Source organism: Ochotona princeps, chromosome 26, assembly GCF_030435755.1.
Source record: "Ochotona princeps isolate mOchPri1 chromosome 26, mOchPri1.hap1, whole genome shotgun sequence".
NCBI lineage: Eukaryota > Metazoa > Chordata > Mammalia > Lagomorpha > Ochotonidae > Ochotona > Ochotona princeps.
Window position 1 is genome coordinate 17,960,264 of NC_080857.1, and position 70,933 is coordinate 18,031,196.

General features: G+C 51.9%; 1 protein-coding gene across 1 annotated transcript; it reads right to left on the reverse strand.

Moving 5' to 3' along the window:
• Nucleotides 1–12,556: 12,556 nt before the first annotated feature.
• JDP2 (Jun dimerization protein 2) lies at nt 12,557–40,430 on the reverse strand. Its single transcript, XM_004584386.4, has 3 exons — nt 40,196–40,430; nt 19,423–19,527; nt 12,557–13,657 (listed from the first exon to the last, which is right to left on the reverse strand). The coding sequence occupies exons 1-3, from the start codon at nt 40,394–40,396 to the stop codon at nt 13,472–13,474; spliced, it is 492 nt and encodes a 163-aa protein (XP_004584443.1). The 5' UTR covers nt 40,397–40,430; the 3' UTR covers nt 12,557–13,471.
• Nucleotides 40,431–70,933: the final 30,503 nt, after the last annotated feature.

Genomic DNA, 70,933 nt, shown 5'->3' on the forward strand with positions numbered 1-70,933 from the left:
TCTGGGCAGATGTGCTAACGGCTTTGTCCATAATGACACCGAACAAAACCAAACCCTGCACTGTGACTGACTGTGACGAAATCTGCCCAGGGTCTCTTCCAGAAACACAATGCAAACCCTTTCTGATCGGTGTCTGCAGGCTAAAATTCTTTAATTGTTCAAGAATTTCAGTTTCCATTTCCACAAAGGTTCCAGGAGGCTTACACTAGGATGAACTCATTGAGTTTCTTCCTTCGTTCCTTCCTTCCTTCCTTTCTTTTTAGAGATTTATTTTTGTCAGAAGGGCAGATTAGATCTACAGAGAGAGGAAAATATAGAGAGAAAGATCTTTCGTCTTCTGGTTCACTCTCCAGGTGGCCTCAATAGCCAAACTGAGCTGATCCGAAGCCAGGAGCCAGGAGATTCTTCTAGGTCTCCCTTGTGGGTGCAGGATCCCAAGGCTTTGGGCCATCCTCGACTGCTTTGCCAGTCCGTGAGCAGGGAGCTGGATGGGAAGTGGAGCAACGGAGTCACAAACGGACACCTATTTGGGATACCAGTGTGTGCAAGGAAAGAATTTAGCCACTAGGCCATTGTGCCAGGCCCGAACTCATTAAGTTTCAAAGGATTCTGTTTCGAAACAGAAGCAAGTCTAAGAAATGTGGCAACCCCTAAAATTGAAGATGCTGTCCAGGGTTTGGGGACACCTGAAGCTCACTTATGAGTGTCGGGATGAGCCCCCCTTCTCTTTCTTGATAATAACCCTGGGAGGTGGGAGGTGATGACTCAAATGCTTAATGCCCTGCCACCCACATGGGAGACTAGGATGGGGTTCCTGGCTCCAGGCTTTGGTAAGGTGCAACCCTAGCTGTGCAAGCCTTTGAGGAGTGAACCAGTAAATGAAAGATGTGTGTGTGTTTGTGTGTGTGGCTGCATTGCCAAAAAATACAGCTGTCCCCTGCAACGCTGGCATTCCATTAGGGCACCATTTGAGTTCCAGCTGCTCCGTTTCTGATACAGCTCCTTGCTGAAGCCCATGGAAAGCAGAGGAAGGTTGCCTAAGTGCCTGGGCCTCTGCACCCACATGGATGACCCGGAAGACGCTCCTGGCTCCCAACTCCGGCCTCATCTAGCCTTGGCCATTGCAGCCATTTGGGAAGTAAACCAGAAGATCTCTCGTGCCGTCTCTCTTCTCCCTTTGCAGCTCTGCTTTTCAAATCAACCAATAAATCTTTTAAAACAGAAAATGGAAATAAATAAATTTTAAAAGAAGGGGCTGTTGAGCCACAGTTATAGGCAACTCCTTAAGTTGCCTTGTACCTAGGCAAATGTTACACTGCTGGGGGCAAAAAACAGCCAATAGCTGGCAGGTATTCTGGGCTTGGTTAATGTCAAATTTGTGTTAACTGTACAAGTGTGCCAGTACAATTGCTTATTCCTTTCCTTTTGAAGATATACTGTGGGGCTGTGGACCACCACCAACTCAACCATGGACATGGTAGCTGTGAGCTGTCCCAGGAGTAGGGTTTGGAGATGTGTCGGGGAAACCTCTGAGGAAATACATTATAGGTGAGGAATGACTTCAGGGGGACTGCCACATGAGGGGTCATTGCAAGCGCTGGTAAACGAGGGGGCTGAGAGCAGGTGGTTTGGAGAAGAGGAAGCCGGAGAATATGTCTGGGAAGGACTAGGACACCTGCCCTTGTGAGAGACCTGGGCTGAGCTAGCTGGCATCCATCACAGCCCACTGGCACACATGAAAGCTAGGGCTGGGAGCTTGCCTGTCAGGACTAGGCTACTGTACCCACCAGAGAACTGGGGCATGGGGTGGGCCATGTCAATCTGGGCCATAACACTGCACATGAGAGAACCAACCCTTGGGGGCATATTTTGAGGGGAATTTATGGGTTCATCCCTGTGGGACTGCAATACCCACTGGTTTGCATGAGAGCTGAGGGTAGTGAAGGCCGAGCTTGGCATGACCACGGAACTTACCAACACTCACAGGAACTGGGGCTCAGGGTAGGCCGGGTTAGCCCAAGCTGCACCCGCAGGCACACCCAAGAATTGGGTGTGGCAAGGGCCAGGACTCAGCATTCACCGGCACTCACAAAGGCCAAGACTGGGGCATGGACTAAGCAAGGCAGGGAGCTAGCACCTGCTCACACAAGTGATATCTGAGTCGGGGAGCGGCCCTGGTGGGGGAACTTGGGGAACTCCCCTACTAAGCTGTAACTCCTACTGTTGAACATGAGAGTTGGGGCTGGGTGTGGGCCAAACCAAGCAGAGCTGCCTCACTTGTCAGCAGGTGTGTGGGCTGGTTAGGAGGGTGGACAGGGAGAGGCCAGACCACGTCGGGGCACACACTGGCATGAGTGGGAGCCATGACAAGATACAGGCCCTGCCAAACTAGGCTTCTACAACTGCCTGTTTGCATGAGGGCCGTGGGGGGAGGAGTAGACTGGGCAAGGTTAGGCTACAGTTGGGATTGGAGCAGGCCAGGCTAGGCCAGACTGCAGCATCTGATGGCAAAGTCCAAGACAGGGTGTGTACAAGAGCCGAATAGGACAGGAGATGGACCTGACTAGTCGGCTGCACATACCCGCAAATGCAGGAACTGGGGCTGGAGGCAGGCATGGTGGATGTTATTAGAGGTTGCTCCACGTGGACTGAAGTTCCCACTGGTGTGCCTGAGGACCAAGTGTGGGGGGGGCAGGGTTAGGCTGGGCTGCAGCATCTTTCTTTTTTTTCTTTAATGATTTATTTATTTTTATTACAAAGTCAGGTATACAGAGAGAAGGAGAGACAGAGAGGAAGGTCTTCCGTCCGATGACTCATTCCCCAAGTGAGCGCAATGGCCAGTGCTGCGCCAATCCGAAGCCAGGAACCTGGAACCTCTTCCGGGTCTCCCACGCGGGTGCAGGGTCCCAGAGCTTTGGGCCATCCTTGACTGCTTTCCCAGGCCACAAGCAGGGAGCTGGGTGGGAAGTGGAGCTGCCGGGATCAGAACCGGTGCCCATTTGGGATCTCGGGGCGTTCAAGGCGAGGACTTTAGCCCATGCAGCATCTTTTGAATTGCATATGAGATGGAGCTGGGAACAGAACTGACCAGGCAACTGCAACCACCAGTGTGTGTGTATAGACTGATGTTTTGGGTGACAGACTAAGCCAGACCCTGCACTGGCTGGCACACACAGGTGTCAGGTCTGGGATCACCGCAGGAAAAGTGTCTTTGGGGACCCCCCCTAACTGGACCGCTGAACTGAAGGCTCTGACCATGGGGGAAAAAAATCACAGAGTCTGTGGTCTGACCAAGGAGTGCACGTGTCAGAATGGGCCTCCTTGCTTGCTGAAGCCTGTGCCGTGGGGTGGCATACCTGGATGCACATGGGGGACATGGCAGTTTATTGAGGACTGCAGAGGAAGTCTGGTACCATGGAAGGCAGAACAAATTGGACAACTCTCCTGGCCAAACTTTGACACAAGTATCTGGGAATAGAGACTCTAAGGTATATTGTGTCGGTCAACGGACCTTGGAAGGACTTGCTCAATCTTGGAGTAATAAAATCAATAGCATCCTAGAACTATCAAAACCACTTAAGTGGTACTCTTAGAACATGCTCTGGACTGGGGACTCTGGGATGACAGCGGTGGCCGTTCCCCATTCCCAGGAACTGATGTGGTTAGACTGCTGGGAGCAGCCCTCTCCCCTTCTGTTTCCGCTCCCCCAGATACAGGAATTTTTTTTTAAATAAAAGCAGTTGTCTCACCCACTTCCCTCATACTCCACCCCTCCCCACCCTAATCAGTGATCCATATGGATGTATTATATAAACATCATAAAAATTATTTTAAAAAATAAACAGACTAAATTTTAAAATAAATAAATCTAAAAAAAAAAAGTTGGAGGGGGGTGCTTGCAGAAATTCCCAATGGCCACCAGAGGGCAGCAAAGACATTGGTTAGAGAAAGAGTCGTCGTCTTTTTTTTTCCTCCTTGAATTGTCTTCAGAGTGGGAAAGTGGGCAGGAAAAGCAAGAACCGACCTTTTACCACCACCTTGGGGAAAAGCCTCTAGACCTATAATCTCGGACACTTAAAAAGGATGGACCTTGGGGCCCGGGGCAGTAGCCTAGTGGCTAAAATACTCATCTTGAACGTTCCAAGAGCCCATATGGGCGCTGGTTCTAATCCCGGTGACCCCACTTCCCATCCAGCTCCCTGCTTGTGGCCTGGGAAAGCAATCTAAGACAGCTCAAAACCTTGGGACCCTACACCTGCCTGGGAGACACAGAAGAGGCTCGGGGCTCCTGGCTTCGGATTGGCTCAGCTCCGGCTACTGCAGCTGCTTGGGAAGTGAATCATCAGACAGAAGACCTTCCTCTCTGTCTCTCCTCCTCTCTGTATATCTGATTTCCCAATCAAAAAAAAAAAAAAAAGAGTGGACATTGAATCTGTTCTTCAGATCCTGTAACCAGTGTGTGAATTGTGAAAAACTTGGAAAGGACAGAGCTGCGTGACTCAAACTATTTACACCTGCCACCCACGGAACTGCTGCCACCGGCTGGCATTTCCATGACTGCTCTTTTTGAGAGAAGCAGAAATAGATGTAGACACACATGTAACGTAGTCTTTGATTTCACAAAATCGATATGTCGGTAGACACAGGTCTCCCACGTGGGTGGCAGGCAGGAACCTGCTGCCTTCCAGGGCACCCATCATCAGGAGGCTGGGGTCCGAGAAAGACTGGCCCAACCCTGGGAGCCCAGTCCCCCTCTCCACGAACTCTGGGGAGGATCTAAGCCCATCCTTGGACAAGTCGCCTAATCTGGGGCTCTTCTAGGATGGAGCCAAGAGTCTGAAGGCAGTACTGGGCTCTTGGTCCGGCTGGAGCAGCGGAGGGAAGAAGGCACCATGGCGCTGGGAGTATGGCCACCCAAGGGAGGACCAGCAGGACCCACAGCGGCTGTGTCAGGCACGGCTGAGCCACACAGGGACATATGACATTAGCTGTCTTATAATAATCTCACAGGAGTCACAGGAGCTCAGAAAAAAATCGATATTATGACAAAAATTATGTATAGATTTTTTAAATTTTATTTTTGATAATGTTTACGTAGTTGAGAAGGATGCATGCCCATGTGGACCACTGATGACAGTGGGAAGGGTCGAGGGTTAGAGGAAAGTGGATAAAAGCATCATTTCAATTTCTTTGTCTTTGCCTGGCCACAAGACCTGAGCCTGAGGTGGTCTCATGTTACAGGTACCTGGGCAACAGTAGCTGCGAAGAAAGCCCTGGCTTTGTCTAGCTGGGTCTGCCAGGATGCCCTGGAGAGCCCTTGTCCCCATTGTCTGCTTGGGGACAGGCAGAAAAAATCCCACAGACAGCCATGAGAGTGCCCACGGGGCCAGGACCTGGAGGAGCTGGGGTCACCCAGGGAGGCCACCCCAGGGACCCCATGGGGCACCCAGCTTGGGAGAACTGCCAGCAGATGACTCCAGCCCCCCCATCTACCTCTTCATGTGATTAAGAAAAGAGAGAACAAACATCTAAATTTATTTTAAATGAATTATCATTTTTGTAAATCAGAAGAATGAATCATCTGGGTTTTTAAAAAGTAAATAGTTTAATATTAATCTAAAATGATTATTTAGCACAGTTGTGGGCTTGCAGAAAATAGAATGTCCCTCCGCACTCTCCTCCCACGCTCACCTCCATCTGACGGAGTCGCCATTCACCACCCTGCATTGCTGGGGCACCTTGATTACCATTGATGAACAAAATGATGCATTATTATCAACAAAAATTCTGGCCTAAATTCTGGTTCACCTTTTGGATGTGCAGTTCCGAGTCTCGACAACTACATAGTGTCATACTCCATCATCACCATGTCATACAGACTCCATCTTTCCTTCTTGTTTAAGATTATAAAGGGAGAGCCTGTCCATCTGCTAGTTCATTCCCCAGTGACTTCAGCAGCCAAGGGCTGGGCCAGACCAAAGGCACTTCATCAGGGAGCCTGGAACTTAACTGGGGTCTCCCACTTAGGTACAGGGCTCCAAGCGCTGGGCCATCTTCCATTGCTTTCCCAGGCACATTAGCAAGGCAGCTGGATCGGAAGTGTATAAAAAAGGATTTGAATGGGTGCTTCCTATGGGATATTGGTGTTGCTGGTGGTGGTTTAATGCACTGTGCCACAAAGCCAACCCCAACACATAGAATCCTTTCACCACCCCACGACTAACTTGTGCCCCATCTACTCGCCCAGCCCACCCTGACTCCCTTGGACCTCCAGCCACCGCTAATACTTTAAGTCTGGGCAGAACATTTGCTCTTTCCAGGATGCCATGTATTTAGGATCCTATGGCGCATAACCCTTCAAACTGACTGCATTCATTTAGCAGGTACTGATAGCTCATTTCTTGCTGGTGCTAAACGAGATTCCACTGTATATGCCGGTTTGTTTGCCCATTCATTGAGTGAAGCAATATGCATGGCCTGCTTCCTGGTAAATTCTCAGAAATTGGTGGGAAGTTGTCATGCAGTCATTACTTTGCAATAAATAAGGGGATTGTGGGAGGTTCATTTCCCAAGACTGACTCCCCAGGAAAACAGATGTGTTTTATTACAGAGGAAGCAAATTGGCTGGAGCAAGGGCAGGCACGAGTCCACGCAGACGCAATTCGCACAATCCTAAAGCACTCATCCACATTGGCCGTGTGTCATGGTGATGAGGTCTGAGCTCCTCCCATGGCCAAGATCTACGCATTAAAATGAAGCCACAGTGACCCCCTGGACAGGTGTTCGTCCATCTGCGCAGGCGTGGCTCCTGCAGTCAGGTTTGGACCAGTCCAGAGTGGCTAGGAGTTGCCTTTCTTCCCGGAATGTGAGCAGAAATCTGAAAGACAACCCTGGAGAATCTTCTGGAACATTCAGGGTCTGGAAACAAAAACGAATCACAAGGAAGACTTTCAAGCTGCCCCAGAGGGACACCTGGGCATGGCCGCTAGGGAGGGTGGGGCCAACTGCTTTGCTCCTCATGCTCATCAGCATTTGGTGGCATCCGGGTTTGGATTGAGTCATTCAGAGCAGGTGTACTATAGTGATGCCTGCCGCTCGCACCTGCAGCTCCCCAGGGACCCACAAGGCTGGCATCTCACTCGCTGCTCTGCCCGTTGCCGCGTTTTCAAATGGAGCCATTTGTTTTCTTATCATTGAGTTTTTAAAGTTCTTTGTGTATGTTGGAAGGCCAAGTCCTTTATCAGATGTGTGTTCGGCAAATATTTCCTGCCAGCCTGTGGCTTTTCTTTCCATTCCCTTCCTGATAGGTCAGTTTTAAACATTTTTGTTTCTTTCAAGCCTGTGTTTACATTTAAAAAAAAGGTGCAGGCTCCAGCCAAGTGGGGCTGTGTGTCTGTCTGACGGGACCTCAGAGGGTTAGTTTCCTAACAGAGAGGAATTGGCTGTGGACTGGAATCCACCTACAAGGAATGCCTGTACACAGCCTTCCTATTGCTGCAACTGATGAGTAAATCCATTAGTTGTTTATCTGTTTATGATGGCAGAAAATTCCTTTTTCACAAGTCTCAGTTTCCCAAGTGTGGGAGGAAGGGCAACTGCCAGCTCTAGGAAGCCGGGAGGACTGTCTGCTCAAGGTCAGATTGGAGGGGAAGGGTCGGGGAGGGGGGAAGGGGCATGGCTGGCAAAGATCCGGCATGAGCTGAAGAGGCTGCCAGCCCCTGCACCTGCAGACTCAGAGTCAGGCTCTGTCCTACCCGACTCAATCCTGAAAAGCCAGTCTCCACCAAGCTGAGTATTTCCACACACTCTTAAGACCTGGTGACCTTGAGTGCCTTCTCCCGTGCCCAGACTGCAAGCAGCTTTGGAGATGCAAAGATTTGAAGGGAATGCCCTAGAGGATGTCTCTTCTGGCCTGCTGTGTGCCTTCAAAGAGGAGCAGCTTTTTCCAGAACCCCGTGAGAAGTCGCAACACAGCATCGCTCTGGCGATGATATACAAATACAGGCTCAAGAAAGGGGTGCTGGGCTGAGTCTTTATTTCAAAAACGAAAGGCAGGGAAGGAGAAAACTCACCCCTTCCCAGTGGAGCTGTAAACACTGCAGGCAGACAGCAGGCCTGGAAGGGAGGGCCGATCAGGCTGGGAGGAGGGGTTCCAGCAGACACTACACTAATTTAAAAAGGTCACCACAGCAGGGATGGCCTCGGGGGTCACTAGGAGAGGCAAGGATGGGATGACATTGAATAATGTGGCCCAGGAGTCCAAGTGGAGCTGCCTTTGGGGAGCGAAAGGAACCACACTAGCCAGCCAGAATAGGGTTTGGTTTGTTCCCCGAGGTAAGGTGGCATAGGCTCCAAGGCCCTACCAGGACTATAAGGTAGTAGTCTTCTCCCTATTGTCCTAGGTCTGCACCCGGGGGGGGGGGGTCTGTTGGCCACCCAACAGGCACAGGTGCTAGCTGTGTGTGATGCTGAACAAGTTGTTTCTCCAAGCCTCAGTTGTCCTCATCGATAGGATGGGACTTAAACCAGTGACACCCACCTCAGAAGAAGCTAGCCCTCAGGAACAACCAGCACCTACCCTTTAGGGCTTTGGAGAGCCGCGCTGTCAGCTACAGCCACACACAATGCCTGCTCTACAGCTAGAGAACACAAAGCCATCAATCCTGAAAACTTAGAAAGCAAGACAACAGGACATTGAAAGCAAAGTTCTGCTGTTGTGCCACATAGGATTAAGTGGCAGGTGCTGGTTCCTGTCCTGGCTGCTCCTCTTTGGATCCAACTGAGCAACAGAGGTGACAGCTCAAGTGATTGGTCCCCTGCCACCCACATGCACCGAGTTCTTGGCTCACAGCTTTGGCTCAGTTGTGGGGTTTATGGGGGTGTTGGACCAGTGGCTGGGAGCTCACTCTCTACCTGTCTCTTTCAGCCTCTCAAATAACACAAATTTTAAAAATCAAACAAAATCCTCTCTTATTCCACTGGTTAGAGAATCAGTGGGCAGCCTGATCTGTGCTAGTTGTACTCACTCTCAGGGGCAGAAGTGCTCCAGGGATGTAGGGGCCCATTGGATCCACTAGGAGGCAGCCTTGTGCCTCTATAACCCATGCATTGGACCAAAGCCTTAAGACCAAGGCATCTCTACAATGAAAGGATCTACTGAGTTGTGGCTGAGGCTAGCCAGAAAGGACCAGCGCTGGGAGGAACTCCGTCAACAACCAGCAGCAAGGTTAGGGAGTGGTTGAACTCTGTGCAGGAGTTCTCCTTTGGAGAAGGAAGACATCGATGGTTGAAATGGAACTTACACTGGCAAGTACAAGAGGTACGGAGTAACGGGAAGGGGCTGTCCATATGGTGAGGCTTCTGGTTTGGTTGGGGCTGTCAATGGGATGTGGTAGTGCCAAGGGGGTGATGATGGCATTGGGGGCCAAGGTTTTAACATAGCCTCAGGAAAGGGAAATGGTATTTTTTTTTGTTTGTTTTGTTTGGGGGCCATAGTCATTAACTAATTAGCCTCCCTCTTCTCTCTTCCCTCTCATCCTCCAGCTCTTGCCATTGTATTCAGAGCATCTCAGAACTTATTTTTCTCTTCTGGCCTGAGAGTTTTTCAGATGCCTGGGTACCTCTGTCAGTTCAGACTCTGAGCAAGGATGGAGATGTTGGGATTCTGCAGTCCTGGAAAGAGCTGAGGATTTGCTTTTCCCTACTGAACAGTTAGAGTTTAGGAAAGAATCCAGGAAATGATCATTAATGAATTAATTCTATCGAAAAAGCAGAAGAGTCCTTTCCAGTCTTTGACCCAACACGCGAGACTTCCAAACATTCCCATGTTTGGTCCCCCTGGGTGATGCACTTTCTTATGGTCCAGATTCTGTGGTTCCGTCAACAAGCAACACGCGATTCCCTTCTGGAGCAGGAAACGTGTTGTGGTCTTGTTTATCTGCACAGAGGAGAGGGTGGCAAGGTGGGTGCTGAGATGAACATGGTGCTTCCAGGTCTCCAGGCAAGCAGAGGCCAACCCCTTCTGCCAGGCTGAGGGTTCAGGGCTCTGGGACATTTCATTGCTCATTTGGCCAAAGGTCATCTCTCATTGCTTATTTACCCACCATTTCAAGTCACAGGGTCTTACACACACCCATCCTACTTAGCTCATAGAGCTGGGATAGCAGACAGAACCGTACACCTGCTAATGCCTGCTCAGGAATAGGGAGGTGCAAGGGGCATGGCCCCGAGTTGTTTCCACTCTGCAGGGCAAGTGTGCAGCCGTGCTGGTGAGCAGGTGACTGAGTTGTACACACCCTCCCACCTGGGCCTGGCGTGTACCTGCTGGAGTGGCTGGTTCACCCTGCGGCCATGGGACCATCCTTCCCAGTGTTGTAGGTTTTTGACCCTGAATATGGCAGCAACCTCAATTCTTGTCTCGCAGCAAAGAATTTTCATGCAGACACAGTTTAGTTTTAAATCAAGATTTATTGGAACAGCTGAGAAAGGAGACTCCCATCCTAGTGACGGGAGGGGCTTTGAGATAGAAAGGACCCTTACCCCCTGCCATAGTGGCAGGAGGAAAAGTGGAAAAAAAAAACCCTGTATTAATGGTGAGGAAAGCATCTTTTAAAGGCTTACCTCAAAGATGTTTCTCCATAAACAAAAGAGAATTTCTGGTTTCCATGGTACCTGGCCTTGGGACAAAAGGCCAGAAAGGTGTCACCAGCCAACTTCCTTGGTCCCTTTCTAATGGTAAAGAGACCAGTCTGAGGCCTTCCCCCTTGGCAATGGCCGTGAGATAGAACTGGTCTGGCACTTCAGGTGGGGAATTGGTATGTCTCTTGGGGAAGCGTGTTCCTGATAAGTTAAGATATGCACTTGTCTTGGGAGAGAGGTGCTCTGGTGAATCCAAGACATGGTGGGGAAAATGCCCTTTTATATTTGAGGAAAAAATGATGACTTGGGGACCCAGAATGCCTTAACTGCCCACTACCCAGTCTGACTCCTCTCTCACTAGGAGGCCTCCCGAGCTTGTCCTCAGGTGAGACCACAGCGGTGAGCACACCTTTGGCTGGTGAAAGAAGGAGCATCATTCTGGCCTTGTGAGGCAGAGTACAAAGACTCAGTCCCTTGCTGGCTGGCTAAAATCCTAGAGGAGTCATTTACCCTCTCTGAACTTCATTATATCATCTGTAAAATGGGAGGAATAATGTCTATTTGGGGGTTGTCGTGAGAAGTAAATGAAACAGGGGCCCGGCGGCGTGGCCTAGCGGCTAAAGTCCTCGCCTTGAAAGCCCCGGGATCCCATATGGACACCGGTTCTAATCCCGGCAGCTCCACTTCCCATCCAGCTCCCTGCTTGTGGCCTGGGAAAGCAGTTGAGGATGGCCCAATGCGTTGGGACCCTGCACCAGCGTGGGAGACCCGGAGGGGGTTCCAGGTTCCCGGCTTCGGATCGGCGTGTATCGGCCCGTTGCGGCTCACTTGGGGAGTGAATCATCGGACGGAAGTTCTTCCTCTCTGTCTCTCCTCCTCTGTGTATATCTGGCTGTAATAAAATGAATAAATCTTTAAAAAAAAAAAAAAAGAAGTAAATGAAACAATGTAAGGCAACTTCAAAGGTCGCTGGAAGATGGAATTAGAAGATAAGGAAGGGGCTGGTCTTATAGCAGGGACTGAGCTGGCATTCCAACACCAGCATCCCTTACTGGAGTGTTAGTTCCAGTCCCATCTGTCCCACTTTTCATCCAGTTCTGTGCTAATGCACCTACGAAGGCAGCGGAGTATGGCAGAAGTGCTTGGGCCCCTGCCACCACGTGGGAGACCAGGTGGAGCTCCTGGCTCCTGGCTTCAGCCTGGCCCGGTCCTGGCTGTTGCAGCTATTAAGGGGAGTGAACCAGCAGATGTAAGATCTCTGTTTCTCCTTTGCCAATCTACCTTTCAAATAAGTGTGTGTGTGTGTGTGTGTGTGTGTGTATAAATTAGGTAAACCCGCTTTTAAGTCCATGCATAGTTTTTTCATATTGTACATTTTTCTTGAACTTTTTGAAGCTGTTTTATAAGCATACAGTTGAACTTTTTTTTTTAACACAAAATAAACATATGTCTATCTGACTTGCATTTTTTAGGAAGTTTCGGAGGTCCCCTGGCCTGTGCTGGTCACTCTGACAGCGGCTGCAAGTTTGCTGTGCCGGAACCTCCAACTCCTCGGGGCAGTGGCGATGTGGGGACCCCGGCTGCTGCCTGGCAGGGGCGTGGTGAGGAAGCAAGCCAGTGCAGGGAGGGACTCCAGTAAAACCTGTAGCCAGGGAGAGAAGGGGGCACTGCAGATTGCCTGGCACAATCCTGGCAGGTCCCCAGGGAAACATGTGCAAACCAAATGAATGAAATTAAAATTGATAGGTGTGGATGAACCTCTCTGGGCCTCAGCTGCCATATCTATAAAATGGGCACATTCATACTTACCCGGGAGGGTCAGTGTGAAAACCAAAGTACTACAGCAGGTGTTCCCAACATGCCTGACCCTGGGCATGCCTCGCACCCCACTCCCAGGCAGACACGTGAGGCAGCCGGGTAACGAAGAGCAATATTTACTGAGTACTATGAAGGGTGTGAAGGATGGAAAGGCACCCCAACCTCGCCCTGGCCACCCCAGCACCCCGACACTACAGTACTTAGGAGATACACACAACGGCCATAACTGGGGCGGGGGGGAGCAGAGGGTGTCTGTTCAAACAAACCATAACATATTTATACTGTATCACATCGCGTGATTATAGAAATCCATATATAGATTGCTTGTATAAAATCTTTTTTTGTAAAAAATATTAAAAAAAAGTATATATATATATATATATATAAAAACAACAACAACAACAACATGTGCAGTTGGAAGCCCTGCCCGGACAGCCAGTCTGTAAACATTCAGTGGGTATGTGCTTTGGAACAGGCGCCCGCGCCTCCGAGCCGGCAGCAAGCTCCAGCAGGGCTGGTGGCCAAGCAGCCAGCGGCCGCCTCCTCCGGACAGGGCTTCAGGACCCGGCATGGCACCCCCTCACCAGCCTCACCGCAGGGCCAGGGGCCGGTGAATGGCGGGTTCCCTCTGTGTTCCATCCTCGGCCGCCTGCGGGTTGCAACTCCCGGCTTCTCCTGGGTGCTCCCAGGTCCTGGTGGAGGGACCCCTTTGGTCCTGCCTCCTCCCAGCGAGACTCCTAGCAGGATGGACCGCCCTGCCTGCAGGTCGACTTTGGTCTCAGCCCTTGGTCCCTCTGGGTTTCTTCGGCCCACTCCTGCCCCACCTCAGGGAGCCAATCTGAGTTTCACAAAAGAAAGAAAGAAAGAAAGAAAAAGCCCGGCCGGGGCTGTCTTGCTGAGCCTGGTCCGGGTTTCCATGCACCAAGCAGGGCCCCTCCAGGCCCCTTCCTCCTCCCTCTGTGTCTCTCTTCCTTGTCGTCGTCATCGTCCTCTTCCTCTTCCTCCCAGCCCACGGTCACTTCTTCTCGAGCTGCTCCAGCAGCGGGTGGCCGTCGGCCTCGGGAGTCCTGACACTGTCGGTGCGCACGATGCAGGTGGGGCGATGCCGGTTCAGCATGAGGATCAGCTGCTGCCGCTCCTGTTTCAGCTCCTCAATCTGCGTCTTGAGCTCGGCGTTCATGAGCTCCAGCCGCTCCGACTCCTGTGCAAACAGACGCAGCCGTGAGCCGGCGTTGGCCGGGCAGAGGCTCCACCCGGAGGGTGGGCACAGGCGCCTTGGCCAGCGCCTCAGGAACAGCTTCCCACCAGAGGAAACACAGAGCCTCCCGTGGAGCCCGTGGGTTAAGTGACCTTCACACCTGTGACGCTGGCCTGTGTCACAGTGGGAGGAGCCTGGGGTTGGTCCGGCTCCTATCCTCACTGCTGCTTTGCTTTCTCCGTGCACACCAGCTGTAGTGACCTCATATGCCACGCCCACTCTCCTGCCCCAGGGCCTTTGCTCAGAAAGGAAAGGGTGGGAGAAGGATGGGGGTTAGGGAGAACCCACAGCAGATCCTTGGAAGGTTGTGAAGTGACCCACAGGGGACAGTGGCAAGGCGCTTGTTGTGCAACCAATGCATGTCAGGGGGTATTTTGCCCTGTGTGGTTGGTGAGCCCAGTGTGGTCTCAACATTCCTCCTCAAACAGGTTCCTACAGGCAAGGATGCTGTAGTCCCTTCCTCATCCCCTGGCATCTACAAGCATCAACCGCTAAGAGGCAACTATTGATAGTCCCGCATTGACCTGCTGCATTCAAAGTGAGACATCTGACAGATCTCAAGCAAGGTCTCCAGCCCAGCTACGGAGGTGGAGGGCAGGACAAGGAAGGGAAGGAAATGGATGATTTAATGGGACCAAGTGCTTGTGGGGACATGTGGTGGGGGTATGCTGGCAGTTCATGAGTGCTGGCCTGGAGGGTCTCACAGGAAAACAGAACAGCATCCAAATGACTTATCCTGGCTGTGCCTGCAGACACCCTAGGGGAGAGCTGAGTCAGGGGCCTACAGTCAGGCCTGGCTCTGCCTCCCAGGGCACCCTGCCCAGTGCCTGGAGAAGGTATGGGTTGACTACCCAAGGGAGGCCACTAGCAAGCACCCAGCACATGGAGGTCTGTGTCCCTAGCCTGCCTGCTTGGAACGCTCACCGTGCACAGGGCAGCCCTGGATGAGAACCACTTAGTCTCGATCCCAGCACAGCAGCCTGTAACAGCCAGAGAGCCAGCTGCAGCTGCTGCTGTGAAAGTCACAACTGGACAGCCCCTCCTCCTCACCCCAGCACCTCTCGGTGGGGCCCAGCGCCAGCCAGGGGGAGGGGGAGGGCCACGTCCCTCACTGGATCACTCCGCTCTGCTCCATTGAGAAGCGGCAGCAGCATGAGCTCACGGGGAACTTGGATTGCTCACACAGACCAGGCCTCGTGACCAGACGCCTGGAGAGCATGGGCTCGGAGAAGGAAAAAAATGCTTTGGGGCAAAATATTCAAGAGCTGCCATGGTGGTTTTGGGTTCCATGGGCTGAGACAGGCTGGGGAAGCTGTTCCCAGAACTCCCAGAAAAGCCATCTTTCAAGGGATAGCCAAGACCCCCTCCACACGAGGCCATTAACAAACAGTGCCTGCCCAGCTGCCAACCTCGGGGATGCCCTACAACCCCCCGGACCCCCCAGGTTCCCCCGCCCGGCCTAAGGTTTTGGCAATGTTCACAGGAGGCAGGTTGAGCTTAAACAATAAAAGCATTCGGTATGCTGAAGGCTAACAGGGGTGGACAGTTTTTCAACTTCAAGCAGTGAGCAAGAGAATTGTAGGAAGAAAAAAGACATCAGAGCAAAGTTGGCTGGAATTTGGAGAATGGAGGCAGGACAGAGAATTGAGCCTAAGTAAAGGCCCCAAGGAATGGAGCCTGGGATGGGGGCTTGCCTAGAGTGCCGGGAGGAGCAGGGAAGAGTCAACTTGGTTTTGTAAAGATTTATTTATTTATGGGCCCGGCATGGTAGCCTAGTGGCTAAGCATGGAAGCTTAGTGACTAAGTCCTTGCTTTGCATGCACCAGGATCCTACATGGGCACCAGCTTTGTCCCGGCTGTTTCACTTCCCTTCCAGTTCCTGGCTTGTGGCCTGGGAAAGCAGTAGCGGATGGCCCCAAGCCTTGGGACCCTGCACCCACGTGGGAGATCCAGAAAAAGCTCTTGGCTTTGGATCGCTCAGTTCCAGCTGTTTCGGCCACTTGGGGAATGAACCAGTGGATGGAAGATAAATCTGACTTTCCAATAATAAAATAAATAAGTCTTTTTTAAAAATTTGAAAGGCAGAGAGAAAAGTTCTTCCAACTGCTGGTTCATCCTCAAATTAGCTGCAAAAGTCTAGGCCAAAGTGAAGGCCAACAGCCCAAAACTCATCCAGGCCTCCCACTTAAGTGGTAGGGGTCCAAGCCACTTTGGCCACTGCTTTCCCAGGTGTTTGAGCAGGAGCTGGTTGGGAAGCAGGGCAGCTAGGACTCAGAGCAGCACCCCTGAGATGCTGGTATCTCAAGCAGCCTCTAGGCTCACTGTGCCACCACACGGTCCCAAGATTCTGGTTTCAAGTCCTAGTACGTTTCAAGTTAAACTGGATGTGCCCAACAAAGAGAATGCTCCTGTGCACCCTGGAAAACAGGAGGTGATAGAGTTGAAATTGAGTTTTGTTGTGGGTGTCTGGGGAGTGAGCCAGCAGACAGAAGATCTCTTTCTCTCTCTGGAGCTCTGCCCTCCAAATAAAGTGAAAATAAACATTAAAAAAAAAAAAAGATAGATTGCAAAACTCCTGCACGTAGACCCACCTCCTGGAACTACCATAGATCAGCTCTACCCAATGGAGGCCACCTACAACAGGCACTCAGCTACCATGGGGACTGCATCACAGGTCCTTAGCAGATGTCAGGCAGCACCCTGAACTCCACCTCCATAGCTCGCAGCACAGCATCGTGGCTTTTTAACCGCATGCCCATCTATCCTCAAGAGTTACTGATGCATTTATTGTGTAAGCTGAGTTCAGAAGAATCTTTTCCATAACAGGATTGTTACTGGGCTTGGTGGCTTCCCAGCAGTAAGGTATCTGATCTGCTTTCCTCCTTAGTGAAAGTGCTGAACTCGGATCTTCCCCCCAGCTGTTAAGGAGCAGGGAGCTCTGCTGGCACTTGGGCTTACTGTCTCGCCCTCTGGGAGATACCTAGGGCCCTGAGGGTGAACGAAACCGCTGCTATTGCAGAACAGAATGAGTGTTGCAAGTTCCAGTGCTGGCTAATTATGTGCACAGCAAAGGCCATGCAAAACAATGTGCCAGGTGAGGGGCCGGGCACCCTGGCCTTTCATCTGGGCTGAATGGCCTTAGCCAAGTCATTGTGTCTCTCCTTCAAAAATATGTTGGCTGATTCAGGACTCTTTAGGTAGTACATTTCTCTGATGCTACTAAAATTAAAATGTTACCTTCAAGCACCTACAATAGAACACTACAAGCAGGTGTTTGGAAAGTAGTTAAGGCATCACTTGGGATGCCTGAATCCCACATTAGTTCCTGGAGTTTGAGTTCCAGTTCTGTTTCTGATTCAGCTTCCTGCTAATGCACACACTGGGAGGCACCAGATGATGGCTCAAGTTCTTGGGTCCCTGCCACCCATGTAAGCAGACCTGGGTGGATTTCTGGGTTCCTGGCATTTGACCAGGACCAGTTCCATTTGTTGTAGGTATTTGGGGAGTGGATCAGTGAATGAGAGATCTCTCTATGCCTCTTTCTTTGGCTTTAAAACAAATATTTTAAAACTGGGCCTGGCGTGATGGCTCAATTGGCTGACTTCCACCTCCAAGTGCCAGCATCCCATATGGGCACCCATTCGTGTCCCAGCTGCTCCACTTTCAATCCTGCTTCTTGCTTTTAGTTTGGGAAAGCAGTGGAGGGTAGCCCAAAGCCTTGGGACCCTCTACCCATGTGGAATGCCTGGAAGAAGTTCTTGGCTCCTGTCTTTGGACTGGCCCAGCCCTGGCTGTTATAGCCACTTGGAGAGTGAACCAGCAGATGGAAAATTGCTCTCTGTCTCTCTCCCTTTATCTGTGTAACTTTGCTTTTCAATGCAGTGCCTTCAACGCATCCATGTGCTGTGCCAACATCTCAGGCCTTCCTCTCTGAACTCCTCCTCCTCTCTCACGTCTCACAGGAAGCAAGGTTTCTGGATCTGGACCTGGACAGCCCCTGCAGTATGGTGTCCAGCTCGAGTTCACTATCAGCACATGCTGCCTGGCTGACCACCATGCTGTGGGTATCACTAATCACTTAACAGGCAGACACACCACTTGCACACTGTGTGACTGTGGCTGAACATCTTGGCCCCCCCTCTAAGCCCTGGGCCCATCTCTAACAGGGGGAAAGCTACTATTTATCTCATGGGAATGTCAGTGGGACAAGGGAGAGAGTGAACAGCAGGCATCACTGGGATGCAGACAGCGGCAGGTGCCTGTCCTCTGGTGCTGCCCACGGTGCTTGTGTCTGTACACATTTAGGCATGGCGTGGCTCTACCTGCTGAAAAGCCCCTGAGGCAAGGAGGCATCTCTATCCCTGGCTGCTGGAGGTCTCATCTTAGAAACTTCCAGAAAACTTACAGCCCAAGGTAACACCACAGTGTCTTCCAAAGAGGCTCCTGGCTCTAGGACCCTAACTCCCGCCTATACAACCACTGTACAGTCCTGAACGCTCATAGCCTGGGGATCTACACAGTCTGACCCTATCTACACTTTGGACCCCAAATAGCTCTCCACTGGTTACAAGTCTTGGAAGAGACCTATGGACATGCACTGTCAAGCCAAGATGCCTTTGTCCCCCATCTTCTGTCGGGGGACATGTCTGCTCCCCTATACGCGTCCCCTGTCCCTAGGGCACCCAGTGCTAGACATTTAGAACATCCCTAGGCATACCTATTGAATCAATGAATGTATAAGAGGATGAACAAATGAATGACAGGTGCTGAAGCCAAGTGTTAAGAACAACTGCTTGGAGGTGGGGCTGTCAGCTCTGCCATTTAGATGCAGAGAAAGGGGCTAGCTGCTTTACTCCACTATGTCTCGGTCCAGTAGAGAGAACAGTGTGCCTACTGATGGCAGGTGACTAGGGCAATAAAGGCAGCTCATATCCACACAGCACTTAGCACCCTCAGAGTGTCAGCAGCTGCCTTGAGTGAGTGCGCACTGCAGCACACTATTGCGTCCTCATGATATATCGTCACTATTACTGTTGAGTGATGAGCCCAGGATTGGAGGTAGAGAAGCTGGCCTGGGGTGACTTGCTTCATGGTGGAGTTGGTTCATGGCCAGCTAACCATTTCTGAGATGCAAGGCAGGTCTGAGAGTTAGGACCTGGGGTCGGGGCGAGCAAGCCTTCTCCCAGCACACTCCTCTCTAACAGCAGGGATGGCAGGAGAAGAAGCTGCCCCGAGCTGAGCTCTGACCCCTTTGGGAAGCAGCAGAGAGCCCAGTCGGCAGGCGAGGCTGAGGGTCAGCAGTTGCAACACAGGGCTGGCCCAGGCACCTGAAGTGTGGGGAGGGGCTCTTCTATGTACAGCAGGAGCTGCTGGCCCAGGAGCTGTGTCCACTGCCCACATGCAGGGCATCTCCAACACCAGGCTCCATCTGCACCCCCAGGTCTGGGGACACCACAGTTGGAGGGGAACCATTTGGGCTGCCAACTCTTGGATCTAACCTCAGTGGAGGGGAACTTGGCTACTGGCAAACTCCCAGGGGACAGGCATGGACAGGGGCTGTTGCAGGACACCCTGGGCTATCATGGTTGAATGATGTGGGGAGAACCGAGGGACAGCACCAGCACTCCCAGGCAATGACTGCTCAGGTGCCTGCAGATGCCCCCCTGGGACCTGGTGCACACACCCAGTGCCCAGTGTGGAGGGCTTACCCGCTGCAGGAACTCTGTGCGCTCCTTCTTCTTATTCCGGCACCGGGCCGCTGCCACCTTGTTCTTCTCCCGGCGCCTTTTCCTCCGCTCCTCTTCCTCATCTAGCTGTGAGGGCACAGAGCCACAGGTCAGACATCGAGACAGGCTCCGGCAAGGCTGCCCGGCCCCCCAACACACACACAGAATGACGCTAACATTGCCCCTGCCGAAGCCACATCTCCATGCAGCGACAGGGGAGCTGCAGGGCAGCCAGTGGCTCCTTCTGGCAGACGGCAGCTGGGAGGAGGCAGAGCATTGGCACTGCAGCAGCGGCGGCTCCTGCAGCCCAGCCCAGGTTCTCCAGGCACGCTTGTCCAGACCAGTGGTTCCCAGGTACTTCCTATGCCGAGGGCTGGGGCTGTACACACAGGCTTCGCCTCTCACTTCCTCCCACCTTGTTCTGATGATGCTTCTCCTCCCAACCTCCCTGGCCACCCCCCGCCCCGCCCACCACTGTCTTTCCAGATTCTTGGAGCAAGGCACACATTGGCCCTCATCCCTTGCAGGATCTTCACCTGCTTTCATTCACGAACCTGTGTCTGTGTGTTCCATCCCCAGGATGTTCAGCTGTGAGGGGAGTGGGGAGTTCATGGGGCACAAGTTCAGACGGCCTCCTAAGTCCACAGGCTGGCTTCTCCCCAAGTCAGGACCCTCAGCCAGCACAACACTGGGCCCATCTGACGGGGAGCAGGACACTCGTCACCACCAACCCTGCCCTAGAACCTGAGTTGCAATTACTGATTTATAAGCAGTAACAGCTAAGAGCTGCCTACTGTGCTAAATCCTGTAAATGCATGCCATTTCCCCTTCTCTGTCCAAGTCTTTGAAGGAAGGGCCTCCTAACTGTTCCATTTTACAGATGGTGATTCCAAGGCCCAACAGTTCAACTGACCCCAAGCCACTCAACCAGCCAGCTTCTGAAATCAAGATTTCATGTACTTTAACCTTCTTCGACCACTGGCCCACACAGCCACGAGGGATCAGGAGTGCCATGCTGGGGCGTGCACTACCCTACCCACTCCCCAGCAGGAGAGTTAGAGGCCCCTAAGGGAGTGCCCTGGGCCTGCCAGCTCGCTCACTTCCAAGCTCTGGCAGCCCAAGGCCTGGATCAAGGTCTTGGCTGCAAGGGCTACAGGCCAGGAAAATAAGCAGGCGTGCTGGGAGTACCTTGACAAGTATTAGGAGCCCATGGCTAAGGGCCAGGACCTGAGACCAGCCCCATGCACGGCCCCCCAGGGTCCAGGCCCTGGCAAGGCAGCCCTCTTCATCCTTGTCTTCCACCTCTGAGCTGCTCCTGGAACCACTTCACCCCACCTGGAGGCTGCTGGCACAGAGATGGGCACCCACGCCCCGCCTGCATCCCTCCCAGCCCCTTGGCCTCTTTTGAAACCCAACCAGAAGTGACAGGTCCTCTGGCTGACCTACATGTGGGAAAAGAGAAACCTGGCCGAGCTGCGTTCCGCCCCACCTCAGCCTACCACCACCACCACTGTGCCCCTGACAGGGCGGCAGTAGCCGTGATGGCAGGCAGGGGGCAGGGACTTGAAGGAAGCCAGCGACCAGCAGTGCCACCTCTCCTCCATCCGCCAAGGCGATGAGTGTGGCCCCAGAAGTTACACTCCCACCCGCCCCTCTGCACAGGCCCGCACAGGCACAGCAAGGCAGGAGCAAACAAGTTACCAGGGCAGCAGACACAGAGAGATCTGGTGCTGAAGAAGCTGAGCAGATGGGCCAGGCCAGGACACTCAGTTGGGGGTGGCCTTTCTGCCTCTGCACCCATCCCCTCCAGCCTCGTAACTCCCTTTTGCCATCGTCTTCCTCCCCAAACATACAGTTCCCAAACTCTATTCTGATCTTCAAGCGTAAATGTCACCTTCTCCAGGAAGCCTCCCCAGATTAACGGCTTTTGTGCCCTGCTACAGCACGGTAAGAGTTTCTGTCACATCCCTACCACACTCTTCCATCTTCCTAAGGGTCTGCAGGGCATGACCCACAACACGGCACTCAGCAGGAGCTCTCCAAGTGCCACTCCAATGGAAGAATGGATGAAGAACTTTGGAGAAAGACGCCCCAGACCTGGGCTCTTCTTAGGCCCTGCTTCCCCCAGAAACACAATGGCTGAATGTGTGAACTGGCAGTGACAGCTCCAAAGGCTGAGTCAGGGGTGCACAAATCCTATGCAGACCCAGAAAGAACACAAGGTATGTGTGTGGGCCGAAGCCCCAGTGCCACCACCAGCTTCCAAGCTGGTCCCCAGGCCCTTCCTGCATCCCCATCCCACTGGAGAGCTGACATCTCCCAAGAAGGCAGGATTGGCTACAAAGTCCCCCTGCCGAGGGGCGGGGCACACATTCACCATGGCCCTCATGCCCCACCCCTCACCCACCCAGGTCCTTCTGCTGCTGTTAGAGAGCCAGCCAAGGGAACAAATGGCTGCAAAAGCTCCATGGGAACCCAGCTAGGAGTTGGGCAGGGCCTGTCCCCTCCATGGTTTCATCTCTGTGTGGGGCCCTATGGGGACTCTCCCCAGGCTCCTGCAGGCCGAAGCTGCAGCGCCCACCTTCCTGGCATAGCCTGAATCCCACAAAGCATTTGGCCCTGAGTGGGTGAACAACGGTGGTACATGTTTTCCCCACACGCAGCTCTGACATCTCAAACCAGAACTCAGAGGGCTGACTCTCTCCCTACAGGTGCAGCTGGAAGTATCAGGCTGTTTGGGAAGGAAGCAGCTTGCTGCTCGCTCTACACATAAAGAGTTGGGAGATGGAGTGGGAGTCGGGCAGCTTTCCCTGTCCTCCAACTTCATTCTTGGCTTTGTTTCTGCATCCCCACCCCAGATTCCCAAGGCAGCTCAAGAGCAAAGCCACCTGTGTCCCCACAGTGAGACAAACTTGGGGACGCAGGACCAAGAGTAGTGGGAATTGAAGCAGCATTGCAAGCATGGTGCTTCAAGAAATGAGAAAAGGCACAGGAGAATCCCTTGGCTTTTTGGGACAGACTACAGGCTTGGGTGTCCCAGGTCACACCCCCACAGGTGTGAAAGACAGAAGTCGGGCCTGGCCAGGCAAGCAGGAACCCCAGGCACATGTTTAAGGAGAGACACACGCTCAGGTTCACGTACATGCAGGGGCGGCACCTGAAACTGAACGCCTCTTTAATGTCCTGACCTGGGGCACATACCTGGCCTGCTCACCCTGGCCCAGGCTGCAGAGAGAGAGGCAGGAACACAGAGCAGGCAGTAGTCTCACACAGAAGAGACACACACCAATGGGAGTGAGACGAGAGAGAAAGAACTGCATAGAGGAAGCACAGAGATGTGGCAGACAGGACAGATGGACAGACGGACAGATGGTGGACGCGCAGGAAGCACACATGGATAAGAAACTCCAGATTCCAGCCCTGGTGGTGGGTGGCTGTACTCCTCGTCCTTGGAGTCTATGACAGGTACCCCTATATGCCCTGTACTTTCCTCCTTTAGCCTGGAGGGAATTGGAGGTCTTGGCCACTGAAAGATGCTAGCAGTGGGGGGTATGGCGCTCAGTTGTTTCCCTGGCATAGTAGGGTGATGTCAGGAGATTAAAGAGGAGCAGATGATCCCCACACTTGAGGGGTTTAGTCCTGCCCAGAAGCTTCTAGAACCATCAAGAAGGTGGCAGTGCCTGGGTGCTCTGGACAACAGCCAAGAGGAAGCAGAGACAGGCAGGTGACCTCAGTCCCACCATTCCCAGCAGAGAGCAGGTGAGTCACCGAAAGGAACCCTGAAGGAGAGTTTAACAATAGAAGTATGCAAAGGGGTGGATGGAGCCTTGGAGATCCCAGACCAGTGACACCAGAGGCTTAAAGGGACCTGGGATGGCAGTGATGACGGGCACAGGGGAGCCATGACTTAACCATGATCTTGGATTCAGTAGCATTGCCAGGAAGGGCTGGGTACAGGGGACCCCCGACTCTCTCCCTGCTAGTGGCTCAGGCCACCCAGAAATCAGAGAGCAAGGGAACCTGGGTAAGGCAGTCCATGGCACAAGGACACCTGGAAAGACTGAAAATGAATTTGATGGATCTAAGAGATTTTGGCCATCACTCTCTGTGCCCCACCTGCAGGACTGGCCTTGCCAAGGTAGGAGGCAGGCAATGCCAACTACTCTGGACAAAGTCCTACAGGGGCCAGAGCTGTCCCCACAACTAGCACTCATCTTATCAGACTGGGAACCCTGAGGACAGAATCGGCCTCTCCTGGATGCTTGGGAGGCTCATTAACCCCATCCCAGACCTGCTGGATCAGAGCCAGGAGTCTCACGGGATTCTCCCAGACATCCCTAGCTCAGGGACCGCCACTCCTACCTGCTTGCTTATCCCAGCACAAGCAAACCTGAGGAGCCTCCCGAATCCCTTCCATCAGTCCACTGGGCAGAACGTGGCAACTGCGCCCGAGGAGCACACTGCTGAGCCACCCACTGGCATTCCACCAGCCCAACGCCCTCCACGTCATCACTGCCTCTACCCCAGATGATGGCACTGGCTCTGGGCGACTCCTTGTCGCCCTAACGCAATGCAGCTCCTCTGCTTCTGTCGCACATGCAAGCACCCGTCTCTACACTCCTCATGGCCCACTCCTCCTCACTCCTAAACTCTGCTGACTCCCTCCTCCAGTTCTCCCCCGGGGCTAGGGCTAGCACTGGCTGAGCCCTCTGCAGGGACTTCTGGTCCAAGCCTTCATTGACCATCCCAATGGAAACGTGGACTATGACTCCAGCCCATCAACAGGTCCTCACATATTGCTCCAAAGTGCTAGTCCTTAACTGCACCCCCTGTTCACAGATGCCCGTGCCCATCACTGTCAATCTCCCCTTTGAATGTTCATTCTCTTACTTATAGAAACGCCCAGCCTCCTTCACCAACATCACCCAGCCGCCAGGGCTTAGTGTGGTACCCAACAGACCACCGTGAGCCAGCTGACTAATGAAAAGCCAGGCTGCTCAGCTCTTAGTGGGGCACCAAGGTCAATTCCATGTCCCCCCAACCTCGAGGAAACAAAGAAGACCATGCTGGGGTCAGCGATCGGCACAGTGGGTTAAGCACCACCAGCACATTATAGGTACACTGGTTCCAATCCCGGCTTCTCCATTGCCAATCCAACTTCCTGCTGATGCACCTGGGAAAGAACCAAAAGACGGCTCAAAGACTCAAATACTTGAACCTCTGCACCCACGTGGGAGACCTAGCTGGAGTTCCAGTTTTCTGGTGTTAGCCTGGCCCAGTCCCTGTGGCCATATGGGGAGTGACCCAGTGGAAAGAAGATATCACTCCCTCCCATCTCCATCTCTTCTTCTGTCACCCTGCCTTTCAAGTAAAGAAGATAAAATCTTTAAACAACAACGACAAAAAAGCCAAGGCTGTTTGCTTGGGGTTTGTATCAGAACTTTTGTTCTCAGAGTGCAAGAACCTCCCTGCTCAGCAAAGATCAGGTGGCCTGAGCGTGTCCCCTCCTACGTGACAAAGGCCCCGCCTCCTCGGCTCCATCCTGGAACACGAAGCAACAACAGCAGCAGCAGCCGGAGCTTCCAACGTCAGAGGTAACAATCCATTCACCTGGGTCTCTAAATACAGAGCGCATGCACATGCCACCTGCAGGCTGCAGGTTTAGGGAAGGGGGCTCCCCAGACTCCCCATGGCGTTGTCTTTTGGTCTGTCTACAAGCCCCAGCTGCAGCAACTTCTCCAAGGCATTTCCACACCTCCACATGTGGGGCCTCCAGGGGATGCAGAAAGAGAAATTACTTCCAATTACCAGGCTGAAAATCAAGACGCCCACATGGCCAAAGCCCAGAGGGAAAGGAACACCACCCCCTCCTCGCCCCAGGCAGACAGCAAGCCAAACTGGAAGGCATCCAGCACCAAGTGCAGAAGCAAAGGCTGTGGGCTGTGTCCGCCCTGAGAACTGCAGTCTGGGTAGAGAGAACCCAGGGCCTTGGAGACTCAGGGTGTCAGGGCTGTGGCCAGCACTGGTTTCAGGGATGCGTCTCCAGGGCCTAAGTGGCCCAGGAAAATTCACCTGGCCTCTCTCGTCACCTGTATAAAAAAACGTATGGAGCCCTTGCTGCCCAGGTGGGTGGTGAGGGACTAAGTTTTGGAAATGCCACTGCCCTGTGCACCTTCCCAGGTGAGAAGGGGAGTGACACTGCTGGCAGAGAAACAGGATCTAGGAACAGGGACCAGCAGAGAAGGTAGCCTCCGGGTGACAACGCTGTCACTGAGCAGGGCTGTAGCCTCCAAACTCGGTCACAGGTCAGGCCCACTGGAGACCTGCACCAGTCCCCTCCACTCCATGGGGGAACCACATTTCAACACCAGGGACCCATAATCACCCTGGAAAGTAAATACCCAAATATCAAACATACCAGACATTCCCCACATAAACAGGGCTGCGCGGAGCCTTGGGGGCTCTGCACCCTGCTCACTCCCTACCCCTCCACACACAACAACAAACAAAAGTAGGGCAGTCCAGGGGTGAGCCGGGGCCAGGCCAGGCCAGCCTATAGGACCGGGCCCATAGTTTCCTCTATCTCCTCCCACCCCAGCAAGAAGGAAGGAGGACACCCCAGGGGTCCTATTCTAATATCTTCATTGGCCCCTGCAGCTCACAGGCACCAAGCCTTTCATTCTGTATTTGCCCAGCTGGGACAGAACTTTTGAAAGCTTGCTGCTGCTGCCTGTGTATAGCCAGGCCTTTTCATGCCCATGGGCTCCAGGTCTGTCTGTCTGGGCTTCTGCTGGGCAACGGTGGGGTGGGTGTCTCAGGGGGACAGCGAGCAGGGTTCAAAGACAACACTGCAGAGAGCTGGCCTGTCTCCAGCTGGGGCTGCAAACTCAGGCCACTGATAGAAGCTAAGGGAGTGACTGTGCCTTAGTGAGCATGAAGGGCAGGAGGGGACACAGCGGCCAGCTCCACCAGTGCAAGGCAGATGGGGGGGGATGGCAAGTTTCCCAAGCCTTCTGGATCAGCGGAACACAGGCATTCTTAAAGGAAGATCGCCCACTTCTTCCCGTTGGCCAGGAATTGCACTTTCAAAGGAACGCCGCATGGGCCGCGTACGCCGGCCATCTGCAGACTGCACCAGCCCGTGGGCTGCTAATTGATGGTTTCTGGCATGCAGCACGCCCAAGTGTCCTCAGAAGCCTGGCTTCCTACCCTGTGACCTTGGGCCTGGCTGCAGTCAGCACAGCAGACGCAAAAGCAAGTCGAAGGGGCTCATTTGACAGGTGGGAAAACCAAGGCTGCAACGCTGAAGACGGGGCCACAATGGCATCACACGCCCTTCTCTGGGCTGCCATCCCCCCAAAGCCCCTCCCAGCTGGGACATCCGAGTGGGAAGCACAGTCCCCGACCCTTTTAAGAAGTCTGAGTGCCAGCTCCTGGATCTCACAGATCCCTGAATCCCCTCAGATTTGCCACTCTGAGCTCCAACCTGGTCTAGGACTTTCTTACCATCCCTTCCAGGCCTGCTTCTCTTTCCACTCCAGCTATATGACCCATGAACTGTCTTGCTCACCTATGCACCAATGCCAACTAAACCCTTGTTTCAGATCCACACATCTACCTGCCAGCTGGCTGCCCAGTGTGGGTGTTTGAACTCGTCTGCTGTGCAATCTTACGTAACAAATTCATACGCCAGAAGGCTTATCTCAACCTAGCGCAGTTAGTGACGTAGACAAGAAGATTGTATTTTTTGTCAAGATTTTATTTTTGCCAAGATTTATTTAGTTATTTGAAAGGCGAGGGTTGGGGGTATTTTTCAACCCTAGTTCACTCCCTAAACGGTCACAACAGCTGGAGCTGGGTCAGTCCCAAACCAGGAGCCAGGAGTCACTTCTGAGTCTCCCACATGAATGCAGGAGGGCCTGAGTATTCTGGCCAGCCTCTGCTGCTTTCCCAGGTGCATTAGCAGGGAGCTAGATGCAAAGTGGAACAGCCGAGACCTAAACCAGTGCCCACATGGGATATGGGCGCCTCAGACAGACGCTTTACGCACTATGACACAGTCCCAGCACCAAGACAGAACTCTTGACTATGAATCCAGTGCCCTTTCTCTGTCACCCTGGCCGAGCCCAATGCCAGGTTATGATCAAATGCCTTTCCCCTGTAAACCAATGGCACACTGGACACCGGACACATGCCAAGCAGCTCAGCCATCCACCAGGAGAAGCTATGAACACAGAGTAGCTACGGTGTCCACCTGTCAGGATGACCCTTTCAGCCCCGGCACGGAACAGTGCAGAGGAGCAGGGCTCCATGCTAAGTTCCCTCCTGAAGGTCTGGAGCCAAGATGGTCCAGAGACACGAGATCCCCACAGCATCCTCAGGCCAGGAATGGAAGTTCAGGGAACAGGGCCTGGGAAATTCAGTGGCAGTGCTTCAGGTTTCTGGGAAGAGTCAGGGAACACCTTCTGCATGAGTGGAAAGCCCCACACCTCGGGATCTCTAGCGGACATCAGACCCAAAGGGGATCCATTCCAACCCACTTTCTCTGCCCCCTCGCATCTCAGCAAGAGGAGAAACCAAGATCTGACCTTGGCCCTCTCAATGTCCCTTATCCACGGGGAGAACTTTCTTCTGGGTTAAAAGAAACCACAAACTAGGCTATTGGGGCTGGTGCTGTGGCACAGCAAAGAAAGCCGCTGCCTTTGCCACCGGCATCTGGGGGGCCAGCCACAGTCCTGACTGCTCCACTTGGCAATTCACTCCCTGCTGAAGCCTCTGGAAAACAGCAGAGGATGGCCCAAGTGCTTGGTCCTCTACATCCACATGGAAGACTTGGCCATTGCAGCCACTTGGAGAGTGAACCAGGAGATGAAAGGAATCTCTCTCTCTCTGGAACTCTTTCAAGAAAATAAATAAATCTTAAAAAAAAAAAAAAGGTGAAAAACAGACAGCTAAGATCAGGGGGTGTCTTCTAGGACCAGAATAGGAAAGGGCCTTTCTCTTACAAAGCGGTGGAGAGCAGTAAGGTACCTGTGTATGGAACAAAGTTTGAGACAGCCAGCAGACCAGGCTGACACCCATCTGTGGATTGAACAATCTGGCTCCAGGAGGAGCAAGCCCTGTGACCACAAGCTAGGAGACAAGAAAAACCACCTTGGCACGGGCAATCTATCGTCGGAGAGAAAAGGAGATGCTGTCTGCCAGGAAATCCCCTTGCTGGAGAAGGGACTGTCTGGGGATGGGCAGCTTGTGTTGAAATCTGTGTCTCAGACAGGCTTCATGTTTACAGATTCATGGAATTTGGTTTCCTACCAGGCAATCAATCTATTCACTGACCCTGCAGCCAACTGCTTTAGAAGATGAGAGAAGAACCTCCCACCCCCAAAAGAGTGGGGAGGGGCAGAATGCACTGGCAGGGGCGAGAAAAAAAAATGTAGTGGCTTCTCCAAGAATTCATAGCAGTTTGCACTGGATCAAAGAGACAGAAATGATGCCAGCTCTGATGCAACGAAGACGCAGCCCCTGAACGGCATATTTAGGAGCAGCATTGCTCTCCAAGTCCCATGCTGGCCAGCATGGACGAGCCTGTCATGTCCCCTCCCGCGACACCTCTGAAAGCCGTTCATCTTTCATCGTGAAGGTGAAAAACAAGGTCCTAGGCGTCATCATTCCCCCAGCACGGCAGCGCCTTTTCATCTATATGCGAAGCATGCGGCTGTCACACGGGCACACGAATCCCAGCTGATCTCTGTGGCACAAGGCCCAGAGGAGAGACTAATCATGCAGCAGAAGCGCGGCCTGATCTTGGAGGGTACTGGGCAGTGGCTGATGAGGGATCTTGAGAGTTCACAAGCAGGAAGACCTGACCTGGAGATGGTGGACGAGACGCCCAGTGCTTGGATTCAAATGCCTGAGATCTCTGGTCAGTAAACGCGACCTTCTCTGGCATGGGAACAGCTTGTGTGATCCTCTCTTTCAGAACAATAAAGGAACCTCCTACCGACTAGCAGGGCAGCTAAATTAATTGGGGAGCTCCTGAGGGCTCCGATACCAATGATGCCAAGTCAAGGAGCTCAAGATGGGGCAAGAGCTGGTTTGGAATTGAAAAAAGCTGTGTGCTAACTCAGCCCCAACCTTACACCAATACAAAATGCAGGTAGCAGGATGGCAATGGCAGGCACCATCTGGCAGCTAGAGCTGGGTTTTAAGAAGAAAAAAAAAAGTAATTTTGTTTAGAACTCTGTAGCCATTCTCAGATAGGATCTGAGATTGGTCAGTCAAAGTGGAAGGGAAATGAAATCATTTTAGCTGGCAGATAGCATCAGCATGCCCTGGGGGGCTCACCACAGCACAGGTTTCTCGGCTCCACCCCGCAGAACAGCTGCTTCAGCAGGTTTAGAGTAAGACTCAAGCCATTTACACTGCCCCAAGCTTTCAGGCACTGGCACAGCTCTCTGCCAACCCCCACAGCCAGCACTCAGGATGCAGCCCTGGCAGCAGAAGCCTCTTGTTTGAAGATCACCACAATGGCAGGATTTTAATTCCAAGGCTCAGCGTTCTGTCACGCCCCCAGGATGGCCATACCATGAGAACAAGAAGATGCACTGCGATGAATGCAGAAGCCATGAGGGGCAGTCGCAGCCCCCTGCGCCATTCCTGTCTCTTGTTTGCCTGGCACACCTGGATGGGCAGTTACCTACAGACAGTAATGGGCGGGCAGGTAGGTGAGCTGGATGAGAGGTCAGCTTGCCTAGCAACTCTCAGGACGCTCAGTGGTGAAGGAGCTGAGGTGAGGCCAAAGAGATGAACCTGTGCCAAATGTCATCTGGGCAGTACTATTCAAGGTGCTAGACCTGATCATAGGCTGGAGCTGGCATGTGTAGGTCCTGGTGTGTGTGTGTGTGTGTGTGTGTGTGTGTGTGTGTGTGTGTGTGTGTGTGTGTGTGTTCGTTCGTTCAGGAAGAGATAGAAAGATACTTTCAGGATGAACCCCTGGCAAGTGCCTTAGCCTACTTTCTTAACAATAATAGGGACTTTCTTGACCGGCCTCCGGGGCTGTTTAAACAGATCAGAGGAGATACTGTCCCATAAAGAGGCTTGCAAGGTGTCAAACAAGGGGAAGTGTTGAGGATAGGTGGCCTCTCCTGAAAACAGGCGTCCTGGCTCCTCCCAGCAACAGCAGGGCTGGTGTCCACTGTACTAGGACGTTCAGTCAATGGCTGCAGGCGGGACCACCTGCCAGCCCCACCTACACCAACCAAATCAGAAGTGGCATTTCTTGCCAGGTTCTCTAGAAGCTTCTAGTGAGGAGCTAGAATTGCAAATCATTGCCTTAAAGGCAGGCCTTTCATGCAGCGAGCAATGAAAGCACCAATTGGGATACCTCCGACAGGTAGCATAGCTTCCTGGTTCAAGCCCCAGCTTTGCTTCCTGCAAACATGTACCCTGGGAGGCAGCAAGTGACAGTTCAGGTACTTGGGGTCTTACCACCCACAGGGGAGATTTGGGGTTGAGTTCCCATCTCCAGTGTGACCCAGTTCTGTCTGTTGTGGTTGTTTTGGAGGGAAAGAATTAGCAGATGGAGGGCACTCTGTTTTTCCATCAATTTTTTAAAAATGCATATAGTTTTGGGTCCAGCGCAGCAGTCTAGCAGCTGCAGTCCTTGCTTTGCACACGCCAGGATCTAATCTGGGCGGTCCCGCTTCCCATCCAGCTCCCTGCTGGTGGCCTGGGAAGCAGTCAAGGACAGCCCAAAGCCTTGGGACCCTGCACCCATGTGGGAGACCCAGAGGAGGTTCCTAGCTCCTGGCTTCGGATCAGCTCAGCTCCGGCCATTGCGGCCACTTGGGGAGTGAATCAGTGAATGGAAGATCTTCCTCTCTGTCTCTCCTCCTCTCTGCATATCTGACTTTATAATGAAAATAAAGAAATCTTTTTAAAAAATGCATATATTTTCTAAAATCATGGTTTTATGCCATATCTCCTGTTGTGTTCAAGATCCTGTCTGATGCTCATCTTTGCTTCCAGATAGCCTCAAGCATCAAATTAAAAAATAATAATAAAAGAAAAAGAAAAGAATAAAGAAAATAACCACAAAGGGGAAGAAAATCACTCTACCCAGCCCAGGGTTTCCTCGTGGCCACAGCCCTAAATGAGGGTTTTAATAACCATGGCTACTAATTCTGCAGCACCGCTGGGGGATTTGCATGCCTTACACCTTCTAATCCTCCCGTCCTCCTGGAAGGCAGGTAGGATTCTTGCCTATCTTTGAAACAGCTCTGTTGAGATAAAGTCCACCTATACCATCCAATTCTCCCACTGAACTCTACAGCTTCATTTAAAGTATACTCACGGTTGTCCAACTACAATCACAGTCAACTTCACAACAGTTCCCATAAGAAACCTCAGCTGTCAATCCCCATCCCACCCCTCTCCTCAGTAGCCTGGAAGGTGGGGGGAACTATCCTACTCCCAATCTCTGTAGGTTTGCCTATTCTGGACATTTCACAGCCATGGAATCACATGATAAATAGCCCTTTAGGACTAGCTTCCTCTTCCCTATCATTTGTGTATTTGTTTAACAGAGGGGGAGAATTCCCACCCACTGGCTCACTCCTCAAATGCCTTACTCTCTCCCTCAATGACCTGGGATGGACCAGAGCAGAAGGCATCTGGGAATTCAATCCTTGTCTCCCACATGGGTATAGTGGAAACCCAACTAAACTGAACCCGCATTAACAGGGACTTGGAGCCCACAGCCAGAACTGGGAATCAAATACAGGGACTCTGATGGGGGTTGCTGACACATTAAGTCAATAGGCTAAACATTAGCTGTCCCTCACCTGACTCCAGTCTATTTTTAACTTACGCTCAGCTTATCTCACACCTTGTCTCCTGATCAACCTGCATTGCAGATCTTCATCCAAAGTGGCACTTTGGATCAACACACTTTCAGCCTCTGAGGACCACTGACCTCATTCTCTCATTCGAATAGCATCTCGAGAAGGAGGCCCACGTCGACAGGACACACCCGGGAGTCCCATTTCCTGCACCTCTTCATGCACCTGCTGGGCAGCTTTCTGTATGTTCCTGGATTACCTGAAGTGTGACACCTCACATCTGAAGCATAATTTGGAATGGGGACAAAGGAGAAGGAAGAGTTGGCCATTCCAGCATGCACTGCGCTGGGTGAATTGGGGCCCTGTCACCATAGAGTAGAGCCTAGCCCAAGAGCCCCCATGGGGTGAGATACACACAGCCTTCCAGGATGGCTGCACCCAGAAGAGGTCCAGCCTCCTTCCCATGTTGCCTTGTGCAATGGGGCAGAGGAGACTGAATGGCTCCATGGTCGTTCAGCTGGATGAGCCTCAGCCAAGAGAGGACTCATTTTCCTCACTCACACTGGCTCTGGGGACACCAGTAAAGTAACATGACCAGCACTGAGACCTTGTAAGGCTGCTGAAAACCCACTCGTGGTTGGTGGGAATCAGCAATGACTTTAACAACACAGGAAACAAGACTAGGGTGACACAAGGCAGCCAAGAGGAAAACAGAGGGAAGAAGAGCTTTTGGGCTGACAACAGAAACTCCAGCTAATCCAAACTCATAAACAGCCCCACAGGAAGGCCTGCTGGCCTCCCTAAGACCCAGGCTATGGTCGGTACTGTTAGAGGGGCTGATGGGTTCCCTACTAAAGGCAGCCCACTGACACAGAGCACTGGAGTCAAAGTCAGCAGCACACCAGCCCACTCAGTCTTTGCACTGAAACACCTGAAGTTTCAGCTGGTCTGAAGGACCAGTTGGTTTGCCTGAGGTGCCTCTTGGGAATGAGTGACATGAACAGCCAAGCCTCTTGAGCTCAAGGCTAGAGCTCTGCCCAGGCTCCAGCAGCAGCCAGGACATTGTCCTTTGCTCCCATGACACCAGAGCACCTCCAAACACACAGGCCACCCCCCATGTCCAAGGACTCTCCAAGGAACGAAAGCCCAAGGACCTTTGAATCACTGATTCAAATGACCTTGCATCATCAACCTATGGGAAAACATGAATCACAATCCTGCCTTGCATCTTGTTAACCACCAGGCACCCCACAAAACCTTTATCTGCATTAATTACTTAATTGTCATAGCAACCCTTAAGAGACAGCTACAATGGGGCCCGGCAAGGTAGATAAAGTCCTTGCCTTGCAACTGCCAGGATCCCACATGGGTACGAATTCATATTCCGGCAGCTCCACTTCCCATCTAGCTCCCTGCTTGTGGCCTGGGACAGCAGTAGAGGATGGCCTTAGGACCCTGCACCCATGTGGGACACCCAGAATAAGCTCCTGGCTCCTAGTTTCTGATTGGCTCAACTCCAGCCATTGCAGCCACTCAGGGAATGAACCAGCAGATGGAAGATCTTTGTCTTTCCTTCTCCCTATAAAATCTGACTTTCCAATAAAAATAAATAAGTCTTTAAAAAGAATTAAAAAGAGGTGGCTACGATGATGAATCCCACTGAAATTCTTAGAACCATCCACAGAACTCCCTGAGCTTTTCAGCAGCAAAGCCTGATATTTGCTAAGGCCACCACTGTAGCCCAGTGTGGAGATGCCTGCAGCCCCCCATCTATGAGCCGAGTCAACCCCAGCTCCTATTCCTGCCTCCAGATGCCTACAAGCAGACTGGGAGGCGGAGTGATGGCTCAAGTGACTGAGTTTCTGTCACCCAGGTGGGAGACCTGGATGGAGTTCCCGACTCTCAGCATCAGCTTCCCTGGATGGAACAGGCCTTTGGGAAGTGAAGCAGAAGAGTCTTTTTGTCTCTGTCTCTCTGTCTCTCTGTCTCTCTCTCTCTCTCTCTCTCTTACTGTCTCTCAAATGAGCAAATAATTAAAACTAGATAAAACAAGCCACATCCCCATCACCATCTTTATGTGGAACCCAGCATGAGGCAAGGTCAAGAGGGCAGATAACTGATCTAGAATTTTAAATGAAAGCTTTAGAACCCCCATGATCACCTGAATGTGCAGGGAATGGTACCCAAGAAGACTCAACAGAATGTGAAACACAGCACAGCTGTCCTGACGGCCCCTTGTGCTCCCTCAAAGCTGTTTGTTTAAAAAGGGGCGAGGGGGAGGCAAGCGCCACAGTGTAGCAGCTTAAATCTGGGGGGTCCCAGGCCGCTGCATTAGCATAGTGGTTAAAGTCCTTGCCTTGCACACGCCGGGATCCTATATGGTCGCAGGTTCTAATCCCAGCAGCCCTCCTTCCCATCCAGCTCCCTGCTTGTGGCCTGGGACAGCAGTTGAAGATGGTCCAAAGCCTTGGGACCCTGCACCCACGTGGGAGACCTGGAAGAGCTCTTGGCTCCTGGCTTCAGATAGGCTCAGCTCCAGCCGTTGGGGAGTGAACCATCAGACGGAAGATCTTCCTCTCTGTCTCTTCTCCTCCTCTCTGTATACCTGCCTTTCTGTATATCCGTGTTTCCAATACAAATAAATAAGTGTAAAAAAAATCTGGAGGTCCCCATGACCATGTACCATAGCCAAGTGACAGAGCCAGTGCCAGCTACTCCACCTCCAATGCTGCTCCCTGTCAATGCATTCTGGGAGACAGTAGGCGATGGCTCAAATACTTGAATTTGAACCCCTGTGACCCATGCGGGAGACCCTGGCTGCTGACTTGGCCTGGTCCAGGCCTGGTTGTTGTAGGTACTTGCAGAGTGATGTGTACCAACTGATAGAGGACTGCTCTCTCTCCCTCCCTCTCTGCTACTCTGTCTTTCAAAAATATTAATGCACTAATTTTTAAAAGAGGACATGCTACCAGCTTTTAGAAGCTGTGCTAACCAAGTGACAGAACCAAAGTAAAAATGCAGGATTTCGAAGATGAGTTGGGAGATTTTGCTCCAAGGAAGGGCAGATTGAATCTCTCTGCCAAACAAGCATGAGACGGAAAAAGCATCTGAGTCAGGGGGAAAAAAGCCAATGCTATTCCAAACAGCCACAAATTAAAGACCGATTATGCAAGGGCTGCTAAAAAAAATGTCAGCAAGCTGCCTTGTTGCATTTCAAATCACTAAATACCCAAGCGTGTGGGGCGGGCATTCAGCATGGCGTGTTAAGACGTCTGTATCCTGCATGGCAGAATGGGGTCCAATTCCAGCTTAGGCTCTTGACTCCAGCTTTCTACACATGTGCATTCTGCAGCAGTAACTCTGCCAATTGGATTCCTGCCACCCATGTGGGAGACCTGGATTGAGTTCTTGGCTCCTGGCCCTGGCCCAGTCCAGTCCTAGCAGTGATGAGTGTTTGGGGAGTGAACCAACAGATGGGGACTCTTCTTCTTGGTTTCTCTTTCTCACCATGCCTCTACTCCTCAAATAATTTAAAAACAAACAAAAATATATTCTTAGGCCAAAATTTCCTGGGCGCATCAGATGACCTGGGGCAAATTCTTCCACTCCAGGTTAACATGGAGGAAGAACACTTTGGTTTCTTTCATGAACATCTGGAAAGAACACCTGTGGCTAAGAGGCTGCACTTACCAGGCCACCATGTGCCCCACAGAGCTCAACTCACATTTCACCCAAAGAGGATGTTATGAAGACGCTCTATAGGAGGGCCTTGGAGTGGCTGGGAGTCACACATGTGCAACCGATAACCACCAGCTCTGGAAATGACAGGGACACAGCCTCACTCAGCAGCTGGAACACGAGCAGGAAACTGTGCCAGCTGGTGAGGAGGGGTGGCTCCTGAACATCCTCAGTGTGAAGCCACCCAGTGTACCCTGACAAGAGTCAGAAAGACTTCAGGAAAAGGACAGACAGCTCAGAGTTTTGTTCCCTGACGCACCTGAGTCACCTCTGAGCCACCCTGGCCTCCACCCTCACCTGGGTGCTAACTCCAGGGCTGAGGGCTGGAAGCTGGTGTCTTTAGGAAGTTTCCCCAAGCCATGTTCATGATCAGGCAAGTTTAGGAACTGTGGGTTTGATTTTTATAATATTCTCTTTCAGTCTGCCTGAAGTCACTAAAGGTCAGATATAATAATAATAATAAATTAATAATAATAATAAGAAGAAGAACAAGCGTTTAGAGGTACTAATTGGGAAACAGAAAGCGAATAGCCAAGGGATACAGTAAACCAATACCCTTGAGGCACTGCACACAGTCTGGGAGTACAAAGACATGTGTCTGCCCTTGGAACCTCAAACACAGGACGTGAACCCGCAACCAGGCTGGTCTGAGTGGGGGCCACAGGGAGCAGTGGGGACTGAGGAGAATGAAGGAATTCATGCTGAGGCTGTGAGCACCTGCCGCTCACCTCCAGTGCCTAGGAGGATGTAGGCCCACGAGCACTGAAATTCCATTTTTTAAAAAGAAACCAGAAAGTCCACGTTTCCTAGCTTTTAAATATAGCAACTTACTCCATTCAAGAAAAGAGGAAAAAGAAAGCCACCGCCCTTGGAAGGACAGTTTGCAAACCCTGTCCTAAAGGCCAGTCAGCCCAAGCATGCTGGAAAAGGCTGAAAAGTATAGCCCAGGGGTGAAGGGTCCCAGGCTGCAGCCTCTGTCCATGCTGAGCCCTCTCAATGGCAGGCACATTCCTGGTGCTGAGGCAGGATGGGGCTGCCAAGGTCCTCAGACACACAGGGGGAGGGCTAACACTTTCAGGCCTTTGGGGACTGGCTGGTGAGGGGCAGGGAGGCCTAGGAGTTGACCTGCCACTATCCATGCCTTGGGCTGCTTAATTCTTTTTCACAGCACAGACCACTCTGTCACCTTCTCATTGTGTGCAAATGTGCTTACTGGGGATGCCTTTGCTGTAAAAGGTAGCTCCAAAGAGGGGGGGAACCATGCCTATTTGGTTCACAGCTCATCTCCAGGATGGTGCCTGGTATACAGTAGGTGCTTAACTAAGAGCGACTGAACAAAAGGTATGAAGCTGGCACCACAGCAGTAGTTGCTAACCAGATAACAACAGTAACAGCAGCAGCACAGAGCACTTTGGAATCCACTAAACCTGCTGTTTCACTGCATTCTCCCACTTTTCTTTTATTGCCCTGCCTCGTGCACTTGGACATGGCCCAGGAGACCGCTGATCTCTGCGAAACCAAGTTTTGAAATAGCCGCCACTGTCCCCAACCCCACACCCAGGGGCTGAGAACCCCATGAGGCTGCAGAATCACAGCTCAGTGCTCAGCCAGGCTGTGTCGTGTCCAATCACACGGAACCCTGCTAGGAAGCCTGGAAGGGCTGCAAGAGCACGAGAGGCCTAAGGTTAGAGCTGTGGCTCATTTCCCATTCGTTGACCTTGGGCCTCTCTCAGCCCTGCAGCGTCAGCACCTACGTGACAACAGTAATGACTTCATAGAACTCCTGTGCAAGAGAAGCAGGGTGTAGCAATCCAGGACCTGTGCCTCGACCCGTGCCTGGTGCTTGGCTCAGCATGAACAGGATACGGCCAGTGGCTGGCCATGCTGGCAACAGCAGCACCACCATCAGGACGCTGCAGCCACCCTCCCCAGCAGGGTGAACCAAGGGACTTGGCTTCCACCCTGACCTCACATTCCTCCTCTCTACCCTGAAATAACCCGGTTCCCGGGAGTGAGTAAAGGAGCTCTTGCATGTTGAGCTCTGAGCAGCAGGCCTGCTCCAGATTCAGGGCTTAACAGACATGGGCTACCACCTGATTAGAATTCAAGAGACCCTTGCCAGGCTCAGATGCTCATGGGAAAGTCCATATGCAAACAGATGTGCAAAGTGCAGGCGCCTCCACTGCAGGCTTCTCTCCCGATGTGCCTGGGGTGTCGGTGGCTCCCGAAGGGGCCCCAGCCTGGGACCTCAGGCTCATGGATCTGACCTAGGAAGCACTGGAGGTCAGCTCCTGGTGCAGGCACAGCTCCAGGCTCCATCTGCCCGCGCTCCCCCGCAGTGCAGCAGGCTGACAGCAAGTGAGAGGACATGCAAATACGCCCTAAAAACGGCATGTTATTTTCACGGCCTGGATGGTGCCTGTTTGGGCGTGGGGAGGGGGTGCCTGTGAGGACAACGTGTCACTGTTAGGTATGGGGCACATGCCACCAATTGGGGGCTGGCTGTGAGATGTAAAAATACCCAGTCCAAATAAAGACTTTTAAAAAAAAAAAAAAAGGAAGAAAGAAAGAAAAAAGCCAACTTTTCCAGTGCTTTTCATGGAGGGTTGACTCATTCAGCCCCCAGGCTAACCCCAGCTGGGCCAGTCCTTAGCCTTTTGGCTCCGAACCAACCCCTGCCCTGGTCGAACAGTTCAGCTACTGATCTTCCAGAAGCAGGTTAAGGAATGGGCCCGGCCTCCAGAGGGCCAAGACGGGGTCTCCTTAAGGAAAGCAAACCATGAGCAAGACCAGGAAGGCTGAGGGTCTGCACTTGACTCAGAAGCCCCTTTCCTGCTGTAACTCCAGCCTTTGCAGCACCTGTAATGCACCTGATCCATGTGTCTTCAGGGCCAGGTCTAGCAGAGGGAGCGGCAGGTGGAAGTGAATAAAGGCAGCTGCCAATAACAAAACCGGAGCCCATGGCACAACCAGGTGTGAGAACAGGGCAACGCAGGGGCCTGAGACCAGCTGCAGCAATAGCCGTGTGACTAGATCTTTCCTTAGCTTGAAACGCAAAACTCAAGCGAGATGTTGGTTCAAGTTCCTTTTAAAACACCATGCGTGCCAACGTAAACACACCCAAGTTCCAGTCCCAGCTCACCAAAGGCCACCCTGCCACCCTGGCCAAGCATAACGAACCCAACTGTCCCCATGTCCCTCTCGCCAGCCTGTAGGTGAGCTCTCAGCCAGAGGGTCTACCCTGCCCCCCTAAGCACCAGATAATCCTGTGAGGCTTCCCCGCCCTTCCCCTGACAGCCTCCTCTCCACCTGCTACTCTGGCTCCATCTCCCTTCCTGGTGGCAGGGTCAGGACACTGATCAGTGGCCCTGTTGGCAGGAGGTGGGGGACAGGGAACCTTGTGGACTGGCCTTTGGGTAAAAAGTGAGCCCCGGGCAGGTGCTGGGGGCGTGTACCACACTGATGCGATGCTCGGCCCTATGGGGGACTTCTGTTTTCCCCACTCCCCTGGGAAAAGCTGCCCCACCCCCCCCTTCTTTATTTTTTTTCTGTTGGCAAGTGAGGCTTTTGAGAGCTGCAGGTGTGAGGGACCTGAGGAAGGGGGGATCCATGCAAGGGGCATTGGCAAACCCCACTGTAAACTGACAATATGGGGCAACTGAGGCGTGTCCAGCTCAGTCAGCTGCTTCAGAGGCCATACCACCTTCCTTCCAAGGTCCCATGTTTAGCTCTAGACAGGGGCCCAGAAGGGCTGAGCCAATGAAATGACCAAGGGTAACAATGTTTAAACATAAACCCCACACCAGCATCCCCTGGTTCACTTTCCAATCAGGTACACTCATTTCTGTCATCTTCCTGGCTGCCAGGATGCCACTCTTTACAGCCACCCTCATCATCTTCATCTGTTCTTTAAAGAACCAGAGGCAGTTAAGCCTCCTGCCCCAGCCCTACAAACTCAGTATGTCCTGGTGTCCAGGGGATGGGAGTGGGGTGTTGGTAAAAATGCAGATTCTCATTCCTATGATCTGAGGCCCAGGATGCTGCTAGGGTGACATGCAGGTACCAATCCTCACATTACTTGTGAGCAGCAAGGCTGAGGTCCCAGAGGACGCGTTCAGGGCCAGAGCTGGGGGCTCCACACCAGGCTTCCTCCCCTGGGGGATATTAGGCTCACTCACCTCACTCTTCACTGGTTGGGGCCTCTTGCCCAGCTTCACCTCCAGGAAGTGCAAGGGCGCGATCATGGCCCCGATGTTGCGGATGTCAGCGTATTTCAGCTCCTCCAACGTCAGGGCCGAGCTGGGGAGTCCGGTCAGGGGGCCAAGCCCTGGCAGAGAGCCTGCGGTCACTGAAGGGTCTGGAATCTGCCCAGGCATCATAGCAGGAGAAGTGGCAGGCCAGCCTGGAGAGGAGGGAAGCAAGAGAAAGCAGGAGCAGTCACCTGGCTGGGAAGGGGGCTGCACAGGATCTATCCCTAAATCCTTTCGCTTCTCAGCCACTCTTCCTTCCTTGGTGTCCTTCCTGCCATGGAGGAAAAGTGTGGTCAATACATTCCATACCAAGATCATCCCTGGCACTGCCAAGGGCATCTGGCTTTTAAAAAAGGAAAGAAAAATAAGAAGCAATGTTTAACCCAATCATCGGCAATATCTATGTATTCAGCCTCTGTTAGGCACCAGGCCCCATGGTAGCCCTCCCAGCAGCGCTAGGAGACCAGGTCTGAGCTCCCCGCCCCCCTTGGCACAGGAAGAAGAGGACTTGTTCCCGAAGATCCTTGACCACCCCTGGGGGAACTGAGACCTCTGGGAACACACTGCCTGGGAAGAGATGGAATTCTGATGACAGCATCTCAAATACCTTTGCACCTGTTCAAGAGGGAGCTATTTTTAATTTGGCAGGGTGCCTCCCCTCTAATCACACATCCCATTCTGCAGGCTTATGAAGCCACCCTGAATACAAGATGAAGCAAAGCCTAGGTTAGAGGCGTGTGTGTGTGTGTATGTGTGCACACTCATGCTATCTGCAAGGCAAAGGAGACAGAATTAATTAGCATGAGCTTTCCTAGAGGAACTTAGAGCCAGAAAATCCCTCTAAGGTCTCTATACTCTACAAGCACACTCACTTCTGAGCTATGCCCAACACATGCAGTTTATAAGGAAAGGTAGATTCAGGCATGAAAAGCAGACATCAAGCAGACAGGTCAACACTGCAGTGATGTTTATTCTTTCTCTGGCTGAGGGAAGTTCACAGGCAAGAAACTGCCACTTCAAGGTACAGAGGTGAGTGATGACAGCTTGTCCACCAAAAGCCCTGGGCTTGTCCAGGGCTGTTGCCCACCCACCTAACCAGGCAGCTGGCTGGCCACCTGCTGTGAGCCAGCAGGCCCCAGGGAGGCCCAACGTGTCTCAGCATCTGAGATGCATGTGAGTGCCAAGCTGCTCGTGACGCTGGTCCCGTGCAAGAAAGCATCTTTCTCACTTTGCACCTGTCCACACATACATGCAAGCCTCCTCCGTCTCGGGAATCCTGACGAAGAGTCTCAGCCCAGTCTCTACCTTTACTGGTTCCTTTTCATGGAAACAGACATCCCTAGGGGTTTCAGCAAGGTCATGGGAAATTTGCACCATGCGTCAACCTATTTCTTCCATGCCTTCTTGTATGCAGTCACACAGGGGCCATCTTATCCAGATGCCTGGAACTCCTCCATCAGGCAGTTACTGTGCTCACTAAGCCACTGTCTCAGGCTCTCTGTCCCCACACGGGAGTAGGTCTCGAGGGAGATACTAATAGCCCCCAGCCCTTATTCAGGCTGTCAGATCTAGCATTCAAGGATAGGGCGTGTCAGAGAGCCCACTTTGTCCACAAGTGCAAGTTATCTTCTCCATCTCCATTTTATTTTTATTTTTTAAATTTATTTATTTAACTTGAAAGTTAGTATTACAGAGATTGTCCCTCCAACTGATTCACTTCCCAAATGGCTACAATGGCCAAAGTTGGGTTGGTCTGAAGTCAGGAGCTAAGAATTTCTTTTGGATCTCCCATATAGATACAGGGCCCCAAGGACCTGGGCCAGCCTCTGCTCCTTTCCCAAGCCATAAGCAGGGAGCTGGATGGGAAGCAGAGCAGTCAGAACATGAACAGGCGCCCATACAGGATACTGGCACCACAGGCTGAGGATTAACTTGCTATGCCACTACTTCATCTCACTTTCAAAGGTGAAGTTCGACTCCCCCACCAAGTTCCATGGCAATTTTTTTTTTAACTGGCTCTCTGTGTTACAAAAGGAAACGCACGTGATCAGCACTGAGACCTCCAACCTTTCTTTCTGTTGAAAGACCTGCCATTTCGCCCTCCGCACACCTGTGGCACCTGCCCATCATGCCATATGCCTTAGTATCCTTAGTATCTGATACCCCTGAGCTCTTTCATCCATGTCTCACCCACCCAGCTGCCACATGAGTCCCCTCAGCCTCTCCATGTCACCCCAAACTTTCTCCCCCTCTTTGGCATCCAGTGGCCCCAGGGCCAGCTCAGAAAAGGATCTGATCCATTCATATGCAGATACTGTCTGAGAGCCTCAGGAGGCCATGGGTGGTTCTGAGCACAGGAAGAAACTGAAGCTCAGAGAGGTTTCATAACTTGCTCAAGGTCACACAGCCAGAAAGAACCAGGGCCAGAACTAGATTCCGGGACCCCAGATTTGGGAACCGCAGCGTTCTCAGGCTGCCCTTTTTGTTCCGTGTCTCCCACAGAAGACATGATCCTCTCCTGGACTCCTAGACGCCAGCCCCGCAGACCAATAGCCTTCTCTGGCGCAAACAACCTGGCTTCTCAGAGCCCCAGGCTGAGGAAACTTCCAGATGTCCCCCTGGCAACCTATGTGGGATAGCAGATACAGTCAGGGGCCGTGAGACCTCTCCCATTTGGGAGCTCAATGTACTGTGGCTCCCAATCCCCAGAACTCTGGGTCAGTGAGGGGCCACTTCCTCCTGGTCATGGGAAGGGACATGGGCTGCTCCTCCCCACCTACCACCAGGAGCCCACTCCAGCATCCCACGCATGAACAGCATGCCTGCTTGGCCTTCCTCTGGGGAGAACGGGATAGTGGCCAGGACAGGGACCCATTCATGTGGGGGTAAAACTGAGCCTGGCTGGGCCAGGTGGCCACTGGGCAAGTAGGAGGGTGATTTCAGGGAGTACAGCCCGGGCTGATGGGTGTCACCAGGTGACCCCAGTGCTAAGCATCACTCTGGCATCAAAAGGGTAGTCAAGAAATATTTGTCTAAGAGCAGGTCTTTAGCCTAGTAGCTAGGACACCTGCTAGCTGTCACACTCTTAACTCCAGCTTCCTGCTAACACGCTCCCTGGGAGGTAGCAGGTGAAACCTGGATGGACTTCCTGGCTCTTGGCTTCTGTCTCCCTGCTGGCCACTGCAGGCATCAGGGGAGTGAATTAGAGGGTGACAGCTCTTATCTGTCTGCCTCCAAACCAATAAATTATTTCTGAAAGATAAGTGCTTGCTGAAGTTATAAATAAATGAACGTGTGAACAGATAATATGAAACGCAGGGTACAGCAAAATTCGGCATGAGGGAGGTGAACTCTGTCCCTAGGCACTGAGATGCTCATCCTGAGGTCCCAACCGCACTTGCAGGTGCCGCCTTCCCCCAGCACAGCCTAGAGACCTGCCGTGCCCCAGAAGCTCCTGTTCACTTCTCTGCCTACGCCAAGGCCAGAAGATGGAAGCCAGGCCCCGCTGTGTTCTGGGAACAGGGGCTGGGCACGCAGCTTCTTTTTATTTTCATACAGATGGTACAAACGAGACACAAACATATGAGCCCAAAGCACATAAAGGCTTCAGTTACTCCCACCCCAATCCTGAAAGCAGCATGGTGGTGGTGGTGGTAGGGTATGCTCCAAGGGAATTTTTGCCATTCTTAATCCCCTGGGACCCCATGGCCAGGACAAGCCCCTCCCTGCAGGGGAAGGGGATACCAGGCTTTCCTGGGTAGACAAGGTAAGGGCGCCCCTCGCTGCTCAGAGGCAAGCCACAAAGTCCCCGACACGTGCTATTATTCCCAGGAAAACAATCACAGCAGTAGCTGACACACACCTTTGGTGAGAGGTCATCCCAACCATCTCTGCACATGGGGGAGCAGGGTCCATGCGACAAGGGCAGCTGCTTTTCCGATTGGCAGCCTCATTACCTACAAAGAGCTGGCTGCCCCATCTAAGGCTGGAAGAGAGGTTGGGTGAACTTGGGAAACAGAACCATTTTGATGTGACTCGGGGCTCTCTAACAAAGGGGGATGGCGGAGGCGGGAGCTCACACTTCAAGGAAAACACAGGAAGGAAGACAAGACATGAATTCATCTTGCAGCCCAGCCATTTCCACACGGAAACCAAGTGAACAGGCAAAGGAGAACTAACTACACACTAAGCACTGTAGGAAGAACCCAGCGGGCTTCCCCTGCAGGGTCCAGGAGGGCTGCAAGGCAAACAACCTCAGCCTGGGCCCTGGCAGAGCAGCCACAGTGGGGGAAACAGAGGGGCCTTATACCTCCAGAATGCAAAACAACTCCATCACTTGGGGTTACTCACCAGAAACAAGTAGTGGGGCTCCAGCCCAGGAAGAAAAGCCACAGGGGAAACACTCGAGTGACAGGTCAGGCACGAGTAAGAAAGAGCTGGAAGGTCACAGTCGCCCCCTAGTTTGCTGCTGAGCCCAAGATCATGGGTGACGGGATGCAGCTCCCTACAGTCAGGTGGCAGAGAACAGGGTCCACAGACAGGTCCTGGGGTGGGGGAGAACACTTGAAGACCTGGAACCGACATCTTCCTTCTTGGACTTCCTTGGGGCACTATATCATACAGCAGAGGAAAAGCCACAGGATGCAAGAGACAGAGCACGGGCACTCATCGCCACCAAAGCAAGCACAGGCAGCGGCAATTAGCAGTTCTCTCTTTCTTTTTCTGTTCTTGCTGTTATGTCAAACAACCTTAAAAATCTGAAATCCTTTCTTTAGTGAGAATGTCACCTGTAAGAGCTCAGCCATGGCCACTTTGACCATTCAGGGTGTGAACCAGAGAATGTAAGATCTCTTGCTCTCTGCCTCTTCCTCTTTCTGTGTAAATCTGCATTTCAAATAAAAATATTTTTCATAAAAAAACAAATGCCCAAATATTCAATATCTTCACCCAGAATGACAAAAACAGGTTTTTCTTTTGAAAAAAAAAAAAATTAAAACACAAGGTCTGAACCATGAACTTCCTGTTCAGAAAAACGAAGGTTTAAGAGACATACTACCTCCTAGGCAAAAGAGCTGGCCTGGGTGTCAGGAAAGGGGGTATGGGTGGGTACAGACAGGCTAAGGCTCAAGGCAGGTGCTGGGACAAAGTGGAGGTGAGTGGGTCACGAAGGGAGAGAAAGAGGGAGTTCATGGGCAAGCCCCCAGAGCAACACTAGGTGGCTGGTACTAAGCCAGGAACTGAGCATGCGCATCAGCAGAAGGCCCTGGGAGCCAGATCCCAGGGACACATCCAAGAGGGAAGAGGCTGCAGGGCAGGAAGCCTAAGAGTGGCCAGCAACCTGCCACAAATCTTGAAGAACCCCCAGCCAAGCTCTTCTTGGCGCTGAGCGGCCATCTGGGACCACAGGTCAGCCAGCTTCCAAGGACAAAGCAGATCCAGGCGGCCAAGAGCAAAAGGACTGGCAATGTGGAGGGCAGGCAGGGAAAGGCCCCTCCTGCAGCAGGGGCAGCGGGAGGGTGGACAGGTGGGAGGGCAGGGCGGGGGAGGGAAAGCTTTGGAACCACAGCACCTGAATCCCAGCCCTGGTCCCTCTCCTGGCCGCACCTCCCTGGGCTCTTCTCTAAGGTGAGCACAGTGATGCTCGCCCTCCTTGAGGTGGCAAAGAGGACACCTCTGGCTCAGAATCAAAAGGGACTGGACCAGCACCTACACTCAGGGACTGCAGAGTCACACATCCCGGGGGCTCCAGGACTTCCCAAGGTTCCTTCTGGATTGTTCCCTGCCACAGTGGTCTCCCTTCCCTGCAGCCATTTAAAAGTTCTCCCCAGAGATCTCTCCCACACCCCAGGCTCTATAATCTTCCCCTCTACACACACCCGCGGGGAGCAGGCCTGCCATGCATCCTAGTAAATTCATTACAGAGTAGCAACCAGGGATGCTGGGCCCAGGGGGAGCAGCAAAGCTGCGGAAATGAGGCAGAGCAACCTGCCTTCTGCCTCAGCTTCTCCTGCGGTCTTCTCCACGCTGCAGGCCACCAAATAGCTGCCCAGATCACTGGTCATAAGCCCATGGCCACCAGGCGGCCCCTGGGAGTGAGGGGCAGCACCACTGTGTCCATCCACACCAACCCTGTGCCACACGGAGCGCTCATCCCCTGAGGTCTCCTAAAGGCTTCAGCAAGAGGTAGCTGGGATGGAGAGAAGCCACTGCACACTGCCTGTTGCCTGCATAGCCAGCATGGCCACAGAAGAATCTGGAACCCCTCCCCTAAGCGACGCCTGCTCATCCCTGCACCCCAGAAAAAGGTTTATCAGAAGCCTGCCTGTGAACACAGCTTTGTCCTCTGCTTAGACAGTCAGTGAAGTCCTCCCTGCCAGGCGAGACGTGGGCACCGGCCAAGCTTTCTCCCCTCTGCCATCCTCTCTGTCTTCAGTCAGTGGCGCACAACCCAGACACACACGCACTGTGTGATAAGCAATTTAGTCCTTTGCTATGAGTGCCACGGACCAGCTCACGCTTTGGAAACCAGCACCACAACCAAATCCCACAGACAGACCAAGAAGGAAGGGGGAGCTGTAGGGGGATTGGGAAGATAAGCCGCCAAGGATGGTGGGCTCTGGTCAGGCCACCCCCAGCTGGCCCCAAGTGTGCAGAAAGCCCGGCTGGAAATTCCAAGCGTGGGTTGCAAAGGTATTTGTCTCAGTTGAGTTCCGAGAGGGCCAAACCACACACATGCACATAAAAGTGCACGCGTGCACACTCACACACACACACATGCACACGGGCGCACAGACCTTGGCAGCCCCTCCGCTCCAGAGCGGGTAACACAAGCCATGGAACCCACTGCCAAGACAAGCAACAGAACGAGCCAGGCCCAGTTTCATTGGCCACCCGAAGCTGCATATGGCCCGGGACGCAGCCAAGAGTGTTCTCACCCTCTGAAGGCATAGGAGACCCTCTGTTTCCAAACACACCTCCACAGAGCCTTAATGAAAGGAAAATGGAACACCCGTGTGTCTGCTGCTCTCCCCCTGCCTATGGAGGTATGTGCACCTATACCCAGACACACACACACACACAATTTTTCTCTTCCACCCATTTTACTTTCAAACATAATTCACCCGCATGGAAAAACAGCAAATTGCATCTTGGAGCAGAAAAAAGAATACAGCTGGCACTCAGCACCCTGCCTCTGACCATTCAAGCAGAGCTGCCGCTGAATGAATACAGGGCAGGTGAGCCCAGTGGATCCACCAGTTGCCCCCTTGCTTGGCAGTGAGGGGCTGGAAGTGGAGACACTCGAAAGAAAAAGCCAGTCCATTGCAACACCGGGGGCCACATGACCAGCGAGGCCCAAGGGCCTGCCAAGGCTTCTGCAGGTTGGAAAAGCTGCCCACACAGACTGTGAACAGGTTGGGGAGTTGGGACAGAAGGTGTGTTCCCCCTGGGAAGGTGGGGAGGGTCGCAAAAGCTAAGTAGCAGAGATCCCTTTCTCAGCCTTTCTTAGCAGTCCCCTGCACAGCATTTGGGGGGGCCTGGGCATGGGGCTGCAGCTAATCTGGGAGAAAAGCTAGAAGCCTCCACATCCACATCTCCCTGCAGCTCCCAGTTCTTCTAGAAGGTTCTGGAGCTGCCTAGAACAGAGGAGGCTCTTGGAGTCCATCCTGCCAAACCCCAGCTAGGTTAAATCCCAGTGGGCAGGAGAAAAACAGATCTTGCTTCTCTTCCCCCCCTCCCGGCCCCCTCAGTTCAGGTTTATATAAAAGTGTAACCACGCCCACACCCAATACCTGGTTCCACTCTCCCCTGGAAACCTGCAAAGGGAGATAAGCCATCTCCCGTGCCTGCAGCCAGCTTGGCTGCAGAGGCACAGCAAGAGGAGGTTTCTTGAGAACCCCACAGGACAGGGAGACTGGAGAGAAGAAACAGGATTGGCTAACAGCGCGCCTTTGAAGGACTAGCAGGTACCCGGGCAGCCCGTGCCATGCTTCATGCTACTACCACTAAGAGTCACGGAGAATCTGACACACACACACACACACACACACACACACACACACACACACACACACGGCCTGGAAGCCCTGGGGACACAGACCCGAAGCCCTGCCCCCTGAACACAAGTGGTCAGGTCCAGGGAAGGGGAGGGGGAGGGGACACTGCCAGCAAGGCAATCCCACCACTAGAGCTGACCCACCAGCCTCAACACTCGGGCCCCACGGTGGCCCTTCCACCACTCTCACTGCATCCCTGCCTGGCTTCCTCCCGGCTCCTCTTCCCAATGCCCCAAGAAAAGCCTGGCTTTGTCACCCCTCAGAGTCCAGGAGTCCAGACAGAAGGCCCAGCTGTGCCCCCAGCCATTGTTGAGAATTCTCTAAACTGGGCTAGCCAGGATGCAGCCTGGTCGCCAGGAGGGCATGCCTCCCTTCTTATGTAAGTGGACAGGCTCTCAGGGGACCGGGCCACCCTGGGACCCTCCCCATTCCAGCCCCGCGGAGCACCTCCACCCGCCCACCCGTCATCGGGTCTCGACCTCCAACCCTCCCCAACACCTTCCCCCGGGTCCTCCGGGAGCCTCTTCCTCCCTGCCAGGGAAGGCGGCGGGGCGCGACAGGCCGGCAGGTCCCTGTCATCCTCCCCCCCACCCCTCCCCTTAGCTCCTCCAGCTCCCAGGGCAGAGGCCGTTTTCTTTGCTCCCCACTCACCCCGCCTTCCCCACCGCCCGAGGAGAGCGCCTCCTTGCAATCCGACCGGGGAGGAGAGCGCGCGAGGAAGACAGGGAGGGGGCGCCCAGGCTGCCCAAGCAGCGGACGGAGCCTCCTGTCCCGGGGCTGGAACCAAGAGGGAAGCCGCCGGTTTCTGGCCGCCTCGCGGTAGGGGCCAAGCTACAGCATGCCCCGCGCTACCCGTGGCCGGGAAGGCTCGGGGGTCCGGGGCGCCCCGAGCGGTTCCTAGACCGGGGTCCGGGGCACAGCTCGCTCCTCCCGCGAGAGGGCGGCCGTCCCAGGTGCCGGCGGCCGAGGCGCTTCGCCCCGCCCCAGCCCGGCCCAGCGGCGCGGCCCGTGCGCCTCGCGCGCACCCTCGCACCCACCGTGGAGAAGCCGCGGGCGCAAGCAGCACCCCGGGGTCCGGGGCCCGGCTGCAGGCGCCGTGCCCACTCCGCGCCGCTGCCGCCCGCTGCCCAGGCCCGTCCCGGCCCGGGAGCCGCCGCGGCGCCAGCCCCGCCGCCGCTGCAGCGTCCGCCGCCGCCAGCGCCACCCGTCGTGGCCGCCGAGCGTCCCTCCCGCAGGCAGTGGCGGGCGGCGGGACGGGTTGCATCAGCCCCGACTATATAGCGGCCCCTGGGCGGCGGGGAGGGGTCGGGAATGCGGAACCGGCCAAGCTGCCAGCTCCAGACGTCAGAGGGGGACGGAGAGGAAAGGAAGGAGGGGACAGAAGAGGAGGAGGAGAAGGAGGGGGAGGTGTGGATCCGGAGATTCACACCCACTGACCTTCACCGCCCGGGCCGCCCTCCTCCCGCGGCTGCTCGCGCCCCTCTGCCCGCAAGGGCGAGCAGGGCCCCGCGGCGTCGGCTCGAGCTCCATCGCGAGCCCCCGCGGCGCTCCCAGCCCTCGGCTCCGGGGCGCCCGGGGAGCGAGCAGGACGCGGCGAGCGGTTATGTAAGCGCATCCCCCGCGCTGCCTCGGGCGCCGCCTGCGAGGAGAGAGCGAGGAGAGGGCGGCTGGAGACCAAGTCCCGAGCCCTGCGAGCATCGCCCGCCCGGCTGCCACAGCTTTTCCCGGCCCCCTTCGCTTTCTCCTGAGCTCAGCCTTGCAGAAGATATCAGCACAGTTCCGGGCTTGGACACTTGGGGCAGCCAGCGAGGAGGGTGACAGGCTGGCCACACCGGCGCGTCTCGTCTCACCGGGCAGAAAGATGGACCCAGGATGAAGGGGTTTGGGGACCTGCACCCCTGCCCCGGGGCCTGCCGTCTGACGCCCCGGGGCTTTTTGTCTCGCTCTTCCAGGCTGCTCTTTTCTCTTCCGGAGCAAGATCCCAGGGGTCCCCACTGAGACCCCATCCTCCTAGAGAGGTAGATGGGTGCAGGAGTGGGGGGGGGAATGACCTAACCTGGTGCCCTCCAGGCCATAAAGGCGCAGAGTCCTGGGGGCATATGTGCGGGTACCTCCCAGACTCACCCCCCTACTCTGTGCCCAGCCCATGCCCCTACCTTTCCGATGGGGTGACAGTGCCGACACTCAGAGACCTTTAGCCTCCTTCTCACAATGATGTCAGGTCACCCCCTAAAGAGGAAAGGAAGTGAAAGAAAAAGTTCATGCCTCCTTGGAGGGCAGAGGCTCAGAACGAAAGGGGCAACCAGACTGGAGACAAGTGGGAGCAAATGAGCGAGGGCAAACACGCATGCCTGCAGTGCGGCTTTAGTCCCTTGCTACTCTCCGGCAGTGAAATCTCTCACTGGACCCAGGGCTGGCACTGTGGCGTGGCGGGTAAAGCCACCACCTGCGAAGCCAGCATCCATTATGAGCACCCATTCGAGTCCCCCCCCCCCCACTTTCAATCCAGCTCCCTACCTGCTTATGGCTTGAGAAAGCAGCAGAGAATGGTCCAAGTCCTTGGGACTCTGCACCTGTGGGGTAAACCCAGAGGAAGCTCCTGGCTCTGGGTTTTGGTCTGGTCCTGGGGAGTGAACCAGCAGATGGAAGATCTCTTGGACAGTGAGATCTCTGTCTCCTCTGCTCACTCCACAAGCTCTGCCTTTCAAATAAATAAAGCTTTAAAAAGAGAGAGGGACCTAGTGCTATGGAAAGAGAGGCAAATTTAGTTCCCATGGCCTGGCCATCTTCCCCAGTAGGCTTCCTCACCACACTGAGGAGCAGCCAGTGGGAAGGAAGCCGGGCCCTAAAGAGTGAGAATGTGTCGCTCCTTGGTCGTCTTGTGGGAGAACAGGTGTAGCCGTGCTATGCTTCACTCCAAAGCCAAGAACATGACATCCACTGTCATCTCTCACCCAAGAACCAGGCCTGGACATTTCTGTGGAAGCCAACACGGAACAGGGTCCACGTCACTTTCTGTGTTGAACAAACCCGATCTGTGTGCAGGGGCTATAATAAGTCTGGGGGGCTTAGAGCAGGTCATCTCTGGGACCTGCTTTGGACCACCGTGGAGGTGAGGGGGTGGCCAGCAATCCCACGGGGTCCTTGCTTCCCCTTGCAAATATTTAAACAAGTTACAGGGATGGCACTAAGGGATGAGTGGGTGGTCTTACTCCTTCTCATGGCCCTATAATCCCCACTAGTTTCCCCCTTGTTATTTGATACAGATTTTTAAATTTTTATTTTACATAGGATGCTGTGCAAACACAGCTTCAAGCCCTCCCTTCGCACCACATCATTGTCTCCCAGGCCCTCTACAGAGCCATTGCCTTTGGAAGTGGCTACGGGGATGGGTTCCTTCCTGCCTGCTTCTCCTGTGGCTCACTTCATGGAGCTGGCCTGTCTCTGGCTCGCAGGGACAGATGACCCAACTGAAAGGAGTCTGAATCATCATTTGCAGCTAAAAAAGTCATGCAAAAACCTCAACCCCGGCCAACAGGCTACCTTCCAGGGTGTGACATATTGCAAGTGTAGAGACCAAGACTCTGCTGTGGAAAGACGGTAACAAGCCGAAGCTACACCATGCAAGGGGTCCTGTGAGGGGCACAGCTGCAGGGTAGAGAAGAGTGGAGCCGAGAGTCACAGAGGGTATAGCATGTGGAGGTAGGTCCTGAATCCAAGCCTGCTTGGCATCACCCTTCCCACTTGTGGAGGAATCAGTAGGCTGTGTCTTACTGAAAGCATCTTGAACTTGGGCTTCCCATCATTGGCAACTAGAAAAGCCCTGATGAATACACGAGGTTGCACATATCTGGTGTGTTTGAACTCCATCATTTTGAAGCTTTGGGGACATTGATGAGTCTCAAGCTCCTTGCCAAGGGAAGAAGTGAAATGATGAAGTAAAACAATTCCTCAGACCTGTTCCTCCAGTATCAAAGCAGGAAGTGATGGTTGTGCTCATCAGTTAGTCCTTATGCAAATATTACTGATGATCTGATCTGTCAATTTGTGAGGTACACAGAATGGAAGGCATGACTCCTGCCCAGTAGTTAGGATGTTCTTGTCCCAAACAGAAGAGCCTGGGCTTCATTTCCATCTCCGGCTCCTGACTCCACTTTCTTGGGTAATAGCAGACATGTACTTCATGTTAACTGGGTTCTGATCACCCATGTGGGGTACCCATGTTGAGTTCCCAATCCCTGGCTATAGCCCCAGCCCAGCTCTGGCCATTGCAGGTATTTGGGAAGTAAACCAGAAATTGAGAGGTATTTTTTGCTTGTTTGTTTTTCTGTCTCTGCTGCCTATGAGAGAGAGAGAGAGAGAGATTACTCCTCACCTATACCCACCTTCCCTCTAGCTAGGAAAAATGACTTAAAAATTAATGAATAGGGACAGTGCAAATCAGACTGCCTGTCTGAATCCCAGATACTCCACTGGCATTCCAGCTCCCTGTTGGCTCCCTACTGCTTCCTGTACCCAGGAAGCAGCAGCAGATGGCTCAGGTGTTGGAGTTCCTGCCACCTGTGTGGGAGACTGGGATGAAGTTCCTGGCTCCTGGCTTTCCTGATCCAGCCCAGGCTGTTGTGAACATTTCGGGAGTGAACAAGTGTTTGAAAGATCTCTCTCTCTCTCTTCCTCTCTCCCTCTCTCCCTCTCTCAAATAAATGAATCTTAAAACAAATAAGACAAATGAACAAAAGACTAGGAGTAGCTGACAACTGCTTATGTGACACAGCCTGCAAGCACTGCCAGAGTACAGATAGGTTGGCGTCCTCTGTGGTACAGACCAAAATTGGGAACTTGTAATTGAAAGCTGAACTTGGCTTTGCAGACTCAACCTTAAATTCTTTTTTTTGTTTTAAAGATTTATTTATTTTATTAGAAAGACAGATGTACAGAGAGGAGGAGAGACAGAGAGGAAAATATTCCGTCCGATGACTCACTCCCCAAGTGGCCACAATGGCCGGTGCTGCACAGATCCGAAGCCACGCGGGTGCAGGGTCCCAAGGCTTTAGGCCATCCTCAACTGCTTTGCCAGGCCGCAAGCAGGGAGCTGGATGGGAAGTGGAGCTGCCGGGATTAGAACCAGCACCCATATGGAAATCCCGGCACGAGGACCTTAACCATTACACTATTGTGCCGGCCCAGACTCAACCTTAAATTCTTCAAAACAAAACAAAGCAAACAAACAAAGATAACACTGAAGACTTCATTCAAAAAGTTCTTTTGGGAAAAAACATTTAAGTCAGGCAGCATTGAACATTTGTAATAGTCAAGATAAGTCATGTTTTGCTGCAGTGGCAAACATCATCCAAAACACAGGAAAGGTTCATTTCTCACAGAGTTGCCTGCGGGCGGGGCACCTGCATGGACAGGTGCATTCGTGGCCATCATGGCGGAGGAAGGGAACAAGTAGAGATGGCCCAGTAGCAGCAGCAGCCGCAGCCAAGTCTTTCCTCCCAGAAAGACACAGAGTAGACAGGTCACGTGAGCGTTTTTCATTTTAGCAAGGTGAGGAAGCTCAGACCAGCTGTGTGCTGTGAAGAAGAATCAGGAACCAGTGAGTAGCTAATAGCTGCCACAGCATGACTTTCTTACAGCAACAATGGGCTGGAGCCTTCTAGAAGATGCCTCTCTGGGATTTGGATGCTGCAGTCTGCACCTAGCATGTTTTGGGAGCTTCTATGGCATGGCTCTCAAGGTCATTTGGTTTTGTAAATCCTGGTATACGCAAAGCCTCCTCAGTGTCAAGTCTTTCATTGTCGCTGATGATACATGGAGTTGTCTCAATTTTGGATGTAAAAACAGACATTTTGATCTGCTTAAAACAAAAACAAGCCACGGAGAGTTCTCAGGATGAAAGGCAGGATGGTATCATGGAATCAAACAAGAAGTTGAGACTGGCTTTTATGTCTTCTGCAAATCACAGTTAGCTGCTCTGATCATTTTTTCCTCCTGCTCCCCCTTTGATCCATCAAACAGCTGCCGGGAGAGAGCTGGAGGAATGAGCTTCTCCCACGTTCTTCCTTGGGGTTGGAGAAGTCACCCAGCAGTGATCTGGGGTAGCTGACTGGTTTAAACTTCCTAGAAATTTACCTATGCATGCATACACATACATATGCATGTAGGTGTACAGTTGAGAAGAAAATTTGTGAATTGGGGGTGGGAAGGCTTCTCTCCCATATCACCAATGAGATTTTTTGAAGTAAGTCTAAAAGTTTAAGAGTAAACATGCATCCTCAGAAATGTGGTCATCTCTGGAAACAGTCCAGCATCTTCTCTTTAATTCTCAAGCACAGCAAGGCTTGGGAGGGTCAACTGATGTAACTGAGGTAGGGTTGGGGCAGGAGAGTTGTAGATGCCTCTTGTGATTCATCCCATTCTCTTTGAGCTCTCCCCTGCAGCTCTGGAGGTGTGACAATCCTGGGGCCTTATCCCCGCATGCAGGGTAGATATGTGACACTTGAATTAACCGATCCGATTAGTTACAACATTTGGTTTAGGGGTGGGCCTATGACACCAAAAGGGCCAATTAGAGTCTTCCCTGAGATTCACTATGGGAACATTAAAGAGGAAGAAAGCCCCTTCCCTTTAAAATGTCACAATAAGAATGTAGTTTAGTGGTTGTCCGTGGCCATTACCTTAATCATGTATACCAACCTGAGACAGAAATGAACACACCAGAAGAAAAGAAAGCCAATGTGCATGAAGGGAAGATCATCCTCTGAGTGTTTGAATCAAGCACTGAGTCATTAGACTTCATTTCCAAGGAGTCGTTGCATCCCCTTGCTCTTTCTGGCAAGAATCGTCTAAATTGAGTTTTCTGGCACTTGCCACCAAAGAAATATTGAAAAATACATGAGTGAAATGAGGTAAAGTCAGGGCTATAAAGGAGAGCCACACTGACATGGTGGACTTGTAGTTGCTTCTATTCTTGGCCCATCCATAAAGTGCCACTCAATCTCACGGAGACTAAATACGGAACTGCAGTGAGCTGCCTCCTCATTGCTCAGGGCTTGGTTAGTCATTTCAATAATTTAGTCAGACCACCTTGTTTAAGTGTGTGTGCTGTGAGCCATGCACCATGTGCTGCCCTATTTGAAGAAACAAAGCAAAAAAAGATATTCTTACCCATAAAGGGTGACACATTGGCAGCCTAGGGAAGATGGATGATATTTATAAAAATGAGGAAATAAGGACTTTAGTGATCTAAGGAAAATTTAACGAGATACACTCTGCTGTTGGAATATTATGTGATTCTATATGTTCTCAAAGTACCTGGGGAGAAAATGAGAGACCATAGTGTGAGTCAGCCGTAGCTAGGTGGCCTCTGAAGTTGATGCAGGATTGCAGCGAGAATCGTCAAACTCCTTTAGATCATCAGTGACGTCCAGGGCCTCTTCATTTCAAACCAGCGGTGATGAATAAGTTGGTTCACTCTCCAAATGTCCACAGTAGCCAGGGCTGGACTAGGCCAGAGCCAGGAGCCAGGAAGTTCAGCCAGGTCTCCCATGTGGGTGGCAAGGTCCCAGCTATTTGAGCCATGAGCTACTACTTTTCAAAGTGTACATTAGGAGCAGGAAGCTGGAATTGACAGCAAAGCCAAGACTCGGGTACTCTGATATGGAAAGCAGGTATCCCAAGCAATCATTTCACCACTACACCAAAGGCTCATCCATCAAGGCTAAGTTACCACCTACAACACCAGAATCCTCTATTTGCACCTGTTCAAGTCTGAGTGCTCCACTCTGCTCACTTGCCTGGGAAGGCAGCACAGGATGACCAAGAGCTTGGGCCCCTGACACACAAATGGAGTTCCAGACTCCTGGCTTCAGCCTGGCGCAGACTTGGCTGTTATTTGGAAAGTGAACCAGCAAACAGAGAGCATTCTCTCCCTTTCTCCCTGTAATTCTGCCTTTCAAATAAATCTTAGCAATTTGTTTTTTTAAAGAGCATGATCTGCAAATATGGAGAGTGATGTTACGTGGAAGCCATGTCTCCAACCTGCATACATATAAGCCTGCAGTTCCCGATGAACAGAACACTTCTTTCCACTCTTCTTTCTTCATCCCTCCTGCCAATCCCAATTCCAGGAAGCCCTGTTAGATGGGTCAGATTCCTCCATAAAACCTTTGGGCTTAAGTTTCCTCGTCTGTTACATGGATACGATAATAATGTCCACATTGGAGGGTTGATGTGAAGATTCAATGTGATACAGAGCACCACCTTGCCATGTATCAAGTGCTCCACAGACACACTCTTCCTCACCATCGCCGGCATCATTATAACCATCAACTTAGTGTTCAGCCAATTTGGGTCCTACGGCTCGGGAGCCCAAGGGAGACCCATCCAGCTCACAGAGATGTCTCTCACTTGGGACTTTAAGTATGATTTTACTTCTTCGAGCCAATGATGCACACTCTTCAAAATCGTTCCTGGACTAGCTCAGTGCCATAGTACACTAAACCTCTACCTGCTGCCGGTATCCCATTTGGGCCAACACTGCATCTCTGCTCAAGGTTTGGGCTGGAAATGTATCTAATGGGACAAATACCAGCTTGCCACTTTAAACAGAATCTGTAGGACAGTCCAATGTTGACTTTCCCACTTCCCAGCTTCCATAACATCACTGTTGAAATGTGTCCCATATATGAACAAAACACAGGCATACAGTTTAAAGAACAGAAATAAAGCAAATACCAACAGACACAACACCTGGTCAAGAAAAAGAATGAGAGAGACTGACACTGTGGCACAAGGGGTTAAGCCCCATCCTGTGATGCTGGCATCCCATAAAGCTGCAAGTTCAAGTGCCGGCAACTCCTCTTCCAACCCACCTCCCTGCTAATGTGCTTGGGAAGGAAAGCAGCAGAGGATGACCCAGTTCTTGGGCTCCTGCACCCATGTAGAAGACCTGGAAGATGCAGCGGCCCAGCCCCAGCCACCATAGCCAATTGTAGAGTGTGTCAGCAGATGGAATCTCTCTCCTTCTCTAGCTATAAACTCTCCCTTCAAATAAAAACAAATCTAAAAAAACAAACAAACAAACAAAAAAAACTTGTACTCCTGGATCCAGGTACACATGATCACGGCCATGTGCTTGAAGTGACTGCATTTAAAAGCCATTTAAAAAAACATAAAAAACCATAAATGACTTCCATTTAAAAACCCTATGGACTGCGCCTGTTACCCACAACAGACACGTGCTAAACGAACCACGTGCTGGGCCAGGAAATCGTTGCTCTGGTATCCCCAGTCCCTACAAAAGTAGTCAGGGCTCCTGGCACTTGAACAATGTTCAGTGAATATTTAATAATATGCTTAATTTAAAATACAAAAAAAGAAAAAAATGTTCGGGAAGCAGCTGCTGAGCATCAAGAGGATAATCAATCGCATCTCACCACAAGAAAGAGAGGAAGGGGCCGTAGTGTACAGATGTGCAAACTGAGGCACAGCTGGGGGAGGGAGGGTGCGAGAATGATGGTTGGAGAACGCCCAGGACTCTCTATGATGTATTTTTAAACTGCTCTGCCCCTCTCTCCCCCCACCCCACCCCACCCCACACCCTTTTAAACATGACTTCAACCAATGCTTATGGAAGGGGCGGGAAGAAGTGCCAGGGCTCTCCCAGCTCCCACCCATCGCCCTGGGTCTCTTGCACACAAGGCCTCCCCCCCTCCCACACCTCCTCCCTTCTGTCAGCCCCACAGGGCTTGGTGCCTGGGACTGGGAAGCCCCCAGGCTGGGCCCATGGAGACCAGGGGCAGGCCCAGCCTCCACACCCTCGAACCTTACCTAGGGACTGTGCCACCCTGGGAAAGCGAAGGGGAGACCCCTCTGAGCTGGCCACAGGGAAGGGCGCTGGGGGGGGGGGGTGTGCCTGGACACAAGGGCTTCTTTGGTGGCCCTGGCTGTTCTCACAGGCTCCCTTTCAGCTCCCCGCCCCTCCCACCTCTCCTCTGTGTTTCTCTATCTCTTAAATACACCTCCCTAATCCTCTCCTTCCTCCTTTTAAAAGCCTGCCTTTCCTCTCAAACACTTCCTCAAATGCCACCTTGTTTATTTTGGGGCCTGCTTCTTCACCATTGGTCCCCTAACCAGTTCTTACTGAACATGTATTTGAGACCAAGGGGTTGGATTTTTTTCACTTTTTCCTTCCTTTAATCACTTCATGAATATGGGATTATCTACATGAGTAAAGGTTTAGCTCATCAAATGACATAAGGCTGCTTCAGTTCTTAGGTGAATGCATAATTAGTTAATTAAATAATTATATGTGTACAAAGGAGAATGAAGGAGTATTAGGAGAAAAATCATTAGAACTAACTCTCTCTAATTTGTCAGAAATTCCTATCCTAACCCCCAGGGCTGTTACCCTCTGGCACGGGACAAGAGCCCCTTTAAAGACCTCTCTGCCCAGGGGTTTGTTTTGGATGTAAGGATCCCTTTGACCCTTCTTTCTCCCTGTAGGTCAAAGTTGCAAAGAAAGTTACCTGGATTATCTAATAAAATCCAGGGCGCTTCCCAAATTCCTCCCAGCCCCGGGGGGCCATCTTGGGGAGGTTCTCAAATTGGTCTCCAAGGTCAGGTTTCTGGTTTCTGCCTCCCATGTCCCTGAACTGTCAGATTAGTGAATGCGTCATGAAAGGCCACAGGGCCTGAAGAGGGAGGGAGCTGAAGCGGTTCTGGAACCTCTTCGCATCCTGTCTTTGCTGCCTATTAGCTGTGCGGCTTTAAGCAATTTGCTTAACCTCTCTGCTCCATTCCATCATTACAACAGTGATAATTACCCAACCACAGGAGTAGAGTAAGCCTTCAGTGAGATACCATCCCCTGGGAACAATGCTTATCTCACAGGATTTAGCTTGATATCTCCAGTTTCTTGGGAAATTGGACCTTGGGAGGTGAGACCATCCAGGCCTGCTGAGGTCTTGGCCACACCTTCAGATGGATGGCACAAGGATTGCCCGCCCATTTCCTAACTGATTAAGAGACCACCGATGGGGAACATCTCACTTGAGGGTTCCTGCCCAACAAGGAGGGGTCAGGGAACCCTTAAAATCCCAAGACTCTTCCTCAAACCTTTGGTGTCTCTCTCCTTCCCCTTTCCAGCGCCACCCCACAAGAGGCCCTGAGTTTCTGCCACACCTGTGAGACCAGCGTGGCATTCCCAGCTTTGGGCTTCGACTAACCTGACTAGTGTAGCTCTTTGGGTTGTGATCCGGAAGATGGAAGCTGTCTGTCTCTTTCTCGCTGTCTCTCAAATAAATAATAAATACATAAATATATGCATATATTTAAAATTTATTTTATTTTTTCTTTATTGGAAATCAGATATACAGAGACAGAGAGAAAGATCTTCCACCTGCTGGTTCACTCCCCAAGTGGCCACAATGGCCAGAGCTGAGCCAATCTGAAGCCAGGAGCCAGGAGCTTCTTCTGGGTCTCTCATGTGAGTGCAGGGTCCCCAGGCTTTGGGCCGTCCTCTCCCAGGACACAAGCAGCGAGCTATAAGGGAACTGAAGCAGCCAGAATATGAACCAGCACCCTTATGGGATGCCGGTGCATGCAAGGCAAGGACTTTAACCACTAGGCTACCATGTTGATCCCTCTTCTTCTTCTTCTTTTTTTTTTAAGAGTTATTTTATTTATTTGAAGGCAGAGTGACACAGAGAGCAGGACAGAGAGGGATCCCACCCACTAGTTCACTCTCCAAATGGTTGTATTGGCTTGAGCTGGGCTGGTCCAAAGCCGGGAGCCAGGAGCTTCATCCAGGACTCTTATGTGGGTGGTAGGGGCCCAAACACATGGGTCATCTTCCACTGCCTTCCCAGGCATATCAACAGGGAGCTGTATCAAAATTGATACCCATATTGCAGGCCAAAGCTTGACCCGCTATGTAAACTGCTCAGCTAATCTCACAAGGGCCAGAGTGCACATTGCAGTTTCTCACCCGGTTCCCGAGTACCCAGTGCAGTTTACACCAGCTCAAAGCTTTCCTGCCAGAGTGACGTCAGAAATGGGACTGTGCTTGATTAGATAAGGAAAGAATTGAAGGGACTGATGCAATGGCTTAATCGGCTGAGCCTCCCCTTGAAAGCTCTGACATCCCATACAGGTGCCTGTTTGTGTCCTGGCTATTCTTGTTCCCGTCCAGCTCCCTGCTTGTGGCCTGGAAAAGCAGTAGAGGATGGCTCAATGCCCTGGGACCCTGCACCTGTGTGGGAGATCCGAAAGAAGTTCTTGGCTCCTGGCTTTGGATGAGCTCAGCTCTGGCTGTTGTGGCCACTTGGGAAGTGAACCAGCAGGTAGAAGATCTTTCTATTTCTCTGTAAATCTGCCTTTCCAATGAAAATAAATATATCTTTAAAAAAAAAAAAAAGAGGAGAAAGGAAAGGAAAGAATAGAGCTGTTTTCTCAGGACCTCAAAGCATGTGTGGACTTGGACCCCTGATAAAGGCCTGGTGTTGTGGCTTAGTGGATAAATCTGCCACTTGCAATATCAGCATCCCATACAGGCACTGAGAGGAGCCCTGGCTAAGAGCTCCTGACTCCTGGCTTCTGATTGGTTCAGCTCCAGCCATACAGCCATTTGAGGAGTGACCCAACTGGTAGAACATCTCTGTGTCTCTTCCTTTCTGTGTAACTAGCTCTGCCTTTTAAATAAATAAAAAAATCTTTTAATAATTTTAAGAAAAAACCAAAAAAACCCTTGGCTCCTGTGACTGGCATTGCAGTTCATTATGTTAAACCACCCCTTGAGACTCTGGTGCAAGTTTAAATCCTGGCTACTCTACTTCCTTTTTTTTTTTTTAGATTTATTTTTATTAGAAAGGCGGATTTACAGATAGGAGAGACAAAGATCTTCTGTCTGCTGGTTCATTCCCCAAGTACCCGCAACAGCTGGAGTTGAGCCTATCTGAAGCCAGGAGCCAGGACCTTCTTCTAGGTCTCCCACGCAGCTCCAGGGTCCCAAAGCTTTGGGCCATCTTCAACTGCTTTCCCAGGCCACAGGCAGGGAGCTGGAAGGGAAGTGGAACAGCCAGGATACGAACCGGTGCCCAGGCAGGATCCGAACAAATGTAAGGTGAGCATTAAGCCAATGAACCTTCATGCTGGGTCCTATTCCACTTCAACTCCAGCTTGTTGGTAATGCTTGGGAAAGCAGCAGAAGAAGGCCAAGTGGCTGGGCCTCTACATTCATGTGGGAGACCAGGGTGAAGTTTTTGGTTCCTACTTTCAAGCTAGTTGAGCCCCAACTGTTGATGGCCAGTGGATAACAAAATCTCTCTTTCTTTTTCTATGTCATTTTGCCTTTCAAATAAATAAATCTTTTATAAAAAATGTTAGGGAAAAACAGCAAGCCCTGGCTCTGTAACAGCTGCTCCACCTCGCAGCATGCAGTGGGCAATTGTCCCTTCTACCTCGGACTGTCCCCCTGTGCACAGCCTCGTTGTAGCCTGAGCTAGTGACAGGCAATCAATGGCAATCCACTCTTTAAAAGGTTCACTCTTAAAATAGCAGCTACTATTGACTGAGCACTTACTAGATGCCAAGCACTGTGCTAAAAGCATCAGATTTATTAATTCACTCAGTCTTCACGAAGAAACCCATGAAGGAGGCAGCATTGTCATCCCCACTTTCCAGAGAAGGAAAGTAAGGAACAGAGGGTTTAGCTCCTAGCTAGCTAGGGGGCAGAGTCAGGATTGCAGCCGCAAGAGCCTGGCCTGGAAGCCCATGCTGCAACTACACACCATCTAAGATGCTTGCCGATGGTTGTTTACAGTTTAAGTGAGCCTTTGTTTTGAAGATTTCTTTACTTATTTATTTGAAAGTTTGAGTTACAGACACACACACACACACACACACACAGAGAGAGAGAGAGAGAGAGAGAGAGAGAGAGAGAGAGAGAGAGAGAAAATTTTCCACCCATTGATTCGCTTCTCAGATTGCCACAATGGTCAGCTCTGGGCCTGATTGAAGCCAGGAGCCAGGAGCCAGGAGCTTCCTCAAGGTCTCCCAAGTGGGTGCAGAGACCCAAACACTTGGGCCATCTTCCACTGCTTCTCCAGGCTGTTAGGGAGCTGGATTGATAACCGGAGCAGTATAACAGGACACAAATCAGCATCTGTAAGTAGATGTCAGAGTTGGGGACTAAGGCTGGGGGGTGGGGAGAAGGGGTTCTGGGTGTAGCTTTACCAGCTATGCCACAACAATGCCAGCCCCTAGACTGTATGTATTAGAACAATTGTAGGTTCCAGCTGAGTTGAGTGGAAGGCATAGAAATCCCTGCAATATTTCCTACCTCCCCCATCAACATGCCCGCCACTGTCAGACATCTGCTAACTGATGAAGCTGCACTGACGCAGTGCTGTTCTCAAAGTGCACTGTCCCCATCAGAGTTCACTCTATGTGTTTGACAAATATGCACTGCTGGGTGTCTCCCATTGCAGCATGAGCCAGCAGAGTGTCACTGCGCTAAAAAATCCTGTCTTTTGCCAGTCCTCCTGTCTAACCTCAGCAAACTCTGATCCCTTTATTGTATCCACAGTTTTGCATTTTCCAGAAAGTCCTTATCATTGGAATCATAAAGCATATTTGCCTTTCTTTTTTTTCAATAACTTATTTACTGGGGTAGATACTGTGGCATAGTGTGTTAAGCTACTATATGCAGTTCCAGCATCCTATATGGCGTCAGGTTTGGTGAGGGTTTGTAACAGGGACAGAGTGCCTGTTTCCACCCAGCATCCTTGCATCCTTCCTGAAGAGCAGGCCCCTTGGACCTCTGCTATCATCTGGGAGAAGGGAGGGAAGAAGATTAGCATTCCAGGGCCCTGCAGCGTGGCCTAGTGGCTAAAGTCCCTGCCTTGAACGCACCAGGATCCCATATGGGCACCAGTTCTAATTCAGGCAGCTCCACTTCCCATCCAGCTCCCTGCTTGTGGCCTGGGAAAGCAGTCGAGGACGGCCCAATGCTTTGGGACCCTGCACCCGCGTGGGAGACCTGGGAAGAAGGTCCTGGCTCCTGGCTCCGGATCGGCACAGCACCGGCCGTTGCGGCTCACTTGGGGAGTGAATCATCAGATGGAAGATCTTCCTCTCTGTCTCTCCTCCTCTCTGTATATCTGACTTTGTAATAGAAATAAATAAATCTTAAAAAAAAGATTAGCATTCCAGATCTCCCGTGATGCAACGGTACAATAGTGAGACGGGGGCCAATGTTATGATATGGTATAATTCCTAACCTTGAATGGCTATCAACATCCCTTATAGAACTTGCCTGAAGCTAATGAACACTCTGATTTCATACATTATTGTTTTAAATTTATTTATTTTTGTTTATCTGAAAGACAAAAGGAGATACACAGAGAGAAGAGAGATTTCTATTTCTTTGCTCCTCAAATGTTGGGCAAACATCTTGGGCTAAGCAAGACCAAAACCTGGAGCCCAGACCTCCATCCAAGCCTACCATGTGGCAAAGGCCCCACAGCTTGAGCCATCACCTGCTATCTCCCAGGTGTGCACTAGCAGGAAGATGGAATCAGAAGTGGGGCCAGAATTCAAACCTGGGCAACCTATGTGCCAATGCCTGCCCCATACATTATTGTTTGTGCTCTCTGGGTGCCTTGTCATCACCCTCCCTCTGCAGTGAGGAAGCTGGAGGTTCAGAAAGGTGGAGGACCTCACCCAGTGTCACACAGCTACTATGTGCTGGAAGCTGGAGCTGTCAGAACTGTGTGTGAGCAGCAGTCCTGCCCAGTCCTGCACAAACCTAAAGCACACCAGTTTTCATGTGCAACTGGGTGAATTTTCCTGCCGTGAGCATTCCTGGTGCTGTGGTCCCAGCAGTTTGTTCTCATGGATCCCCGTAAGTGGGTGATGACCTCCTACAAGACTCAGGCTGCAAAGACCAAGGTCAAGGTATCAATAGATTTGATGCATCCTGACGGCTGGCTTTCAGCTCTGTCTTCACCTGGCACAAGTAGTGAGGGAACTCTCTGGAGTCTCTTTGTGTGTTCCGCAAAAGTTCATGGGTTGGAAACCAAATCCCCAAAGTCATGTTGATGGTATTTGGAGGTGGCGTCTTTGAGATGGGATTAATATTCTGTAGGCCACGAGGATGGGGTCCCTTTGGTGGCATTAATAGTTTTGTAAGAGTGAGAAGAGATCCAAGCCGGCATTCCTCTTCTGCTTCACAATGCAGCATCCTATGTCACGCTGCCATAGGGCAAGAAGCCCTTACCAGCTGCCAAAAAGACGCCAGCACCATGCTCCTGGACTTCCTATCCTCCAGGACCGTGAGCTAAATAAACCCCCACCCTATCAATTACCCAGTCCAGGCTATTTCATTATAGCCACAGAAATTAGATGAAGACGGGCACAAATTCTACTCAAGAACTAATGACATGCCAAAGGCTCTACCTGCTAACACCATTATACTGGGGCTAGGATTCTGACACATGATGAATTGGGAGGTAGCCTAAACATTTGGACCCTCACATCTGGCACCTGCTGCACATGTCTCTAGTAGTAATGTCACCACAGTGCTTGGGAAATACCTCCATTATCTTAAGGTGAATCACCGGTGACTTCAAAATCAACAGCTTTCTTTAAAAAAAAAAAAAAAAGATTTATTTATTTATTTTTATTGGAAAGGCAGCTATACAGAAGATCTTTCTGTCCAAGTGACCCCAATGGCCAGAGATGCGCTGATCTGAAGCCAGGAGCCAGGAACTTCCTCCATGTCTCCCACACAGGTGCAGGGTGCCAAGGCTTTGAGCCGTCCTCAACTGCTTTTCCAGCCCACAGGCAGGAATCTGGATGGGAAGCAGGGCTACCTGTGATTAGAATCAGTGTCCATATGGGATCCTGGTGCACTCAAGGTGAGGACTTTAGCCACTAGGCCACCACGCCAGGCCCGCCAAGAGTTTTCAAGCAGGATTCTTTTTATTATTATGTATTTGCTTGTTTGTTTGAAAGGCAGAATGACAGAGAAGTAAGAGAGTGAGGAGGACACAGAGATAGAGATGGAGAGAATCTTTGATCTGGTTCACTCTTCAAATAGGGCTGGGCCAGATCAAAGCAAGGAGCCTAGAACTCCATCTGGGTCCTCCGTGTGGATTCAAGTGCCCAAATACTTGAGCCATCTTCTGCTGTTTTCCCAGGTGTATCAACAGGGGCAGGGGTCTGGATCAGAAGCAGAGCAGCCAGGAAGCAAACAACAGTCCACTAAGGGATGCAGGTGTCACAGGAGGCAGCTTAACGTGATGCACTACAGCACCGGCCCCTGAAGCAAATCCTTCCATCATAGATCTGTGCCTGGTGGCCAAAACTGTGTTATGCAACAGAAGAGAAATGTCAGCGTCTCCAACTTGAAAAGCCTGGACACCTCTGCATTGCTCTTTCAAGTAAAATGTGTCCTTCCTAGAAGGCAGTGGGTGCTTATTTCAGGTGTCTCTTCCTGCTGGGGCATGTTGGTCCCCTCCCCGAAGAGCTGGATGCAGAAGTGGCAGCAAGAGGAGGATACACGCCTTCCCTGTGGCTCTGTGCCCCCTTCACCATTGGCAAGAGGCGATGTGCTTCCAGACACCTGGGTTCAAGTCCAGGTTCCACGAACGTCAGTGCGCTTGCGTGTCTAATGATTCTTTGCACCACGTGTGATTGTAGGGAGGGCAGATGAGGCGGGTCAAGAGCTCACCATGTTGACAACTACCTTGCATCCTTTTCCTTGGAAGACATGTTGGAAAAAAAGCTAGGAGCGGTTCTAGCCTTGAGGCAGGGTAGATAGGGGACCAGGATGCGCCATCCTGTCAGTTTCCTGCTTCAAGCTGGAGCTGGTCCCAGCGGTGCCCAGGAGCAGGCTTATTCTTGCAGGTCAGCAAACAGCCTTTGGCGTGCTGAGCCAGGAATAAAAATATTGATTTGTGAGGTTGAATTCTGGAAGCCTGCAGGAGGTGTCAAGGCCAAAAACCGGTGCGTGTTGCTGGTAGGAGCGGAGGGTATTTTGGGGTGAGGGGGTGCATTTGCACAACTCAGCCCAGATCAACACCATCAGCCAGGAAGTCATCAACTTGATTTTGGAAGCATTCAGATTAATGTGAGATTGGCTCAGGGAGAGGTTGTCATGACAACCAAGGCCAGTGGCTGGTTGAATTTGAACACATCCCTCCCACCTATCACCCCACCATGTACACACACACATACACACACACATACACACATATACACTCAGACCAGTCCTGCCAGCAGCCCAGCTCCCTGAGCTGTGGAATATAGAGTTTCCGTGGGTGGGAGAGAGCGTGTCCACCCAGTACATCCCTGTTAGAGTGTACTTGGGGGTGCTGAGCAGGGTGAAGAGGGCAGATTGAGGGCACTGTTGGGATAATTGTCCTCCCAAAATAGCTTGCTGCAAACCATCAGCCCAGGGCCTGTGGGAATCAGACAGCAAGCTCATCCTGGGCACCTAGGCACCTGGGCACCTGGGCACCTGGCACTGGGAAGAGCAGGACCTCCTTGTAGGAGACATCTTCACAGCACCCCTCCTTCTGCTGCGGTTCAGACCCTCCCTGGGGTGCTCACCCAAGGATTGGTCCATGAACTCTGCCCACTGCGATGCCACAGCACCAAGGTGTAAGGAATTCTCCCTCCCAGGGACTTTGGCATTCTGACAGATTCTTGAAAGTGGAAATACTTACTGCCTCTCTATTCAAGAAGCACATTTGTTCATGAAGTATAAAGGAGTTCAAGCTCCAGGCTCCCTGTGTAGAGGTAGGAAATAAGGGAGATGGTTCAAAGACAAAGGGGTCCAGAAATCAATAGTTCAAGTTGAAAGTGCAGCAGGTTTGGGTTTGGGTCCTGTACAAACTTGGTGCCCATGTGTACGAAGTGAGGCTGTCACATGTCACTTCTGCATCTGTTAGTACAGCGTTTGCCACCATCACTAAAGGACTCATGTTAGGACCAGCTGAGCAGGCTGCTACTGTCCACTGAACCCCCGGCTAAGAACCAGTACTGCCTTTGATGATTTGGGCCTGGGCAGAAGTATGCATCAGTAGAGAACTAGGAAGGATTTTTAAAAATAATTATTAGAAAATGGATATTATGAAAACTTATCATGAAATGGATTCACATTTTTGAACTACTTGTTTATTTATTCTTATTTGAAAGAGAGACAGAAAGAAAACCTGGGAGAGCGTCTGTTAGCTGATTCACTTCCCAGGTGCCTACAACAGCCAGGACTAGGAAAGACTAAAGCCAGGAGATGGGAACTCAGTCTGGGCCTCCCACCAGAGTGGCAGACGCAGGTACGCAGGTCATGATGTGCTGCCTGCCAGCAGAGTTGAACCTGGTTCATCCAAGATGGAAAGCAGGGGTCTTCATCATGGTTTTAATTCCAGTCTTTCCACATACACGTGTAGAGTTAGCCAGTGATGCCAACAAAGGCCTGAAAGAGCCAAGGGGGTGTAAGGGTAAGTTGTAGAGGCTTCTTCCTCAGGGTAGGCAAGAGGCAGCCTGAACGTGCTAGCCCTCAGAGTAGGGATGAAAGAGAGAAGATGGAGAAGGGAGACTGTGAGGACCACCTCCCCAGTCCGGCCAGCCTGGGGATGCCCAGGCCACAGCCCTGTTGAGCAACATGGGCTAAGGGAAGAGAAGGAAGCAGACAGAGGGCTTGCTTTCTCAGCAGGCCCTGCGTAGGGAGACGGTGCTGGTTTCTAGTATTAATGGTGTGTGACTGTTACACGGCAAAGCTGCTGAGTGTTTGCTGGCTAACAGCGACCGACTTTCATGAAGCTGGTGCAGGTGCTTGTTAAGGGGAATAAAGAGCCAGGGAACAAATGGCAGCCAGTCAGCAAGGGTGGGATGGAGATGGAGGGGTGGGAATCTAGACTTGAGATCAGCCCCCTAGTGGGGCCCTCTGCCCCTGTAACTCTGGACTGACTCTGCTAATGAGCCGTTGATTGTCTCTCCCTGGCAACTATGCGATGGACCACAGAACATGGCCCACTGCTGGCTGGGTTACTGGGACACATTGTTCAGGGCTTGAGCCTTTATGGCCTATCTGCGTCATGACGGAGTTGTTCTCTGTGCGGGAATGGTGAGGTTAAATGCCCACGCAGTTCCTGGCACACAGGGAGAGACTGTGAAGGTAATTGACAAGTCAAAAAGTAGATTCTCCCTGCTGCTTTTTCCTTTGACCCTACACCTCTGCAAGCCTCTAAGAGATTTTATCAGACATGCTGGCAGCTGCAAGTAGCAGAAAAATCTACCCTATAATGACCTAATTAGGTGTTCATTTTCCTCAAATAATGACAAGTCTAGAGATAAGTAGTAACTACTGGTCTTGGTGCTATATCTCTGATTTTCTAGCCTTTCCCTCGTAGTTAAAGATGGTTGCTGCACCCACTGGTTATCATGAGAGCCAGGGCAGGCATAGAACAGGCTGGGTTAGGTCTTGTCTCCCGCTGAAACATGCAAAACTGTGTCTGGGCATGGGCCAGGTGTGGCTGGACTGCAACACTCAACAGTAAGAACCAGAATGGTTGTGGGCTGATTGAACAAGGCCACTGTTCCTGCTAGGACAAGAGGTGGACAAAGTCAACCTGGACTGACTTTTTGCACATCCTCAGGGGACAGAGCAGCTGATTCACAGCCTTCGGACACACACCTCTCTGCATGGTGTTGCCAAACTGCTTTCCCAAGTGGTCCTTCTACTGCTGGTGGTGGGGCATCCTCAGGGTCTTCTGTGTTCACTGATACTGGATGTGGTCCTGTTGTTCCCTCTGACCTTGGCACAATCACCCTGAGCCAGCCCTAATGCTGGGCTGTCCTGCGTGCTTGTTACCCAGGTGGAGCTTCAGCCTTCCGGCTCATGACTGACCAACTGGCCATTCCCAGCAGAGCTCCGGCTGTGGCCATATCCCCTTGCTCCCCTGCAAAGGAGATCTTCGAGGCTGCTGCAGAATGCATTGCTCCGCATCCTGAGGTTTCCTGAGGCAACGTGTGCACACACAGGTGACAGGCTCCTGATGAGGGTCAGGAAGGTTTGCCAGCGAGTGCGGGTGCACCTGCCAGGCCAGGAGTTCCCTGGCAGGTGATTTTGACGGGGAGTGGTCTTTTGTGGTTTTGTTTTCCTTTGAGTTATTCTATATTTGTTCATCCAATTTTAGGGGGTTTTGTTTGTTTATTTTTTAATTTGTTTTCTTCGTTTCCTGAAAGTGTCCCAAACAGCGAGATCATTCCTTAACTCATCTTGGCCTAAATGAAGTGCTGCCACTCTTGGAATGTGCTTGGAACTTGACTTTAAACTCACTTAATTGGCACTTAAATTTGGCTGTAGAATAACAAGGCTAGCCAATAGTGCATATGCCTTCAACAAGAGACACCAACTATTCTGAAGAACCCAGTTCTTTCCTTACCAGAAGCATCGTTAGAGACAAGGGCGTTAGAGAAGTTTGACCTTTAGGTGGATCTCACGCCTTCCTTCGCATTAGAGTTGACAGATTAGTTGGTGGACAAGTTCAATGGCCCAGTCAACCACCTCAGTGAAATCTTCCTCTTGACAAGTAGTGTGACTAGAGTTGAGCCTAGGAGTTGCTAAGCAACTTTGGAAGAAAAAAAAAAAAAAAAACTGATTCACAGGCTATTGGATAGCTGGCAGAATCGTCAGTGGCCTGGAGGACCAAGGAAGAGGTTCTACAGCTGAGAACAGTTCCCCAGTCACGCTGCCAAACTGGTGCACTGAGATCCCCCGGCTGCCATCATGCTCTGGCCATTTTCTCTTGCCTTGTCCACACTCTTGGCACTGGGCTACAGCTATCCCAGGAACTTGAACTTCCTCCTGAGGCCATCTGGGCCAATTGGCCTGCCTTGCACCTGGTCTGCATCCTAGGTGTAATGAGAAAAACAAATGTGCTCCCTCGTCTTGCCCTTCGCAGGCTGCCTTGTGGACCAGCAGGGCAGCAGCAGTGTGTCTGCATGTCTGCCAACTGCCCCGTGGAGTCCACACTGCAGCCATCAGGAAAGACAAAGATACAAGAAGGATGACCACCCTCTCTCCTGACAAACAACTTCCTGGAAATTGCAAACATTGCGTCTGTCTGAATGATAAAAGCTTGGTCCCATTGAGCAGGAAGAGTGTGGAAACTGTGTGGCTATGAGACCAACTACAGTTCAAGATCTCTCATGCTAATGCAAAAGGGGAACAGGGAATTTGGGGAGGGAATAGATTGATTAGTGATGTCTGCCTTAGCCAGATCTTAGCATGTTTATCTTCAGTTCTGGGATCTGACCTCTGCTCCCCACGGTGACTCAGAACTGTGTGTGTGTGTGTGTGTGTGTGTGTGTAGGGAGAGGGTCAATAGGGAATGAGGGATTCCCCAAATACAGAAAGGCATATTGGAAGCTGGATAAACCAAGAGTAAAGAATGAACCCCTGAAGGCTCCCCACCCATCATGTCTTCTACGCTCACTATAGTTGTGGCAGGCTAACCAATTGGCTCACCTGGGACAGGAGCAGCTGAATGAAGGCCTTTGGTGAAGGAAGACCGTGCAAGGGACTGAGCTGGAGGTGGAG

Coding starts and splice junctions, on each gene's coding strand:
- JDP2 (XM_004584386.4), bottom strand. CDS start 40,396: ATGATGCCTGGGCAGATTCCAGACCCTTCAGTGACCGCAGGCTCTCTG. Junction 19,528..40,195: donor CCCAACCAGTGAAGAGTGAG/GTGAGTGAGCCT, acceptor GTGCCCTCACAG/CTAGATGAGGAAGAGGAGCG. Junction 13,658..19,422: donor GCACAGAGTTCCTGCAGCGG/GTAAGCCCTCCA, acceptor CTGTTTGCACAG/GAGTCGGAGCGGCTGGAGCT.